This window comes from Thyridium curvatum, assembly GCF_004353045.1.
Source record: "Thyridium curvatum strain D216 chromosome Unknown NODE_89_length_163435_cov_79.615573, whole genome shotgun sequence".
Taxonomy (NCBI): Eukaryota; Fungi; Ascomycota; class Sordariomycetes; order Thyridiales; family Thyridiaceae; genus Thyridium; species Thyridium curvatum.
The window spans coordinates 1-67664 of record NW_022156844.1 but is presented as its reverse complement, the minus strand read 5'-3'; the positions used below and the strand labels follow the sequence as shown (position 1 = coordinate 67664).

The window sequence follows — 67664 nt, the reverse complement described above, 5'->3', positions numbered from 1 at the left end:
TATTTATGATGCTACGCCGCGGAAGCCGGCGACGGCCGCGCCTGCACAGGTCCCAGTGCAGCAGGAGGATAATTTGCATGAGCCGCAGCCGGTGCAGCATGAGGAGCAAGAGCAGCACCACCAGCAGCCTGTAATACAGCAGCCCGCACCGGTCCACGCGACCGAGACGGTCATCACCCCGCCCTCCCCCGTGGAGTCGCCGTCCCCGGTCGACGGTCAGTTCGAGCTGCCCAAGCCGACGCCCCTGACGCACGAAGAGCAGGTTGAGCCGCCCGAGCGCCTGCTCAGCCCGGACGTGGCCGACGCCGAGGGCGCGGGAGGACAGGCCAACGGCGGCAGCGGCGTGGCGCGGACGGGCACGATCCGGGCGACGTCGGCCGAGGTGTTTGAGGAGCACAAGCGCAAGATGCTGCAGCGGGACATGGAGGAGAAGATTGCCGTGTTCCCCGAGGAGCCCGCCGACGGAGGGGCGAACCTGCAGCAGAACGGAGGGGTGAAAAAGGGTGGTGCCGCGGCGGAGGAGGAGGTGCCGCAGATGAGCGCCACGTCGTACCCCGGCCAGGAGTGGAATCCGTATGGGGAGTTTGCGTTTGATGATGAGGATTGAGGGGTTGGAGTGAGCACTGTTGTGAGGGGGGATTTGTGGGTGAGTGTATGGGGCTCGATGTTGAGCGGAGCGGATTTGAGGGGGATTTGGACATAATTTGGTCAGACCAGAGATTCGGTCTTTTGTTTTGTTTTACTTCTGTTCTTGGATACCTACTACATACCCTTCGCCATTTTGTCTTGCTTTGCTTTGTTAATCAGAACTCCGTACATTTTTAGTTGTTTGTTCCATTTGAGTGAGGAAAGCCACATGTTGCTGCTCTGACAAAGAGGGGTGACACTGGTATGAATTGAATATAGCATCTACAGTAACTTGAGAGTCTATCTGGTTGAGGGAAAACCCCCTAATGGTTGAAAATCGAGAGATGTATATACCCACAAGGAGAGTGGGCGGGTTCTTTGGCAAGGCCAAAGAGTTCACCTTCTCCAGGCACCGTCTGGGCAAGCTGCGCGAGTTCGCCGGAGAAATCGACACCGCCAACACCTACAGCCTTCTGGGTTTTGGGTACCAGGTTACTGTAAACCGTCGATGTAGTAGAGCCTGTACCCTTGATGGTTAGTATCAAGACTGTTAATCTCACTTTGAATCAAGCATTGCCTGTTCTGCATCCCGCAGTCCATTCATAAACCTCTCGGAACGTTTTGGCTACAACACTCAAGAAGAAATTTGTTAATGACAACGGCAAAGGCTTGTTGAATTAAATAGCCTACTCGCAAAGTGCTAGCATGCATAAGGGTCTGCCTGAACCTTGAAAGCTCGACAGAGTCTCGACCAATCTGATATCAAGGCCAAGAACATGCTCGCACGCTGGCCTGCTGACCTACTCCTCCTTAAGACGCATGTTCGAGGATCGAAACAGTCTACTGGTCTGGTTGGGCATACACATTATGTCAGTAGCTAGATAACGACAATATTTGGAAGAGGGACAAAACGTACGGGCAGAACAATAGCGAGAGCCCATGACTGCCCAGTCGTTGCAACCATCCTTTACGCATCGGATCGCGGGAGAAGGCATATTGGAAGTGATGCAACTGAAAGTCGGTCACGATACCCTCCAGTGGAGATATCCGCGTTCGCCGTTTGGCCAATGAACGCGTACCAAGTTTAGGTCTGTACCATGCATGCTACGTCGATGAAAATGTATCTTCCTACCTTTGCTCGTTTTCTAACGTGGTATTCCATGTGGCCAAAGTAATCATCCTGTCTTCGACTTGCAGCCCTCTACGAAAGTACCACACTCTTTGACAACTCCGGCTACGATGCCTATGTGGCCCTGCGACTTTGAGGGTTGCCCAAGGCCGGCCGTTCGCACTTTTGGGGATTGCATCCTCTGCAATCGCCACCTTTGCTCCGTCCATCTCCAACCTGCATTTCATAGCTGTCCCAAATGGGAGGTTAGTTCGCAGTTTTTCGCTCCGCACGGCCCCCTACTCATCTCGTCATCTAGGAGGCAGATATCTATGATCCAGCAGCTAGAGCGGCAGAAGCACGCGAGCTGACGGAGCTGTTCGGGAAGATCAATGTTGCCGCTCTCGCGGCGCGAGCTAGCTCTCTACGCGGTGGGATACCTTGCTCTATCCCCCCACTTCAGTATGACGTATCCACGCGAAGTTCTGTGATGGGCGGCATGAATTATCACATCGAATTGACCTTTGACGACGGAATTCAATGGATCGCCCGTATTCGCAGGTCCAACGCCACATCCCCGCCCGCAGCATTGCGAGACTACATCATCCAGAGCGAGGTCGCAACCCTCAAATTCCTGGAGCCAGTTGGTCTGCCTTCCCCAAGGGTGTTTGATTTTGCACTAGAAAATGCAAACAATCCTGTCGGGGTTGGTTATATCCTCATGGAGAAGCTTGCCGGCAAGTCCTTGAGATGGTCTCTCGCAACACAACAACAGAAAAAGACTGTCATGAATCAGCTTGCAGATGTATTTATTGAACTGCACAAATACCCGTTCGATCTTCTCGGCTCCCTCGACCGCCCAGGTGACGCCCATATCGGCGCATTTGCGCGAGAGTCGCTCACCGCCTTTGCACAGTCCGAAATGCGTCCCATCGGTCCGTTGTCCTCCTCAGAGCAGTATCACGACTCCTCGCTTCAGCTTATACTGGACCTCATTCTACGAGGAGAAATGTATTCGCAACACGCGGTAGACGCCTATCTCATCCACCGCTTCCTCGTCGATCTGATCCCGCTAGTATCGCCATCGCCATCCCCATCGTCACCTTCAATGCAGAACGGCCGGAAGTACTACCTAAAGCACGCGGATGATAAAGGAGACCACATCTTGGTAGATGACGATTTCAACATCACCGGCATCATCGACTGGGAGTGGGCTCAGACTGCACCACCAGCTCATGCATTCAACTCTCCAATCGGTCTGCTGCCAGTCGCAAGCTTCTACGACGGCGTCAATGATCTGGGTGACGATGAAATCGTTTTTGCGCGTCTGCTCGAAGAGAAGGGCCGTCAGGACCTAGCGGCGTTTGTTTGGAACGGCCGGGTACAGCACAGGTTCTCATTCTGTTGCGGTTACGATCTCGCGGACTGGAGAGGATTCCTTGGCCTTTTCCAGGGTCTTCGAAATGCTGTGAAAGTGGATGAAGGCCTAGACTGGGATGAGTGGAAAGCCGTCGCATTGCATCGCTACAAGGAGGATGTAGGACTGCAGTTGCTATTGTCCAGACGCGAGGTCACCGCGTCTGGACCATGAAATATCATTGCGTGTCTATTGAAGGATGGTACCATGAACCCACCTCTACATGATATAGGCCGGCCTCGTCAATCAAATCAAAGCCCGAACCCAGAATTTACAAGAAAACCTTTGCTTGAGTATAGACTTCTGGTTGCCTTTTCAACCAGATAATCCTATGCTAGAAGTCGAGTTTGTACCTGTGAGACACCTGCTGTTTGTGAGTTTGCCATTGAAAACTCATACAAGTTGAGGTGCTTGCTGGTTGTTTGATCAGTCTGAAGAGTGAATGGCGAGATGAGTGGTCTTTCAGGCAGTCAACAAAACACGAACGAGTAGTGCCAGGATGGTCTAGGGCTAGAACAAACTATCAAAGAACGACATTGGGGTGTCGCAGGAAAAGTGAATTATATAACATGGCTAAAGTCCAGATTAGTTGGTCAACACGATTAACCTTCGTTTTGTGATAGGTGGTTACACTTGTCTGAACAAGACAGAAGGAGCCTGGGCTTTGGAACGTTCAAGATGACCCAACCTCACTCTGGAGTCTACAACTTGACAATAAAGAACAAGTCCTTGAATTTCACTTCAGTAGTATATTCTCCTGTTCTTTGAAGCACCACTGTCAAGAGAAACGAACAAGAGTTGTCAAATATATAAATATCTCATACACACACTGCAAATGAAACCTTCTCGTCTTTCTCATCAACACCATCACCATCCCTTACTCTCACGGACATCAATCAACACGACACAACTAACAAGTACACTTGCTCTGACTCTCTGTCAGAATGTCCGACACACAACAACCGCCTCCTCTCGCCATGTCAGGGAGCCGCCCTCCACCCGCTGACTATGACATGACGGGCTTGCAACGAGCAAAGATGATCTGGGAGGGCAACTTTTGCGGACCACTCGCTGAGTGGCCTGCTGATCAGCCCAAGATAGAGAACATCAAAGCTGTACTTGCTCCATGCCTGCGACAGTTATCCGGCTATCCTCCGGACAAACACATCACCAACCTGGACGAATGTCTCGACGTTACATTCTTCGCCCAGGGAGCATGGAACAAGGTCTTTCTGGTCCTGGATAAGACTGCAACACCGGTCCGCGAGCTCATCTTCCGTGTGTCTCTCCCTGTCTACCCCTGGTACAAGACAGAGGCCGAGGTGGCTACCCTCAAGTTCGTCACAGCACACACCGCCATCCCAGCGCCGCATGTCTATGCATACGACTCGTCTGCAGACAACCCTATAGGCTATGAGTGGATCCTCATGCAGCGTATGCCTGGTGTCCCATACGACTCTGTCCAAGACGGCATCAGCCAGGCCGACAACCTCGCGATGGCCCGTGAGCTCGCTGGATGGGCTGACCAGCTCTCGCGGCACCGTTTTGACTCAGTTGGCAGTCTGTACACCCACCGCAACAACAATAACTGTGTGAACGATGGCGACGGAGCTACGGCCACAATGGAGCATGAAAACACACTGCCCAACGGCCTGAACATAGGCCGTCCCATTCTCCAGCAGTTCATGTCCGACTGGCGCCACAGCTACCGCCACTGGCGAGGTCCCTTCCGCGATCTCCACTCTTACATCCGGTCCCTGCTCGACTGCCAGGCCAATGAGCTCCTCGATCCCCGCCAGCGCATTAGGTATGCCATCGATATCCGACGGAATCAGCTCCTAGACGTCAAGGGCAGCAAGAACAACGGCCAAGACAACGTCGCCTCTGCCCAGTTTGACGAGCAGGTCCAGCAGCTCGAAGCGAAGTACAAGGACCTGGTGTCGTCGAGCACAGCCGCGGACGACTCGGCAGTAGACTTCGAGACCTGCCGCTACCAGTACGCCGTTCCGCGGTACTGGGGGTACATGACGCCCACTAACAACGACGCCTTCGCGCGACAAGTGCTACTGACCCGGCTCGGCGCCCTCGTTGATACCCTCCCCGACGCCGAGCTGGGCAAGGAGGATGCGGTCTTGCATCACTGGGACATGTCTGGGACCAATATCCTTGTCGACCCGCTCCCGCCCCACCGCGTCACGGCGCTCGTCGACTGGGAGCAGCTGCACACCGTGCCGCTCGCCCTCGTGGGTTCCCGATATCCAGCCGTCATGCAGCGCGGCCTTGCCGGCTTGCCAGACATGGAGGCGGCGCCCGCCCCCGAGGAATGGCAGCTGCTCGGAGACGAGTGGGACAAGCAACAGATGCGAGAAGAATTTGACCAGGAGCTCCGCCGGCTAGAGTCCCCCTGGGCCCGAGTGGCCCTTGATAGCGTCGACGAGGTACCCCGGCCGCCTGCTGCCGGTGCACAAGACTTCTGCCCTTGGTGCGGACAGGTCCATGAGATCAGCCCCCATGGCATCGCGATGGACATCGTGGGGCTGGCCCAGGGCCGCGGGGAGTGCTGCTGCGGTGCCCTGGAGAAGCTGGAGAAGGCAGTTGCGGAGGAGGGCCAGGGCAAGGCCGACGGTAACTGAACGGCCTTTGTCGTTCTGGGAAAGGGAAAGCCAGGTGGGGATGGGGCCGTAATGCTTGGGCTTGCATTGTTTGTTCGGCTTTGCCATATGGGTGTCTGGTGGAAGCTAATCAAGTCGACCGATGTCCCAGAGACTGTTCGCCCTCTTGAGGGAGAAAGAGTGTGGTATGCATATGGGAATTTGGTGCTCTGATATCTGAGACCCGCCACTTCTTTGTTAGGCCATCTATATAACATAGTACCTCTGATTCTAGCGGTGTAGAATAGATAGCATGTCAGACAGGAGAACCTTCTAGTTCATGGCTGTGCACCAACTTCCCTGAATCTCTACCTTTGTGACCTTGTCGCTTCAATGTGTGGTGAGGAGTACGATATGGGCAGTGAGCAAGTGAGCAACTTGCAGATCCCGGTTTCTTTAGCCTGGATCCATAGTAGATGTCCATGCCAGCCACAAATTGGTCCCTTCTTTTTGCACACTGGCTGCACTGGGTCCCTAGCCTTCCAATACCGCGAAAGAAATGGAGTGTCATAACTGACGCCTCAAGGAACTCTCTAGACAAGGCCCAATCATTGCTGTCAAAGGGTCGTTCAGAGGAAGCATCATCCAGTGCTCCTGGATGTCAAGATACATCAGTACCGATGGCATTCTGCAAGATCCAAACCTGGAGATGATGAAGACCAATGCACGTTTATGTTACTAGGTAATAAAGCCGTGCTTGTCGGGAGATTTTTAATGTATGGTATGCGCCTGTCAGTGTAGCATTATGTTTGATAATAGTGGTGGTGGTTGCAGAAGGATGGATAGGAGACAACAGATTGTTCATGCACACCAAGGAAGAGATCTGTCCATCATTACTTTCACATTCAGCCACAGGCCTTCAGTTCGAGTTGTTGAACAGATCTCTCTGCCCTAATACCACAGTTAATCAGGACATGATCGATTCAGTTCCACTTGCTGCTTCTCCCGGTATATGGCCGACGCTCAGAATGCCGCGGTTGACCAGCCTGCATACGACCCCGACCGAGCGATCCCTGTGGCTGAACTGGCCGATATCTACCAGCCGCAGGTAGTCAATGTCAACAACCCTGCCCACCAAATCCCAAACTTCCTCCAGGGTGTGGCATAAGGCCAGCATTACCGAGTTCCAGAAGCGACAAGACCTCTGCCCTTTGATAGATTGCTTGATTTGTCAACCACTGCCGACCTGCATCAAACCTCAAACTCACATGGTGAATGCATGCATACCGCTTCCTTAATATCTGCTAGTACTGGCAGAAAAACATTCACAATACCAAGCATGTGACCACCACAATCCCGAAATGGCATGACCAATGTTTATTCAAATATAGTTATTACAATTTGGGTTTTGAGCATCCAAAAGACAGCTTTTCAGTTCTCCTCTTGCCTTCAAGCCAGCTCGAAGGTGCCTTCATCCCAGCCATAGACAGTCCTCAGCCGACTCGCGAACATCAGCAGCTTGTGGCCCTCGATCTTGGCCTGGTGAGGGCGGTGTACTGTCACAGACTTTGCCAGCGACATGGCCTCTGTCGGCTCGAAAGTGACCGCGGAGCCGTACTTGGGAGTGACGGTGAAGCCTAGTTCAACCATGGCCGCCTGGAAAGCTGTCCAGCTAACAGAACCCCGAGCCTGCTGCCCTTTGGGAAAGAGATTTTCGAAGACCTCCTTCGTTGACGCCGTCACTTGGAAGGCCTGTTCTCTGACGGATTCGTCTTCTCTATTATCGCCCGCTGGGTCTTCATCATCGCCATGGGCCGCAGCCAAGTCGTAGAGTGACAGTTCCACCGGGCGAGTCTTTTGCTTTTCCCGTCTCAGCTTGACTCGTTCCTCGAGCGGCTGCGATCTCCACTCTGAGAACTGCAGCAAACTTTGAGCCTGATCCCGGTTGCTGGCCCTCATCTCTTTGTCATAGCGGCCTTGAAGGTCCTCCAGAGCATCCTGCACCAGGTCTTCATAGAGGTACCCCATCGTCGTCCCAGCTTTGTCGAGCATGAACGAGTCGATGGTCTTGAAGGCAGCGAGCGCTACTCCAGGCTCCAGCAGGTTATTGAGAGGAGCAAAGCAGTCCAATAGGTCGATCTCTTCCTTCCACTTGCTGATATCCATGTCTAGGTCCTCAAGCCGGCCGGCAAACGGGCCTTGTGCTTTCGGCTTGGGGGGAGGGAGGTAGAGCAGGGTCGAGAGATCGGCTGCAAACTCTGCAGTTACCTTCAGCTGAGCAAACGCCTCAGCTTCGGCAACAGTCAGTATTTCCCGCTCATCCGGGTGTATTCTCTGACGCCTGACTAACCTTGGTACCAAGCGTGCAACCTCTCTGGTGTCGGTCTCTGACCGGCATAGGCGAAGCAGGAGGTGCATCTGCGGGTTTCGGATTGTCAGGACATCGGGGTGTGTCGTCATAACTACTCGATAGTCACCCAACTTGTCAAGGCTAGCTTGGGAGCGCTGAAAGTGGCCTGTCCCGGCGAATATGCGAAATAGCCGAACGAAGAAAGCCTGAGCTCTGGATACTGCCATGGAGGACACCCTAGACAACTCGTGCCGTAAGATTGTCTGGTACGCCTTGTTCTCTGGCGCTGACAGACACTGCTGGAGGAGACGGTCCATGTAGTCCCAGATGGCGATGGTGGATAAACCGTCGTGGAGAGCTTCGACGAATGATCTGGATGAATATGACTGGGAAAAAGTCGAGTGTGCGAATCCGGTGTAGTCAGGGACCCGTGCAGCAGTCGTGGAACGATAATCTCCAACTTTTACGAGCAGGACGGCCGGCTCCTTCACCATGAATAGCCACATGTCCCTGAGAGACTGTGTGCGGAACTGGGCGAAGGATTGGAGATCTGACAGATCAATCCTGGTTGGACGCGGCATAGAGTCCAGGTTCTTCATGATCGCCAATGCCTGGTCCCCGAGCCTCGCTGCGTCGAACTTGGTGCCGGCTTCAGAGCTTGCCTCAAATATCGCGACCATTAGACTGTAACTCAAATTTGCTAGGAGGAACTGCCGTGTTACGACCAGCAACCCCATGGACTGTGGAAGAATGCTGCCGTCTCTCAAAGCTCTGCCGAGATCCTTGTTCGAGATTGAAGGCAGATATCCTATAGCCTCCGCCGTTCCAGCTTTCCGAGTAAAAGGCCTGGCATACACCTCATCATCGAGGCCAATCGCAGCGTAGGTAGTCCCCTGATAATCCGATAGAGTCTTGCCAGCGGGCATGGTCATTTCCACGACGAATTGACGATCTCCCGGGCTTCCATCGAGCCCAGAGTCGTACAAGCTGATAAGAGTCCCCGAGGCCCGGTGCCGGAGTAGGTCCACCAGGGACTCTGGGTCGGAGTTGACGAGGTTGACGGGGTTGAGTTCTGGGATAAGAGCCTGGTTCCGAGCCTGGTCTGTTATTCCGCTGGCCAACCGGAAGTCTGCTGCCATGCGCATCAAAGACCTGTAGTCCACTCCCCGTCGATGATCAAACCGCTTGAACAGTTGATAACAACATCTCGCCCGCTGGTTCCGATCGAACGAACGCCACTTATTCTCGATGAATTCCCCGTGGAGGCGGTACATTCTCTCCAAATTGTCATGGGCGTCAATGAGTGACTTGGTAAGGCTATTGGAGCTCATTTTGACAAAGCGGAGAGTGGATAGCTGCTGAGCGACGAGAGCAAGTTGCTGTGTTGGATAGCTGTGGCTGGATGTGGAATAGATCCAGCTTTTGGGACTGTGCTGGCTATGGGGGTGTTGTACTGAGGAGTCATGTTGAGGAGAAACCTGGAAAAGAATCAACTGAATATGTGCCGCTATATATACGTTGCGCCCTGAGGAGGCAGGAGATAAAACAGCTCCATTGAAGAGCGAGAGTTGTCAGATCACTAATTAACTTGTCTCTGAAAGAGAGACGTTGTTCAAGATGGTATTGTCACTTTAATAGAACAACTCTAGGCTCAGATGCCCAGAGTCACCATGCTAGTTTGGATGATTGGAAGCTACTGAGCGGAGTCATATTGGGTTTCTTTGTCCATCTCTTGCCATTGCGTAAACAGTCTCGCATCAGAGAGAGCACCAGAGAAAGCGGCATTTGGTGGAGCAAACTGCATGAGAATGAACACCAACTCAACAATGCGCTTCTTTAGGTGGCGACTTGCAATCATCCTAACAGTTGAAAGAGAGAATGAGTCACCGATCCAAGAGTACCAGGTTGTCAGACATAGGCATACTCGACAAAGACTTCATTTGCTCGCGAAAGATGAAGTCTTTGTCGAGGACTCATTGTGGATGAGGCAGTAACATCTACTACAGCACTGGCACAAGAGTTGTGTTTGCGAGGTGCAGTCCCGGCAATGCAGGTGTTATTCACAAAGACGAATTTGCCTAGATCTTAACAAATCCTGTCAGATCGCAGAGGAGCACTCACATTCATATCGCTTTCCAAATAGCCCTTTGAACAAGTGCTGATGATGTACGCCAGACAGGCAGCATACAGCAGTCACCACATATCACCATGCGGGCAAAGTAATTTCCCTACAACGACTCGTTGTGGCTACACTTACTGCAGTGCTTGGCTTGTGGGCCAACATGGACTTGATGTAGACCCTTCATACGGCTTTTGTTCAAAGTAATATTGTGAGGTTCATTGTCGATTCTGAGGCAATTAGTTCCTACCTAGAATGTTCGTGTTCGCGGAGCTTGCAGGATATGACAGCACTATCTTACTAAGGGCAACTTGGAGCAGAAGCCATATTGGTAAAACAAGCATCTTCTTTATCGCGATATTCTGAGGGTCTTCTGCTCCACTGGGCCTGACTTCACAACAGGGAACAAGTTATACTCGATGCTTTCCTTGACAGCTGTGGCTGAACAGGTGTTTTACTCACTGTGACGCCTTGAATGGCTGTGATCTCCTGTCCACGAGATAAGACTCTAGTGTAGCGAGCCAAAGAAAGAAATCCACAAAATGCAATGCAATTTATGCCGTCGGAAGTTGCTTTGAGACATGGCGCAGGCGTCACACGGAACCTCTTATATCAGACTCAGGATGAGTCAAAACTCGGGGACAGCACACACCACAGATACCTCGAACAGGCTTCCAAAAGCCAGAGAGTGGACTCCAACCATAGTGGACGCCGGCTCGCAGTCTTTCATGACTTGTCGGTGGACCCTGAAAACAGTCTCAATGATATCCTGCGTTAATTCACCCGCCAAGTACATGTTGATCTGGTACACGTGTTGCCAGATGGTCGATGAGTCGAGCTGGGGTGCGGCTGCCACCAAGGCCTTGCCGAGATTCTATTACGAGGTTCATCATAGTGATTCATTAGCATACAGGGTCTAATAGCCTTAGTCCTTCGCTCTCCAGAAATACACTTCTTTGTTTCGTACCTCAAAAGCCATGCTGATTTGTCCCTCAAGTCCCTGTGTGAGCTTTCCATCGGGCCCCATTCCCACATGCCCGGAAGTGATGATGAGGCGGCTGGCAGGCGGGACTGTCACGGCTGCGGAAAGGGGGAAATTGTTGAATATCGACTCCATGCTCAAAACAAACCGAAAAGATTGAGATGTATTCTTCATATTGACAGACCTCAAGTCCCTTACCAGCACATGGTACATTTATAACTACTCTAAACTTTTGAAATTCCCCTAGAATTTGAAGAATGCCATGCTCTGGGCTCTCTGAGTCGTCTGGGCTTCTCGGCCTTTTCGCTCCTACCGGGCTTCTCGGGCTTCTCGGTCCTTTACCAGAAGCACGGCTAATCCCCATTGAATGGATTGGTACATTTCCCAATCAAACATTGTACCTCAACGTAAAACTGTTCACATACATACACATTATTACTTTACGAGGAGCCATGTCTTCTAACAACATAGGAAACAGACGAGCGTGTCTCGGATGCAAGGATCGGAAAGTGAGATGTAACCGCGCTTGGCCCTGCAACAACTGCAGCCAGTTGGGCTGGCAGTGCATTTATCCTCAGTCACGCATTCGTCGCAGAAGAAGTAAAGCGAAGTCTCGCAGTTCAGAGGCGGAAGTTCATGGCCGAAAATGGTCACCTCCTCTCTCCTCGCCGATTTCATCGTCACAACACCGACAGAGTTTCAGTGATGCGTCGTCCTCGTCCATACCCAGCACCGTCTTGCTGAACATGAAAGGATACCTGGTTGTCGGTGAAGGGAACAAAAGCAGAATGCTTGCACAGGATTCATGGGCCAACGTCAAAGAGGTGCATAAAAGCCTAATCCCGTCAGCTTTGCGACCGGCAGGGTGTTCCGTGTCTATGTCAAGCTGACCATCGGGTAAAAAGGTGAAAGATCTCTCCAGGAGCCTGTTGCATTCGAACGACAGCTTGCTTTGCTGGCCGACAAGTAACTCGGGGGACTACGGCGATTTTCTTTCGCTAGGAGGGGCTTCTTTTGAGGGTTGGGTGCCAAGCCCTGCTCAGCTACAGTTATGCTGGTACATCTACGTCGACAATGTTGATCCCATCATCCGCATCCTCCACAAGCCCAGCATGCTGAGCCTCCTAACTGAGGCTCAGAAGCAACCGCTGAGTTCACTTGGTGCGTCACTCAAGGCTCGGCTACTAGCTATCTGCTTTGCAGCGATCCAAAGCCTGGAACCTCATCGATGTCTTGCCTTATTTGGCGAGTCGGTCCAGCGGATGACAGCCGAGTCGCGCCGAGCAGTCCTCGCCGCACTTTCGCAGGCTGGCCTGATGGAAACGCACGACATTTGTGTCCTTCAGGCCTTTACTTTATTTCTAGTAAGTCGCCACGCATGCCTGACAACTCCAAACAGGCCGTAGTCCTCTAGGTTGACTGATGCGTCTTTGCCTGCCACTTGCCAGGCGTGCTGCCGACGTGATGGATCAAGTTACACCTGGGTAATGGTAGGGCTAGCTCTCCGTATCGCGACGTCTCTCGGCTTGCATCGTGATGGGTTAGATCATAACCTCCCACCTTTCGAGATTGAGATGCGCCGTCGGCTGTGGTGGGAGCTATGTGCTCTCAATATCCGTACGTCAGAAGATCGTGGAGCGGTGGCGAGTGCCTATACAGACTCAAACACACGTTTACCTCTCAACATTATGGACTCGGACCTAGATGCTTCGGCGGAAATCCTTCCAGCTAGGCGCGATGGGCCGACAGAGATGCTCTTCAGCATCATGAGATTCGACATATGTTCTCGACGAGCAGCACCATCATGCACGTCTTCTGTCATGGTACCGCTTTGCGGCTCCATAGGCGGTCAGGGGAGAGGGAACGAAGAGTTGAATGAATACATGGCCAGCAACTATTCAAGGGCCTTTGCCCAAGATAGCTCCTTGCCCTTCTTCCGCCTTGCTGGGGAGACGAGTCGGATGCTGCGGCAGAAGCTCGACCTCCAGACATACTTCAGTTCGGTCCACCGAGAGCAGTGGCTGCGAGGCGAGCGCATCGGGGTCGACGTTAGCAATGATAATTCCCAGTGTGATGACCTCTTCCACTCTGCAGTCAAGCTTCTGGAAGACCATGCTCGGTTGATGGCGGAGAGTGCATTTTCCAATTGGAAGTGGTATCTGCACCAGCTGACGCAGTGGCATGCCGTCTCGTTCGTCTTGTCTCAGCTACGGGCTAGAATCGACGGCCTCGCAGAGCGAGGACTCCTCCAACTACCTATAGCTATCAGTTGTCTCCCAGAGAAGCTTAGGCGTGCCTGGCGAGCCGTCGAGTTGGTCATCACCGAGCATGAGAGTCACAGTCAAGCTCGAGGTTTGTGTGGCCAAAACCCAGACGAGTACTGGGGCCCGCTTCATCACCTGCGGCAACAAGTAGAGCTAAAACTCAACCTCGATGACCACTACCAAGCTCATATCCAGTCGAATCACAGCGGTAGTCACGAGTGCGCTGAACTGGGATGGATATGGAATCAGGATGGTTTTCTATATCTTGATGAGACCTTCTCCCTCGCTGCAGAACAGGATGACTTCTCAATCCCATGATCGATGTAATCATAGGGGCGACGGCGAAGATTCGTAAATAGGGTGAAGTTACATTTGTTCTGCACTCGCTTTTGGATGAGCATACAAGTACCTTGTTTAAAGCCTGAAGCCTACCTCTCCTCACCTTGTCTGTCCCCCACTCTCTGACAAAGGGTAAGAACAAACTATACTGGATTTATAAGATAAAGTATAAGACGATATAGCTCTAGAGGGTCTATAAAACCAGATTCAAGGAATTATGTCTGGAATAGGCCAAGGAAAGGCCATTAGAGAACGACTTCTATAAAGCAGTCTCATAATACGATGATGCATAGTTTAGCAGGGCATACAGATAGGCAGAGCATATAGAGAAGGGCAAGTGTGTACGATTTAAGGACTTGAGAAAGACTTTCCTGTCAACCCCGGCGGGATTTGGCCAAAAGCAGGAATGGTAGTGCCTGCCACCGGGATTCGCTGGTTTGATTACATGCCAGTGATGCCCTCCTTATTTCCGTGACTGATCTTGCTAGTTCCTATACGCGTGGCCCTTCAAGGCTGAAGTTTCTTACAGGGTTTAGTATGTTGTCTCTCAAGCATACTGCTGGACTTGATCCTCAGTCCACTTCCAGAATCTTTGCGCAACCCCACTACCGCCCTCTTCCTCTGTCTTGGATTCTGCAACCAAGTCTTTTCGGATTGGCATAAAACGACCCCAAGGGACGACTACTGAATGTTAGCAGGGTCTCTTCAAGATCATGTGAGCAGTGCTCAGGAGGTGAACGCACTCCAGCTTCCAGATTTCTCCATGGTGACCTGCGGCGACAGGCCCGCAAACAACTCTGAATATGCTCCCAAGATCGACGGATACAGGATTGTATGCCTCAGGAACAAGATGAAACAGGGCACTTTGGTCACATTATAGATCCGAGTCGAGGTTTCCAGGGTGTAGTGCAACACTCGCGACGCCGTCGGCCTTGAACCGCCTTGCAAACTCCACGGAATGCAAGTAGTTACCCGCCTTGCTATTGCCGTAGAGATTAAGTACCGGTATAGGTCTGCGGTAATCTAGATTATCCATGGCGACGCCGCCTGGCTTGTGGCTTAAGCCATCAGCGGCAGTGGACGAAACCCAGACGACGCGGACGGCGCCAGGTTTCTCCAGCTTTGCGGTAGCCACAAGGATCGGAGTCAATAGCTTGGTGAACAGGAATATTCCCACGTTATTGACCCCGAGATGCATTTCGTAACCCTGGGGTGTTCTGGATATCTCAGCGTTTCGGGACTGCAACACGCCCGCGTTGTTGAAGAGTACATCTAGACGGCTCTCCTTGGCGAGAAACTCTTCGGCGGATGCTTTGAGCTTGGTCAAATCGGCCAAATCCAGGAACAGGAACTCCAATTTCCCTTTTGACTTCGGCTGACGCTCCTTGATTGTCTCAATTGCCTTGAGGGACTTGTCGTTGGATCGGGCAGCGATATGCACCTTGGCATTCTTGGAATAGAGCAGTGCAGCCAACTCTAAGCCCACTCCGGTATTCGATCCAGTAACAATGTAGACCTATCGAAGTTGTTAGTCCATGCATGAAGAGCCAAGCATGGTGGAACAAGGCCTGCTTTTCGATGCAAATCTGGGACATCTTTGTCGGTGAATCCGGGCTTGGGTGGAAAGATCTGTGAGATTGCATTTCCCATGCGGTCGGTAACTGAAGAAGTATTTTGCAGAGTAAATTGTGTTTGGAATGAAGCCGAGGAGAATTGAAACATGGAAGAAATTCACTTGAGCGGACACGCTTTCACTTTTATCTTCATGGAACCCGGCTGTCGATGGTGAAGTAAGTATCCTGTATGTCTCCAAACGCCGCCGGCATTGGCCAAGTGGGCTTGTGAATGCATATGGGCCGGCAGCACTCCTCATTCGCAGCAACGTTCACACAGCACCGACAGTTTCCGGTCCTTTGTGATCAGAAACATTGACCAAGGATCTGTTATGTGGACAGGGTTCCTACAGTCATTCTGCGTGGCTCCAAGCATGCCTCTGCGCAGATGGCGGGGGGTTGGCACAATCTAGTTATAGTATTTATTCGCTTGCTTTCTTTTGCCCGTGCTAACTTAAAATACAATCAGGCCTCTGATATGTATGCGCTGTACCATGGTTGTGTGCTGAGTCAATCTGTGCTGGTCATATCCCAAAGCGAAAGGCTGCGTTGAGAGGCACAAAACTTTCTCGAACATTGCATGTCTGGTGTGCCTCTGTTCCTCCAGTGACGGTGACCAGGTACACTAAGTAGCAAAGGCTTACTGCGTAAGGAAATCCAAGGTTCGCCAGTGATAGGGCAGACTGATAGGAAAGTCATCTATCTAGGCAATGGTTCCAGACAAAGGCGTCATCACTGCAAAAATTTCTCTCTTTGACACCTCGTGCGCCCCGCCGCGCATCCCTCCTCCCTAATATCTTTGTCACCAAACCATCACCAACTCGTCACTTACGGACACCAACAAGTGCGCACACCTAGAAGCGCGCACACCTGTCCACCAGCAGCGCTGCCTCGTTGACTGAACTCTACTCTATCATACGTGTGCCATCATCACCTCTCATCTCACCATGGCGAGCCCCGTCCCCAATACCACTGGCGACCCGTTGCCGCCGCCGACTGACGACAACACTTGCGTCCAGGCGGACTTCAAGACAGTCTCGCCGGCCGCCCCCAGAACTGCCGATCTACCAGTCTCGACCAAAGACATGAACCCTACTCCCCCGCTTGCCCCCGAGGTTGAGAAAGCTCTCGCTTTCTTGCTCGAGGCCAGCATCGCTCCTTGTCACCCAACCGAGTCCAAGGTCGAGAACGCACACATTCTGCTGTCTCCTAGCCACTCTCTACAGCTAGAAAAGGTGCTCTCGAGCCCCCAAAAGCTGGGCCCTTCTTACGAACATGTCCGGTAAGTTTTATCATAGCTCAATCCTCTTCCCACTACAAAGTGACCTTTCCCTCACTTGTTCATTTTGTTTCTTTTCGAGTCACTGATAACGATCACAGCTACTCGTATGATTCCAACACTGGTATTCTCTCGATCAACGAAGTGCCAAGCCATTTGCATGAACTTGTTCGCGACAAGATTCGCGACCTGATCAACGAAAAGCTCAAGCTTATTCGCAAGCGCGACGACGTCAGAGGCGCATACATGCGCCAGATCCGAACGTGCAACAGCAACCCTATTACGATCATGAAGGCAGGAAACGAGGACAGCGACTCGGCTTCTGAGGGTGACAGACTAATCGACCTGAAGCAACACCCCGATGCCCAGTTTCGGCACCTCAAGGGCAGATGCCCCGGAGTGGTCATCGAAGTATCTATCAGCCAAAAGTGGGAGGACGTTAGGGTCAAGGCCTACAAGCTTCTCGTCAAGTCTCAGGGCCATGTTGGCACCGTCATCAATGTTGACTATCCGGACCATCTCAACTCTCGCGAAGCAACTCTGTCGGTCTGGCGCCGGACATGGGAGAATGGCATGATGAGCCCTCGTGAAGACCTCATCCGCGAGGTACAGTCCTGTCCCTTCATTCGCTCGCTCGCAACTGCTGACTATGAACCTGCTATGCAGCAAATCTGCCGCCCGGACGGTACACCCGTCACCACCGACAAGGCCCTCTGCATCTCGCTACACGATTTCGCTTCGCCAGAGCTCCACGGCAAGACTGAGGACCTCGTTCTGTCGTTCCCGTACCGCGACCTTGGCACCGCTGTCGCCAGGGCCCGTCGCGTGGCCGATGAGTGGACAAAGGTGGACAACGTGGATCCGAAGCCGGTTCCGGTAGACATGACGGCCATCCCCGCTGAGGTGGCAGCCGCTTTTGCTTTGGACCCTGAGATGGATTAGTTGCCTGTCTACGGTATCTAAGGGAGAGAGTCAGAGACGGACAGTCAGACTAGAGCAGCCCCCTAATGGTCGGCCATAGATATGCTTGATTAGGAATAGATATGGCAGTTCTGCCATATCGCTACCACATTCAAATACGATAAGCTCACTTCTCAAATCAATAACATCCGCAATTCCAGGGGCTATCACGAACGCTCCCCAAACCAGCGCTGCAAGGCGCAGAGAAGTGATGAAGCCGAGTCTCCCGCCCAGGCAATGCGAAGGTCCGGCCGCACGAGTACAGCAGCCACGTCTTCCCAGCACGAATCAGTGGCTTGCGTGAGATGGAGGACGGCATGGACGCTGTCAGCCCACCTGTCCGCCGCAGCCCGCAACTCGGCATGGTGCTCAGCGCCGCAGTCTTGACGCAGCAAAAGCACAAAGCGGCTAGGCTCGATGGCTTCGTACAGCTCGCCTCCCCTCGCTCCCACACGGAGATGCGTCAGCCTGGCTCCCACGAGCTCGTGGTCGTCGTACTCGTTGCTGTCGTCGCGATAGGGCGCTCGCGGTTCGCCGAAGCCCGTCATCCGCCTGGCCCAAAGCCTGTTCATCTCGGGGAAGCTCAGAGATTCGGCAACGACGTTGCGCACCGCCATCTCGGGAGGCTCGGTGGCCATGAGGAGGGACATCTGCGCCAGCACGTTTGTCCACGACGTCCCTGTCTGCGGACCGCCGCTCGCGGTCGTAGCTGTCGAGCAGATGGTCCACGACCTCGGGCCTGCTGTTGCCGGCCTTCTCCTCCTCCTCCTCGCGGCAGGCAGCCACCAGCTTCCAGGCCAGGTTGGTCGCGTCCTGGATGCCAAGGTTCAGCCCCTGGCCGCCGGCCGGGAAGAACTGGTGCGCCGCGTCGCCGGCGAGGAGGACCCGCCCGGAGCGGAAAGACGCCGCCACGCGGCACGCGCTGCCGAAGCGAGACATCCACGCCGGCGAGTGGGCGCCGAGGTCGGACCCGAAGACGTCGCGGAGGTGGTCCTTGACCTCGTCGAGCGCGAGCTCCTCGGATGCCGGCTTGTGGCGGTTCGTCTTGGACAGGCCCACGACGCGGTGGAGCTCGCCGTCGATCTTGACGGCGATGCAACTGCCCATAGCACCTTGCCTGATGGTCATGGGCGCTCCACCATCTGACGGATCCTCGGTCAGGATGACGTCCGCTAGGATCCCCGTCACTAGGTGCGGGAGGCCCTCGAAAGGCACCCCGACGGCGTTGCGCACGGCGCTGTGGGTCCCATCGCAACCTACGAGCCAATGCGCCGTGATGCTGACAGCCTTGTTGCTGCTTGTCGGGTCATGATCTGCGTCAGACGTCCTTGAGACTACCTCGGCCGTGGCAACGACATCCCTGCGTGACGACTGAACCAGCCGAGCGAACCTGAGGCCCCAGGCAAACCGGACCCCGGCTTTCTCGCATGCAGCTAGGAGGATGGCTTCGGTGCGAGACTGGGGGATGGCCAGGTTGTAAGGGTGGGCGACCCCGAGGACGTCGCCGTTCAGCTCCAGAGTCGTCGGGAGGCCCCCAAAGTGCGCCCTGGGCACCCGGATGGACCGCTCCAAGAGTGCCGGGGCGAGGCCGCGGGAGTGGAACGTGTCCAGGGTGCCGGCTGACACCGTCAGAGCCTTGGAGACGCGGTCCCGGTCGTCGCGGGAGGTCTTGGTGTCGATGACGAGGACGTCGATGGCGGCGCGGCGCAGCTCGAGCGCGAGCCACATGCCCACGGGGCCGGCGCCGACAATGAGCACAGTTGCTGTGAGCATTGTGGTACTGTGGCTAGGTGTTCTAAACAAAACAAGATGGGATACTATGGGGGAAATGTTGATCATAGAACACGTAGGTCAGGTTCAGCTCGTCCAAGATAGAACAGCAGCATTGCGAAGAGACGGCCACAAGAGTTGCTCTTTATACCCTCACGCAAATTACACCGAGTGACTTGCTCAGTAGGTCTGCGAGAAGCGAGAGGCCCGAGAAGCCCGAGAGGGCCGCCATTCTCAAGGTTTGCGGACATCTCGCAGGCAAGTGAATGGGGCTGCGAACTCTCGCTATTCTTGTAAGGGTTTGCTAATTGAACTGGTACTTCATGATAATAGTTGTTCGAGTTTCAAAGCTATTCTAGTCCGGGTAATGTGTGATGCTTGCGAGCGAGAATCCCAATCTGGCATTGGGAAGCCGTGGAAAGCAGCCTAGCAGTCTTGACGAAGCGCCGAAACGGAGACTGATCACGAGTTCCAATGCCTTCCCAGCCGAATGCGAATTGGTGAAAAGAATATCATGAATTCAGCCAAATATCCTTCTATGCTGTTCTGGTCGTCGTCAATTTACCACCATGACAACGTTCATCGCCTCTAAGCTAGCCCAAAACACCAAGGACTGGCTCACCGGAAGAATCTACTTTCTCCATGCTCAATCCTCCCTCTGGCCCCTCGCAACAAACAGTCTCCTCTTGTGCATGACGTCCTCGCCCTTCCAGAACACCACCTCGCCCATGTCGCTGATGCCGAACCCCTTGCCGGCGCCGGCCCTCGCAAACACCTCGCGGATCCGCGCCTCGGAGAAGCCGTGGTGCATGACCGTCTCGGTGGCCGGGTGGCCCTTCTCGAACGCGCCGTGCGGCGCAAAGTCGATGATGAAGAGGACCCCCGTGCCGGGCCGGAGGCGCCGCACGAGCCGCCGCGCCGCCAGCTCCGGGTCGTCAAAGTGGTGGAAGCCGAGCCCCACGGCCGCGACGTCAAAGTCGCGGAACTCGGGGCCCGACACGGACGCCGGCCCGTCGTCGTCGCCCTCCAGGAGGTTGGCGGCGCAGGCGCGCATCTCCTCGGGCGGGATGCCCTGGTTCGCGGCGGCGCGGTTGTAGGCGTCGACCATGCCCTGCGAGAGGTCGAGGCCGATGCACTGCGTCGTGTAGGGCGCGAGAGCCTTTTTTTTTTTTTGGTTCTTCTGTATTAGTCAAGTATCTAGATGATGGGTGTTGGATAGAAACTCAAGACTCACCCTGCTCACGACGCCCGTCCCGCAGGCGTAGTCGAGCAGCCGGACCTGCCTCTTGGGCTTGCCGTCGGGGCCCTCGTTCTCCTCGTCCTCGCCGACCCAGTCGGCGCCCAGGAAGTCGAGCCGCGAGCGGATCTCTCTGATGATCTGGTCGAGCGTCTTCTGGTGCTTCCTGTCGTAGTCGCTGGCTTGCTCGCTGCACACGCGCTTTAGCATCCGGACGACAATGAACAAGGCCAGAAGGGGGAGAGACGGGTGAGAAACCTACTCGAAATACTGCTGGTTGGCATGTGTGCCGCCATGGCCATGCCCGTGATGGTGATCATGTTGGTGGTGCTGATCGTCGTGCGCCATGTCTGCAGCCGGCCCTTGGTTGCTGTGATCTCTTGTGGCGTCGAAGTCGTTGAATTGAGGAGATGATAGTAGCTGCCCGACAATCTCCACAGTTGCGTTGGCGTTCTTGTCAGGTGTTGTCGTCGTTGTCGCACAGGCGTGATGTATCAATTGAGCTGCAGTGAACACTACAAACCCAATTCTCATAATCCCTGTTCTGGATTTGAAATATAGCTTGTCAATGACGATTTACTGAGTATAAAGCACAGTTCACCTTCTTGGGCTGCTCTTAAATACGGATTCCATGACCCAGGAGACTTTTCGGAGACTTTACAAACACTTTTTCTTCCTTCTCGTACGAGAAGCTTCGCCCGCGATGAGTCGAACATCAATACCAACAAAATGCAGAGGATATTCACGTACAAACTTCTCGCCACCTGGGTGTCCAAAGACCAGAAGAGATGGGGCTACTGAGGAATCATAGATCGATCTGTGGAGTTTGGATCTGTAGCTCTGCGGCGTGATATTAAAGTCCCCAGACTCCTTCACAACCACGAAACCTGGAGACCAGTTCCCGCCCAAACTCACCCATTCACCAAGATATTCAAAACAACCTAATGCGAATACACACTCTCTCAGCAGCCTCACTCATTATTCCCCATATCACTCTTTCGTATCGCACATGCATTGCACAGCGAAGGATAGCCATCTTACATAATCCTCCCACCGCTCCAGTCGCTAACCAGGCCTACTTTACTCCGCGGCCGCCCCAAAAACCCCAGTTAGTTGACCACTTCAGGCCACCCCTACCATTAATCGGCAAAGGGCAAAATCCCCTAAAGCCCCCCACTAAAACCAACCACTGCACCCGCCAAAAAACCCCCCTGGACGATGCCACTAAAGCGCCCACTAATCCGCGGAGCTCTACTTGTACAGGGGCCGCAAGCGAACCTTCCAGGCAGGGGCTCAGCGGCAGCAACCTTGAACAGCTCACCATAGCTTAGAAGCCCCAGTTTGCCAACAAAAACAGCGGCGCGCTACGAACGGCAGCTTTCCCCAAGCGGGAAGCACCCGGATGGGTGACCGACCTGGTCAGGGTTCACGCTCACATCGTCAAACAAGGGCAAAAAGCAAGCCCTTAGGCCCGTCTTGGAAATGTCTTCGTTGCGATGGAACCCCTTCCTCGTTCCACCCTCAAAAGAACAGGGGGGAGAGAGGGGAGGGGGGGGGGAAGGGGAGGGGGATCTGATGCCTTGCCCTGCTCAGAAAATGCCAGGGCAGAGACGAGACATGAACAGGGCAGCAGCCCAGGAAGGAGAAACAGAAAAGCAACAAGGGGGGAGAACTCAATGATACGATATTCGACGTGCCATATCCCCGGCTATGGCCAAGGGGGGGCATAGGACCTAGGCAATAAGATGTAATAGAAAGAAAACCCCTACCCGCCCTTCGAGTCGTGCAATCCATCCAACGGCATCACCGAGAGAGAGCGCTATCGTCAAAGCAAAACGAAGCAAAGCGAAGCAGGGCGCAGGGCGGACGCGAGCCTGACTGACCACATGGATCGATGCCGCAGATTGCGAGCCCGACGACACGCCGTTTGTCCAAGAGCCAAGGCAATGCCAAATCCCATGAGCACTTACCGAACCACCCCAATAACAGCACACCCCCCGCCGCCCTCCACCGCCACCGCAAAACCCAGTTGTCCTGTGTAAAGCAAAAATCTCCGATTTGCGAGACATGCCTCTGTGTACCTACCTACCCTCTGGGCTTGCTTGATCTGCTGGGTGTGCATGTTGCACGCCTGCGTACGACAAACGGCACGGTACGGAACGGACAGTCGGATAGCTACGGCACGAAGCAAGAGCTTCGAAGCCATCCATGCACGCCCTATCACCAGCAACACCCGGCATCTGCAAGGCAAAGAAACCTCCGGCGGGAGAAAACAGCACCTTGCCAGGATTCTGTACACAAACAAGGCAGCAAGTTCCCGGGGCTGGACCCCGAAACGCCAAAATCCCGTCCGTGGAAAATACAACTACAAGGAACTCAATCATCCTTCGTTCACTCCCTCCCCCGGCCACGGCCACACACACCCCCAAAACGGCCTGACCAGGCCAGGTTTGCTCAAACGAGGTTGGGTGCAGATGCATGTGCGAAAAAAAAAGCACCTTTGTACAAGTAGAGATAGGGCGTGCACGGGAAAATATGTAGACAAGGGGAAAACAGCATCATCATGCAAGGACAGCCTCAGAATACTTCCCAGCTACACAGGCATGGAAGTCTCGCTCGTTTCCCTTGCAAACGCATCTGGAACCCTTGTCCAAAGCCCGGGACTCGACTGCCATGTCGTGTACCGGGTACCCCCATTGCCCATCTCCTCATCTCAATCGACTGATTGATTGATTGATTGACGTGGTGCAAGGCCCCAACAAGAGCCGTTCACACAAATTGAGAACGTGATCTGCCGGCACTGCAGGCAGTGGAATCGCGAGTTCATTAAAACATCAACGGAAACAAAATCCACAAAGCATTGCCAGGGAAGGGGACGGGAAATCATTGTTTGTCCCAATGCAGGTGGCCCCAGTCCCTCACTCACACACACACGGCATACCCAGTCTGGCGTAGCACGTAGGCAATCCTCAACGCGGACGGACGGCCGCTGGTTCGCGACCCAAAGCTGTTCTCCGGCAAATGCAAGGACAGCGTCGCAGTTTGGCAAAGCGCTCTGGCAGGGCACCGGTTGCAGGAAACCCAGTCGAGCCTGTCCAGAGTGTCACCGCCCGTGGAGAAAGCGAGAAAAGCGAACCAAGCCCGTCCGGCCCCCTTTTCTCGCAAGAAAAGAACAAGAGCTTGTGCCAGGGAAAACCAAACCAACACCACCACCACCGCCGCCGCCACCCCTCCCCTTTCCCTAAAGGAATAAAAGAGGTCGAGACATGCATGGATCCATGCATGCATGCATGCCCACCGACAGAGACGTACCCCAGCAGCGGCAAGTCAGGGCGGAAGGGACGGGCGGACGGGCGGGATCGATGGGTTTTTGTGGATGATCCAGCTGCAGGCCACCACGCATCGGTCCGCGATCACAAGGGGACTCCCACCATGCGGCCCAGGCGGCTAGTGCTGGATCATCGAATCACCCACCCCCCTCCATCCTCCTACCCTCCCCCCGTCCACCCCTACTAGCCTGTCAAAAAACCAAAACCGCACCAGCAGGCAGGTTCCCCGTGGTGCTAAAAACACCACGGGCCATCCGTCAGGCGGTACGCTTAGCTGCGTACAGCAGCAAGGAAGGGACGGAGCCGAGGGAGGGCAATCAATGCACGAGGCCCGAAGCGGCCGTCGGCGACGCACGCAAAGTGCCCTCTTCTGACGCACGCCCCCCAAAGATAAAGGCAGGCGCCCAGCCAAACAAACGGGAATCGTCATCGGGCCGGGGGGTGATACGCGCTCCTCGACTCAGATGGTGCAACCTGCCCTGCTCTGCGGCCCAAAACACGGCACGGGTGATGCAGCTGTCGACGAGAAGGGAAATGCGTCGGAAACAAAACCGGGAGCGAGCGGCTGTTTCCACTGTCTCATAAAATGTCAATTATGACGATTACTGTCGCACGCTGTAAGAGGGCGAGAGATGAGTGGCATCCAGCAGGATGCACGACGCTCTGGTTGGGGTTGGCATTCCCACCGACTGTACAGAGGACCCGCACTTCCTCATTGCGTCCCTCGTGAACAATGGGCGGAATCGCCAGTATTATTAATAATGCCCGATATTATGCATGGGACGGGTATTCCATAGATTGAACATCCCAGGTGCAGCCGTCTTTTCGCGTGGCAATGTTGTGCGTTTTGGCCACCGCGCCAGAGCAGATGACGCCCTGCAATGTGCTGAGATGGTGATAAATGCAGCTCTTTGCAGTCGGGTGTGCCGTCGGCGCATATCTGTTGGCTCCAGGGCTTCGGATAACACGATCGCCAATATTATTCCGTATTGCCTGTCCTTAGGTCGAGGCGAAAAAGCATCAATCACTGCGTTTTGGAGGACCCTGGTATCCCGCTTGGCCATGTCAGATACGGTTGCCGTACAGAACAGACCGTCATTTGGACATGCCGCAAAGGAGGGCTGTTGCGTTGATGTTTGCTTTCTGCACATCCAGCGGACCGCTCCTGCCACCTCGCATCCTCACACAGCATCAGGACGCACGATGTCCTGTACGCTCGTGCTAGATCATGCACGCTGACAGGCACAGCCTCAAATGGGTGAATGCAGCCGTCTGAAAGAGGCATGCAGGGTAAGCTGGCGTTTGCCCTCGAGACTAAGAACTCCGATGAGGCTGGCCGACTCGCTGAACCTTGCACCGCCAATGCTGACTTGTGTGGGACGCGGCGTTCCCTCTTCACCGCCCATTTGCGCCGTTGTCTGGTCTAGAAGGCAGGTTTGCTTGCTCGGGTGACCGAGCGCGGCAGAGCGCAGCCGATGCGGAATGGTGGATGATGGTACGGGACGCTCCCGCTCGGCCAGCCGCTGGGGTGACACTTCCTGCAGCAGGTGGGCGTAGATTCGACAGATTTTGCACGCTCGCGTAGATGCAGTAACATCGCGCCCGCAGGTCGCCGGTGCACGTCTCTCACATAGCCAATGGTCGGGCTGCAGCTTGTGGCTACCTGCAATCGGCTTACTTGTGAGTGCGCAAGCCTCCAGCGGAGGCTTGCCGATGTTGCTGTTGCTACCCTTTTTACTGGCATTGCACTCGTGAATATGCCACAGCCATGCCGCTCGATTGCAGCACCAAGTGGCCACTTTGCTCCTGTTAAGGTCTGTAATCGGAGCAAAGTCCGTAATCACGACAATCAAAGGAGCCATCAGGCGAGAGAACAGCTTTGTATCTCTGGAAGATGCCGGGACTATTCAAGCTACCCTGTCCAGTGGCCATCCCACATTGGTCAGGTAGTCGTGTCGTGTCTCTGTCGCATTACAGGGCCGCATGCTTGGGCGCCTCTGCAGCCTGCCTTACGACCCAGCATGCCGCTGTACGCGAATATCAAAGAGGACATTCCTTTGGCACGAACTCGTTCCTGATTTCAGGTACCGATTCCAGTGCTTCGTGTCACTAGATGTAGCTTTAGGGGCCTCGGCGAGATCGATACAAGCAGGTACGGTATCCTGTGCAGATATGACCCAGCACTTGCTAGACGTGAGTTGAGATGTGAATGCCCATGTGAAAGTGGCATGGGAGCAGATAAACACCTGCATAGGTACCATGGTCGTGTTAAGACACTGATCCGTGAGGATGGAGTAGGCACCCAGTCCTATCCTGGGCAGTATTGCAAGACTAATAACACCAAAATTAAAGGGCTCTCGCTCAACGGATCGCAAAGAGATGACGTCCCTGAAAAGCCATGGGCACATTCGTGATCATCCACTGCCACAAACCTTACAAGCAGTGGTGTTCAATGGGGAGCGAATCCCGCTCAAGGTGGTGTAATGATCAGGGAGATGGCTCGAAAGGCCGACACCAGACTCGAATGCGTCAATACCCAGAGCGGCACTGCCACAGGTCCGCTGGACTGAGCAGGAGCTCAACAGATAGTGCAACAGGGAGTTCAATGTCATGCATAAGCCCGCGGCGGTGGCGGAGGAGAGCTGACGGGAAGGTCCTTTGGCGGTCCACTTCTTAGCAAACGTGGCCTTTCTCCGCGTCGAAGCGTGGCCTAACGATGTGGTCATCGGACTGGGGCCAGGCCATTATCCCTGCATGATCTCCACTGGAGGTCATCTCAATCGTGACGGGAGGAGATTTGAGATTGAACGAACAGGTAATAATAAGACCACGCTAGGGGGGTGAACGACGAATGGGAGCAAAAAGAGAAGCACAACCCCAGGCGGACACAACTTCTGACGGTGAGTGTAATCCTGGAAACCAGCCAGAAAGTTAATTAACTTTTTGTGTTTATAAAAGTGGGATGGGACGAGTGGCGGTGAGCGTTGGGGCGGACCGACATCAAGCAGGGAAATCATGGGCAAGCATCAAAGCAGACAGCCAGCTGAAAGAGGGGTCTGGTGGTGACAGGGAGCTGAGCCCTGGCAAAGTCGCCTTGATAGGATGAGGAGACTCGACCCCGCCAAGGTGATGTGTCAGAAGTCGTGCCGAGACCCCCATATTTAGTGATCCATCGCAGACGAGACGATGTGCTCCAGGCAAATGTACTTGTAGTTCGCCCGCAGATTCTCCATCTTGACCATAGCGCAGGGAGCAAGCAAGGCATGGCCCAGACTGCGGCCTCGAGTCACATCGAGGGCAGACCTCGTCTCGTCTCGTCTCGTCTGGGCTGCCAAAGACCAAAGGAGGCGCCCGCGACAGGGGTCGGAGTTTAAAACGGGACCCCATTGAGCGGGATGCGAGTGGAGCGCAGGACAGAATCATCACGTGATGGAGAGCGGCCGCAGTTCATTGGCTATGCGGCGCAACCAACTGCTCTGGGCTGATGCATCACACGGCCGTAAGGAGTCTTGATAGGTCCCAGGCTTGTTCGAGATGGATGCGCTAGAGTCCGATACTTCAAGGTTCAGGGTTCGGGCGATGAGGTTGTTGTCCAGAGCAACACACAAGGGTTTTGGGAAGGGGTCGCATTGCGCAATCAAGTCCCACGGCCCCGCGTCCGGTCATCGGCGCGGCCAGCGCCGTCAAGCTGTCATGCGGCGCTGTCTTTGGCCACCCCCAACTGCGAATCTGATCGCTCCTCTTGTCTGTGCGAATGAAGGTAGCGAAGCAACATTGGGTGGTCGTGTCGTGGGCTCCTGCGCTGAGTGGCGCGCCTGGCACTATACAACGCATTCAGCAAAGAGTGACGAAATGACCGGAAGTCCTTGAGCCGGCTGACGTGGTGACAGTCTCCAGTCTCCATGAGATATGATGTGTCTGATTCTGTGGCCTGGGCACTCACATGGATAGCCCTGTAGAAGTTTGTTAGCGAGCGTTATATCTGCAATGTCATCCATGGATCCTTCGGAACACGAAAGGGTGGGGTAACCGCACTATCGTTTGCCTGATCGCCGGCCTGTTCCGCCTGTCAGGCCTGGCCGCATCTTTTCACCCAGGCGGAAGGTCAACCCGGAGCCGTGTGTGGTTTCTGGTTGGCCTAGGCCACGGCGCCATGATGTTGAGCAAGTAAGCAATATAGTGACAGTGACGATTGGAGCCATACGTCAGCGACCATGCTCGGTACTTGCTCTGGACTCTCCCGTCCTTGTGGTGTTGCATTGGTGCGCACTATTGGGATCCAGCACAGCATGCCTGGTACCGAGGCAGCTGTTCTCACCGCAAGTCTCAGAGGCTTCCCGCGTTGGGAGCCGATCCGTCGATGCGACCTTCACTGTTCTCGGCCATCCATACCAGGTAGGTATTGATAGTCGATTTGGCAGTTCAGGGATCCCTGGGCGACACAAGCAACATCGTCGACTACAAGTACACGATAGAATGCTCCCACAATCTGTGCGGAACTGCGGCAAATGTCATCAAATTGACTGGCTCGTCCGAGAGCTCCAAAGTCCCCTCTGGTGTGGGAAGGAGCATTGAGGTTTTGCTTTTGTTGGTTGGTCATGTTCTCGTCCTTAGTGCGTGGTGGCCTGGTTGATCGAGCCTGCCTTGCTCCTATTTCGGCAAGTGCGGGTTGCGTTGATGTCTTGCATGAGAAATAAAAAAATTACAGAAACCGCGATGAGCAGGGAACATCCCAGTTTTGACAAGCAACCCTTTCGAAAAGGACACCGTGGATCAGGTCACATGGAAAGTCAATGCTCGCCCTTGGGGAAAATTGGGAACCATCCAATCTGGCAATGTTCCAATTGTCTCACACTTGGAATGGAATGGCTCTCCTCGCTATCGTGATGATGGTGGGTTGTTTATTATGCTGTTGGCTGCAACAAATGCGCCTCTCTGGCTGCGGAACCTCCTTGGAGAGGGTGCAGGTGGATAGAAGTGCCTAACCTGGATACATTACAGGTGCATATCTGCGTGCACGCGCGCACTGCACGGAGCCGCGTAACGAGGACTTGTGCTGGCTTCTTGTGTTGGGCTCCGTTGGGTACTCCTAATCAAGGTCACATTGGTCATTGTCTGTGCCAGCCACAGTCGAAGCATAACCAAACCCTGAAGCCTGTGCTTCCTGAGAACGCCGGCTTCTGGTTCTAGCATATCAGACGTGATCGGCAATATCGTGGGTGTCAAGCTCTGCAACAAAGTATCTACCTAGGTAGGTACCTACTATTGATCGCACCCATCAGGAGAGGGAGGGGGGATGCAAGCTACGACGATGCGCCTCTGGATGGAAGCGGCATACCGAGAGACTTTGCTTTTTGGATCCGCGCTGATGCATTCCTCCACATTACCTAGCTCCTCGGCCCCCTCCATGGCGGCGCGGTCCCAAGCAGGAGGGTCGGTCCATGTACCTAACTTGGGCCTTTTATTAGAGTAGCGACGGATCGTTCCTTTTCGTTTCCGTCCGGGACGAGCCAGCGCTCAAAAGCAAGATCCCTGACACTGAGGTGCGCGCTGATGTTCGAACTTCCCCTAGCGCCGCGAGCGGTCGCCGAGTAGCGTCGTCCATCACAATACGGACAAGTCTCCACGGTCTAGGGACCTGGTGTGGTGCAGGTGGTCATTCCTCCCATATCCGTGTGCAAATGCCGTATTGTGAGCCTGACTAGGTACTCCTGTTGACCATGATGACGCCTCCTGACATAGCGACTTGCTCTGGACAGCAGAGAGCCCACTGCAACACAGCTGGGAGGAAATCGCCGTCCAGGTTCAGACATGCTTGCCGGCCCCTTGTGTCTCTGTAGGTGATTCATACGCTCCCGCGCGTTCCCGTTCCCGATCCCGCGTCCCACTTGTGTCTTTTCCAAACAGAAACAAGGCCTCAGGGTGCTCAGGCATGTCCGGTGCGACCTTGTCTGAAGGCACACGGCAAAAGAACTCGGTGGCAATCCGAGCCGGATAGCGAGACCGACCGTGGCCCCAGCCCTCCAACTCGGTAGCCCTCAACGGAGCCGCATTTCAATAGCGCCGCCGCAAGCGCGCACCTGTGAATGCTTCAGCTGTGAACCATAGGGGGCACTCTTGACAAACCAGAATGCCAAAGTAGGCATATGAAAGATGGACGGAACATGCCACCCCACGGTGCTAGCGAGAAGATCGCCGCTAAGTCATGCCGCCACTGGTGACGGCGGGTCGGAGAGTTTCGTGGCTTCTCCAGAGAGCAATCCTAGCGACCAGAGAAAAAGCAAATACAGCGTGTAGCTTGCAGCTGAAAGTTAGGGGGAACAATGGCAAAAGCAAACATACATTGTTCTGCTGGCCCAATTTCACACGAGCTGCTCCACTTCGGCCAGTGTTTTCGCCCCGAGCAAGACGCGTGCTAGATCGGGGGAAGCGTGAATGCAGGGTGAGATCCCCTGGTGTCGATCTTATTTAGGACGCGCAAGCCGGGAAGGTTTCGTATTCGTGAAGTTCTTTTACTTGAGTTCCACAGTTGACGAGCCTATTGACTGTCTCTTTTCTTTGGCGCTTTGCCGGAGAGCTCACGACTGAACATTCCGCGTCGAAGGGGCGTAGCTGATTGGGCCTAGATGGAAGATCAGCCACATGGGACCAAACTCAACAAGTCCACCGATGCCCACCATCTGTCGATGTCTCGATCGGTGGTCCTGCGGTACCTAAAAAGCCTGGTCCGGGAGCTACGGCAATCCGATTGGGGAGCAAATCCTTGCGGAGAGCTTGGGCGAGGTTCGCGAACCGTGCCGCGACTTTGTCTGGAGTAAAGTACGTCCATCGATTCTCCAGGTTACACAAAGATTCGTTTTGGTGGGACCCCGCCTGATCTTACCTTGGCCAGATCCGTCTGGGGAGATTTGTCAAGGCACTTTGCGTGACAGGTTCGGCAGGGGGGGTAACACGAAACGGTTCACTCTGATCAGATGTCACATCTCGTATGTCGTTGTGCTGCGAGTCCACCGCCCGAGTGTTCTATCAGCCACACACAAAAGGTGTGGGCGCTGAACTTTTTTGCGAAAGGGTGCGAATATTGAGTGCAACGGCGCACACGGAGTCTCTGCCGCAATACAAGCGGCGTGCGGAATCTTGTCCTCGGGGGTGGGAGCGTACCAGATACAGATACCCCATGGTTCGAAGCGAGATTGAGAGCATACCCAGTGGCCTACCAGCCCTAGAGCGAAGCACTGTCCATGTACAAGAATGATGTATGGGAAACCGGTTATGTATGGACGGGCGGTCGGCGGGAAGAGCCTAAATGGAGCGGGCGGGACGAAGCAAGACATCGTAGCGCGCTCTTGGCGTGGGCCTGTTCGGTCGGCCAAGTGCGAACCCCGTTGCTAGTACCAAACAAGAGGCATGGCCGGGCGTCACAGGTTGGCACTCGGTCAAACTCTGTGGCGGAGTGCGTTCGATGCGACATTTCTGCTGGGTCGGACGCTCGAGTGCCAATGCGGTTGTGATGCAGGCGAGCTGGTGAGAGCCAGTTCCTTGTTCCTGTCAGTCAGGCCTACCGGGTCGCCATCGCTCATAGGCTGGGAGCACCACGTACCAGTCTGTTGGGTCGTGTCCACATGGGCTGATCTAGGGAACGATCCCACAGAGGATGGCGTCTTCCCCACCACCCTTTGGACAGAAGGCAGGTAAGGCTGATGATTGGCTGATGACTAACATGATGCGCAAGAAATGCTGCTCGATCTCTGAAGAACAGAGTCCAAAAGGAGGCGAGGGAGGGAAACTTGCTCTGGTGGAATCCTTGCTTGCAAGGATCCAAGGATCGGGCTTACCGCGCATACGAGAGCATTTGCAATGGCTTGCCGCGAAGAATAAAGCCCTGGAAAGATAAAAGAACACATGAAGGATACTCAAACACACAAGAATTGCCAGGGTAGGAAATCCATGGATCCTGAGACTCGTCCACAAAAGCGTTCTTGCAGATCAGAGGACGGAAACATCAGTGGGTAAGGCCGAGAGTGGGTGGTGCCCATGGCAAAGGCATGGCATGGGTAAGGAAAATTTGGATCGCGTGCATGACCGCCAGCGGCCCGCGGGGATGAGTGTTTGATTGATGACGCCGAGGGTGTCGATGGTACTGAGAATCAGCGAATCGTGGCCCGAGGAAGGCCTGCTGGAAAACAGGGTGATCCATGGATGTCGTGGATGTCGGGTCTGGTGTGATGGATGTACCTACACCCCGTACCTTTTTCCCTTGCTCCCTTCTGTGCGACCACCCTAGAACGTTTCCAGGCGTTGACGTACAGGTACCGTACCCCCACCATCCACAGGCCTTTGTTTGCAAAGGATGGAGTCGGAGTCGAGCACTGCCCATCGCCTTCATGCGAACGGCCAGCTCTTCCATGCTTGAGTATGGCCAGCGCAGAGGGAGAACTGGATGATGTCCCACACCACTACTTGGAACGGCGGCACTGTGGACACAGGACCACTGGCTGGGAGACGCCGACGGGGACTCCCACCCTGTTCCAGCCGGAACAGACGAGCCCAGTCCGGTTGCTGCATGCCCTCCGCCCGTCGCTTCTCCCCTGCCTGCATTGCCGCTGGGCCATCCGTAGATTGGGAATCATTCGCCCAATGAGAGGCGAGCATCCCGTCGTCCCGAGATGCTAAGGTGACGGGCTTTGTTGGTGGAGGGGGGTGGTGCTACTCGCGGGAGGGGGAAAGAGGGGAATACATTGATGTTAGAAATGCTTCTGGGATCGTCATCATTCGCAATCCCGACCAGGCACTGGGATCCGCGGAGCTACAAGGCATCTGCAATCCCCTGTCAAGATTTGGCGGAGAGGAGAGCAAGATTCATGTTTGCTTGGCGGGTGACCGCAAACTTGGTTACATGCGGTGGCCGGTAACGGACATTGTTTGCTGACGAGTCTGCAGCAAGCTGAACTGCGAAAACGGCCAGGGTCGGCCAGGAAAGCAGGAGGTGGATTCAGGACGCACGCCGAAAAAAGGCCTGGTCATTCAGTCAGTCCGCTTCGCGACGGCTGCAAATGCGCACAATTGCCGTACGGAGTTACAGAGCAGAGAGAGAGGTTCAAATTTTGCTGCGGACACATGACGCAGGTAAGACGCACCCTCGCCTGCGCCACCCAAAAGGCAAAAGAGGCGGTTGACAGAATGTTTTTTTTTTCTTATTTTCTCTTTGGTTCTGCTTATGCCGCTAGTCTTGGCCGTGCCCTTTCTGTCGCTCCCGTGTCTGCAACGAAGTGGCGGCGTTTCCTCTCTGTCATCCTCAACCGAGCAGGCAGACAGACATCTCGGCCTGGGAAGGCGTCTTGTTTGTTGGTGTCACCACACATCCTGTCATATCACCAAGGTGTGTCATGTTATTGCCCAGGCCAGTGAATCAACAAGGAAATACCTGCATCCGTGAGTGGTAACAGATTTGATCTCACCGTGGGTATGCACGCACCGGCCCGTTTTGGCACCTTGGATGGCGGACATCTCTTGTCCCTCGGCTGTCACACTTGACACATTCGACAATGTCCCTGTTTGAGCATACGCCTCCAAGGTCTTACTTTGGCGACCCCAACTGGCCAAGTGGGTAGGGATGCGTCCGCGGCCGGGGCAAGCCGTCATCACGGCAGCCACAGCAGTGCTCCACGGGTCCCACTGGGGACCGCGGCGGGCGGGTGCCGTAGTCCATTTCGTCACCCAAGCTCCCCTGAACATACCTAGGTACCTAGCTGATTTCCACAGTGCCAGCGCGTGCCAACTAGAGCACCTGGAAACCCACCTGGGCAGCAAGAAACCGACGAGAGAAGCAAGACCAGGAGCCGATTGACAGCCAACCAACCCCTGGATTTCATTTTTATTCTTTCTCGAGTTGTTTCCTTTTCGTTGTTAGTATGGGTACATTGTGTACTTGTACCCATCCATGATTACTTGCAGGGACAACACTCTGGGAGGGTTTGTACCATTAATTCCCTATAATAGACCCTGTAGCTCCGGACGCCTTCCCATTTAGCCTGGCCCCGATACCCGTGCGCGCCTTCCCTCGCTGGTGACCGCTGTTTCCCAGCTTTGTCCAATTCGTCCCCTTGCAGCTGACCTCAGCTTTGGTCAACTGAAGCCGGGCGGGCGCTCACGTCCATTTGCCTTGTCCTCGCCATCCTCGTCTGGATATTCGTCCTGAAAACGGCAATCCGAGTACAGGGCATCAAACACAAGTGAAGAGGTGTGGACGGAGGACAACTCCGACTCTCGAACCGCACCGTCCATTCACCATCCTCTTTTTCTTTCTTTTCACATACGCACACCCCTCCCCCTCCATCCCAGCGTCCGACCCTGGTCTGGTCACCGTTGTCGCCCTTCCATAGAAGCACGACGAGTGCTCTCGCGCCTCGCACCTTTTACCACAGCTGCACACCCTCTTTGTCAAAAGACCCCCATCCATCCGGCGGTAGCCAGCCAAGTAATGGTCAGAGTAGTTGACGGGTTGTTAGCAGAAATACTTGACTATTCATCGAGCCCATCAGTTCAGGCAGTGCGAACAGCCCTTGCAAGTTCCGGACCAAGGATATTGATGCAGTGAGGTATCTCCGGATGGACTTCCGGCAACTATTCTGACACCCGCTTGCCAAAGCCCAAGGCCACAGGGTATCGCGAGTGGGAGGGACGGTGTCTTTCGCTGGTCATCTTTACGGGGCACATCCAGCGACATCACCCGTCCGGGACCAGCCATAAGAACACCAGCTGACGGCGAGGTCCACATCCCAACACCAGTTTATCTTAGTTGCTCCTCCCACCCCCATCCGTCGCGCATGACCACCTCGGAACGACACCTACCCTCACCATTGGCTGCTTGCCTCGATGTCCGGACCCCGTCGCGCTGCGTTGCTACCCGTTCTCATTTACATATTACGCAGCGCACAGCCCATCGATGAGCCGATTTGGAGCCCGAGCCAAGATCTTGCAGAAAGAGTCTTCTCCACAGACACTCGAGATCACAGGTGCTGCGTATGACGGCGTCCTTGCTCATAAAAGGTCTCGTCTGCGCCCCTCCTTCATTTGTTTTTGAATGGTACCTACATTAGGAGAGGACGATCTCCCGGTTGGTTGCGCGCGTTATTTGTCGGCAGGGCACTTCATCTCCTTTCATTTTTCATTTTGCTTCTTTTCCCCTGTGTTCGTGTGACATTTTCAGCCATTTGCGAGACCGAAAAAGCCGGGAAAGAAATAAAGCGAGAAAGTCACTTTTGACGGAGCCAACACATCACATATCTATACGTTTGTCCACCCCCGGCAGGAACCGATTACGTATCCGCGATATTGCACCAGAAGACAAGGGACTCGCCGAGGCGAGGAACACGCGCAGCACAGACAAGGTCCTGTAGTGTCAAGTCACCGAATTCCCGGCCGCCTCGAACCTCGAGAAGCAGGGACCCGACTCCGCCCAGGTCTCCAGGAACAATATCACGGGACGTATGCACCGGGACCATCCTTCTTGGCCACCGTTCCTGTTCCTGCCACGGTAGTGGGTACCTCGGAAGCCCATAATTAGTTCTTGGAACCCCATGCACCACCGCCTGCTTTCGTGTTTGGTCCTTTGTTCTTGATCTTTCTCACTCCTCCCAACATCCGCAGCGAGTGGCTCCAGATACTCTCGGTTCGTGGTGTTGCTGCAAACCAACAGTCAACAGCAGGGCCGGGCCCTTGTGATCCCTACTACGCTCACGAACCAAGTCCGGCCGCTTCGGACCCTTCCGCACAGCTCAAAGTTCTCGCAAGAGACAAATACAACCAGCGCATCGATTTGCTTGGGAATCACACTTCGTCGCCGCAAAACAAATATTCGGGCAGCTGAACTACTTGGCACAACCGCACAACTTGCCTTCTTGGAGCAGGTGGAGTCCTGTACAGTGTCCGAAGTAATACAGCATCGCGAGCTCAGAGACTGCGAAATACTCTCAAATACTCTCGACTGTTGGTCGCAAACACAAATCGCCAGTCCTTACAGCCGCCTATAAGACCACGTAGAAATCCTCGTCGCTTTCAAGGCCACCACTCAACGATTTGACGAACGCAGCAGTACCAGCCAAGTCGCAGCAGAGTGCATAGAACCACCAAGCGCAGTCCTTGCCTGTGTAGGTTGGCAGCCCGTCGATTGAGCAGAGAATCCAAACCATGTTGAGCAGTTCGCTTCGACTGCTCGGACAACCTTCCGCTTTTGAACCCATGTGCTGACGCGAGAGTACAGAATCAACCAGACCGACGAGTCCGTCAGACGGCACACAAACAGCTGTGTGCAACCGGGTCTGTTGCAGATCTTCCCGTCGCCTATTTTGACACAATTCCCACATTTACCCTCTCCCGCGTTCCCAAAGGCGGGAGTTTGAGAAATAGAGGGTGCAGATCCCGCGCCGTGGCATGACCTGCGACCAGAGCGGGAAACTACAGCCAGCAGCATCATCAGCAGCAATTGCGAAAGTGCACAACAAAGAGCCGTACGCGCTGACCCCCTCTCGGCCTTGTTGGAGTTCCAGTTCCAAGCCACAAAAGGGGATCGATCTGTCGCGAACAAAAACCACTACATCACTTGCAGTGTGCTGGCTTGGCGCTAAGGCACGGCGGTGGTGACCCAGCAGCTAAGGACGAAGCTAGCGCCTGGCAAGAGCTGGTTCTGTCGGCGGCCAGAGGCGACAGCGGGCGAATAAAGGCGGGACACATTTGGCGTCGACTTTCCTGCGGCCATTTCTGCAGCCGGGCAGGTGCCGCTGTGGTGGGTTCTGACGGCGTTCCATCTTAGGCGCGAGCCACCCGAGCGCTGCAAAGGGGGCCCCTCCCACGAAGCCACTGCACGCGCAAATATCCTTGCAGAGACAAGGAGGGCCTTGTCGATTCCAAAGAGACTCTTGCTCCACCCGCCGCTCCCTTCCGTGTGGTACCAGTCTAAACGGGAAAAACACCGTCGGTACGTACCCTGGTGACCCCATCCGTTACCACCGATCCCCTTGAGCCCTGGCACACCTCCACCAAGACCCTAGACGTCAAGGAAGGCCATCTCTCTCTCTCTCCACCCACACCCCCCTTCCCTTTCCCTTCTCTTCTACCCTTCGTCAGCTAGCTACCGACTGTACCCTGGCTCGCCTGGCAAGGGCGCTTTTCTGTGCATGAATCCAGTGGTTTACCTGATTTTCCCATCGTACTGGCTCAACCTACCTGGCCTCAGACGCCCACATAAATCAGGCGCTGACACAATCCTAGAACAGACTTCCTTTCCTCTGCAGTACTTTTATCTCTTCTGTCCACTACATCATCTCTCTGCCTTGTCGAAACAAGCCCACAGCTCAAGAAACCCTCTTCACATCAAAGGTACGTACATGTCTGTGCTTCTTTCTGGCTATTCGCCTCTTCTTGTCTTCGCCCGATGTATTCAACATGAAGCTTTCCCTTTCATCCTCTGCCTCGCCTGCCTCTCCCCCAAACCGAGACGTCGTAGGCCTGAGTCGACCAGTTGCTCGTGTCGTGCGGTCCATGCCGCCAAACTCAGCCTGGCTTATGCACTGTCAACGTTGATCATGCTTCACGTGTCGACGTAAGTGAGAGAAGAAGAACCGTGAGCCGGTCTCTTGAGTTGCACTCGGATTGTTGTTGTCAACTGTCCCCTTCAGCAATACCTGCTGACTCACCCACCATGACGCCCAAGTGGGAGCTATGATGTGTGATGAGCACCTATCTACCTACTCAACGACCAAGGTATACACGAGGTCTAAGGTCTATTTGGCAAGGAACCGAAAGTGGGTTCAGAAATCGAAGACAGTCGGTCTACTTCGAAGGGGGGTGGACAGAGGGAAGAGTCAGTGACTTGCTCGTCCCTGACTCTTACGTCCTGGACAGAGTTTACACGCCCCCCTTTGACGTACCAACTCGATACCTCGTCAGATCACTCGTCACAAACCTCTTGTCTGCCTTGTTCTCTACGTCTTCTTGCATTCCAGCCAAAAGGTAGCAAGCAGCATCTAACTTAAGCCACAGATCCGCGATCAAGGGAACTCCCGAGGACACGAAAAGAGGATCAGACTGATCTTTGCGGGCACGCACGGCTTCGCTTGTGGGCGCATTCCAGTCAAACTCGTCCCTTCGGCCAGGACCCGCTGGTCGTCCCAATTTCTCCCATCTGTTCCTTGCATTCCTCCCACAATCCGCTCTCCCTCAAGAGATTTACCCATTTTCTTCAGAACCCCCTCCTAAGCTTGACACTCCGACCAGCCTCTGGAATTCAGCGCTGAGATTACTCGAGCGTTCCTGATCTCTAGCGGCATTCTTTGTACCTGGACCTGCAGGTCCCGCTACGTTACCGACGGCGCTCACCCGCAAATTTTTGTGTCGACCAAACCTTGCGCACTCGAACCAAGGCAGTTCCCGCCCGCTGCTAGCTGATCCCCACCTCCTTGCAGCAGCGTAGGTACTTCCGGCTCTCTGGGTTTGCGCTCGCGGAGAGACAGGCTATTAAAGGCGCGCCGGATCCAGCGGCCCTCCCACCCTTCACCATTTGTTGCATTATTATGCGGGGTGCTGCCTGGGAATAATTCTTGCCGCCAATAATTCTCCAAAAAAGCACACACAACCAACGTTGACGATCTCCATCTCTGAACTGCAACAGCCAACAAGCGCAGCGTAGCAGGGCAAGAGACATCAGACACTGGCGCCTTTTGCTGTTCGCCGCCAGAGCATGGCAGAAGACCCCCGTGGCAAAGGACTTCCGAACATCGATAGCGAGGAAGAAACCCAGTATCCCCCACCTTCAGAGGCAGAGGAACGACCCAAGAGTTACCAACTACCACCCATCCCAATGGCGACAGGCATGACGCTCCCATCCATTAACGACGGCTCCTATGGGCCCCCCTCCAGCCGCTATCCTCCCCCGGAATCAACATCTCGGACGCAGTATTCTGGGTCACCTAGCAATCCCAACGGTTACCAGCCTCCTTCGGGGGGCACCTATCTACCACCCTTCCATGCACTCGCCGATCAGCGTCCCGCGTACGGCAGCGAGTCGCGAGACTATCACCTAAGCCAACATGGAGGCCAACAGCGACCTCCGTATGGACAAGAGCAGTACCACCCTTACAACGGTTACCCCCCTCACCAGGGGCCGCCCGGACCTGGGTATGCGGCTTACGCGGCGGACTATCGAGGAGCGCCCGCAGGACCTCCTCCTCCACAAGCCGCCCCGAGGCAAAGAACCTCAATAGCCTGCAGATACTGCAGGAAGCGAAAGGTCAGTCGACTCGTACCGCTGAGCAGTGAGATTTGATGAAAATAGGTTGTAGTGTGCTGACTTGACGGCAACAGATCCGATGCAGTGGCTATGCGAACACCCCAGAAGGAAAGTGCACAAACTGCAAGAAGACAGGGAACGACTGCGTTTTCCAGCCTGTGTCGTCATCAGCTTCGACGGCTTTCATTCCAGTCTCGGCGCTTCCCGGAGGTGTTCCCCCTGGAACCCCTTTGTACGGTGCCTTTGGGCAGCCGCTCCCCGGCTCTCATCAAGCGGGCGGTCCTCCACAGCCTGGGTACGGACGCCCCGCGCCGGCCGGATCCCAACAGGACTACGCTCTCCCGTCACCGACTGGCGGTGCCTATTATGGGCATCCGGACGATAGGGGCCAAACCGCGAGGCGAAGACCCCGGCCAGCTGAGGACGAACCCGGGATGCGTCTTCCCCCGCCTCATCCGTACGAAGAGGACCCTAGAGATCCTCGACGCCGTTCTCCGGCGTCGGCTCCCAGCAACACTCCGCCTGCGAGTTATCACTCGTTCCAGTACGAGCCGGAGAGGACGCCGACTTCGAGGCGCAACAGCCCTGGAGGCGCTGCCCCCGCGAGCGCTTCCAGCTCCAGCCATCCGATGAGCCTCGGAAACCTGATGGACCATCCACCACCTGGCGGCGGCAATGACATCGATTCGAGCATGCTGGGACGTCTGAATCGTCGAGGGTAGTGGTCGTGGCCAATGTCGATGAGACTGGAATAGAGGAAGGAAGGGAATCCCAAGGACACACCCTGCTTACTTTCCCCCCCGTTTTGGAGTCTTCGCGCGCCAGGTGTCGGCTTGATCGAATAACCCTATCTGGCCATCCCGGTTACTTGTTCTCGAATTGTCTGCGCGTCTTTCCGCCTCACACTACAGTAATTGTTAAACGGCTTTCCGGCACTGTGGCCGCTCAAGATGCGCTCTACTTTCTTCATTCTTTACTCGGCGCTTGCACTCGGCGCAAGCAGGCGATATCCGGCGCATTCAGGGATCGAGATCTGGCATCTCGATGGGTTTTTCAAACAATGGAATGCTCAAAAGCGGTATTGGGCTGCGACGGGTTGAATCATTGGGAGGTCTTTTGCCTGGTAGAGATGCTATACCTCATGGGTCTCTCTTGTTCTTGTTCAAGATGCTTTTCCTCTCAGAGTTTTGTTTCTGCTGCTGCACGCATCGTGGGGTTTCCTCCACATGCATATCACTATCGCTACAGGGTTCATTGCATCGCACTTCCCGCAACTTTTCTCGATACATACATTTCAGACGCCACACCGCTTTTTACTCTGCGCGTGCCATTCAGTCTATATGTTTTAGACACCGATCTCGCGATTACCTCTTCCTTCTTATTATTTGGCGTACAGCTATCCCTCTTTTATATTGTTCTTGTTCTCGGGAAAGAATGGAAAGCCTCACGGCAACACTTGCTTTTGTACTTTGATATCATTATCTTCGTTCTAATATGGAGACGCAGCCCTGGTATTGTTTTTGTCTTTTTGTCTTGCAGATTTGCTTCTTTGACTGGGCCAAGCGAGTCGTTTTCCCTAGCGCGAGTTCACTTCATGGGAAGGGGCCTGTATTGAGTTCGTCACTCGGGAGGGGGAAGCGGCAGCTACTACATCTTGGGATGCTGGTGCTTCCTCGTCCAAAATCATAGAGCATTTCATACAACTCATTGTTCAACTGTTCATCTTTCCCGTCATCAATACCCTTTGGGAGAGGACTTGGCCTGATGTGATGCTAATTTCTACACGAGCGAAGAGGGAAGCCCGAAGGATGTCGGTTCTAGGACAGCCGTGTTACGATGGCGGACCATGGCGAGCAGCACACTCGAGCTTGGAACCAGTTCGTGGACTCACACGCTACTACGAAAGAGAACAGAACAGTCTCCCAGCGTCGTAAGCGTTCGCTACCGCACCAGGCGTTGGTCTGGGAGGAGGGACATGCATTAGGTGCGCCGGTTGGAGCCGTACGGGTGGGAGGGTTGGCTAGGATGCCCCTCGTTCGACACGAGCAAACCTTCTGCCCCTCCACACTCGAACTTGTTTGTCTGGGTTTGTCCTTATTCCCCGTTTTCTTGGCACTTTTTTTCTTCTCTCTCTTTCCATTCTCGCTAACCAGGTGCAGTCATACTTATTCACCTGCTGGACTTTTTTTTCCTTCTCGGCGCACGACTACTACCCCCCCGGGGCCGGATCTGGCGCGGCGGTCCTGAGCTGCAGAGCGGGCCGCGACTCGCACGCCAGCGAGGCTTGTTGACGCAAATGTCTCAGCCAAGGTTAACTCTGTCAGGCGGGCGGCCGAGGGCGGATGCCGTCACCTGACTCCATACAACGTGCGGTACCTGCAGCACGAGTCGAACGAAAAGACGGATGCGTTGCGGCCCTCTCTGCCTTAGGGGCAAGGACCCGGCTCCCACACCCCACCCGCTTGCGGTCCTGCCCTCCCACTCCCACCCCCCCTCCTCTTCGCTTCCTCTGTTTCCCCTCTTTCTCACATTCCAGCCAGAAGGGGGGTGAGCTCGATGCATAGGTGGTAAGTACCCATGCTGACCCCTCCCACGTCCGGGACTGGAATGTGGCGATCCAATCGGAGAATGGGGACTCAGGGGGCCACCGTCTACTTAGAACCAACATCACCAGCGAGGGCATTAGCCCTCCTAGCCCTTTTGTGCGGTGCTCTTCCCCTCGTTCGTCTGATCTGAGAATCTGTCTACGGGTGATAGATACGTGGAGAAGGGTGTGTTGCTCGCAACTATCTCGCGCTCCTATTTTACACCTGCTGACCCCCCCAAAGCCTCCGGCTTTGGCTCCGAGAAGACTCCACACCCTCCTTCTTTAGGATTCTTCACATAGTGTGTGTGTGTGGCGTATGTGCTGATAGCTATTTGCAAACGGCGCTCGCCTATGTGAACTCTGACAGTATGGTACACCTGTGCGGGCAAGAGGGGAAGAAGTAGTCCCAAAAGTGAGAAAGGGGTGTGTGGAAACAAAGGATTGCTTTCCCTCCTCTTTCTTTTCCCACTAAGTAGGCTAGGTCCCAAGTGTTGGTCTTCCTAACTTGCTTGGTAGCATGGGCCGCCGCCGCCTGCTGCCGTCTCTCCTCTTCTTCCCACTCTTCTTAGGTCATTTTCCCTTTCGCCCACTCCCCGCTCCGAACAGCGGGCGATGGCCCGTCGACAGACACACTGGCTTGCTCAACCATAACCTGCCCTAAAGTGTTCGGCGTGCCCGCCCTGCTGGGTCGCATGGGAGGAGAAGGGGCGATGACGCTATTGGTTTTTTCTACCCTGTCCGTATCCGTGGTCTGCTACTGGTTGGGAGAGGCTGTGTAGAACCACCTACATGCGCATGCTGTATGCAACAGCGTTGGGGGATGCAGCAGCGTCGCATCCCAGCTGACTCTCTCTGTAGCTGAAAGCGCGGACGGGTGTGCGGGTGTTAGACCAGCCCTCCTGCACTCCGGAGCTGAAAGAACTATCGGCCCTGCATGCATGAGCACACACACCTTTTCGCTTTTCTTGCTTTTTTTAATTGCTTATTCACCGGTCTGTTTGGCTTGTCATGTGATCTGGAGGCTCTGCGGAGGTGAAACGACGTCTCTCTCTCTTCTCTCCTTCTCTCCTCCCTTCCCAACCGCTGAGGCTACAAAAATGAACATGGGAAAACTTTTTAGTGAGTGATGGTAGTGCCATCGCTTGTGCGTGGTGAGCAGGGTTCTCTGGTCTTGGGAAAAAGACCGGGAGGCGCGCGAACTGGCATCATCGCTGCAGCTGCCATGCCTGACGGGCCGCTCCTTTTTACTCCTCCCCTCTCCTCCCATACTCGAACGAGTTTCTGCTCTTCCCTAGCCCTAGACGGCCCCGAGCGGTGGACGGCGCCCTTTCTTTTTCTGGGCAGAAGAGACCAAGGACCAGTCACGCTGGCACACCCGTGCTCTCTACCCTCTGCCCTTTGTCCACTTTTGCCCCTCCGCACCTACACCATCCCACCCAATCGAAGATCGGACGGTGAAGGCCGGCGACGGTTGAGGGGGTGGGCTCGGGCATTGTCAGTCGCAAAGAAGAAGGGGAAGGAGGCGGATGGACAGCGGGCAAAGGTGTAAAGGTCACGCCATTCCCGGCCCCATTGGACGAAACGGGGGTTAGGTCGCCGACCCAGAGTCTCAGATTTGAGCCTATGAGGGAAGGGTGGGAGGAGGATCCAGTCCGGCTCCAGTTACCCTTCTTTCTCCTCCTCGCTAGTTGGCCGTGTTGCTCGATGAGATCGGGAGGGGAAGGATGGGCAGAGAAAGGAAAAGACCCGTCGCGCGGGCGGTGCGAGCCTACCTTCGGAGAGAGAGAACAGGGTCGGTACTTCCAAGGATGGCATCATGAGGGAAGGGAAGAGAGATACCTAGGGTGCAACTCTGGTTCCCACCCCGAAAGTGTATTTGGAAGAGTCGACCCGTCCCGAGGACCTTTTAGAGTTTCTGCCTGTGCTGCTTGGTCATGTCCAGCCGGCACAGCCTGGGGCTCTCTCTTGGGGGCCAGACACTGGGAGTACACCCCCTTACCTCGGTCAGCGCCAGGTCAGGGCAGTCTACCCGCTGGAGGTGGTCCTTAGGGGGGCCTTTCAGCTGAAAAGGCCGCTGGAAACAAGCTCGCCGTAGCTGACGGACCCTCCCCCTCCTATACATCCAACGCGATACGAGGCGAGTGCTTGGGAGTCTCTTTGTCATGAGACGGTCACCTGGCTCAGTCCTCTACGCTCCGGCCCGGAGACGCTGGAAGGGAAATTGGGCTATAGTGTTTCGCCAAGAGACCATGGCACTGGACACATCCGTGATCCCAGCGGATCGAGCCTGGCCGGATGGCAACGCTTTTTGGCTTTCGGTTCGGAAGATGCTTGCTCACTCGAGTCAAGCCCTCATGACTCATATCGAGATCAGGGCCGGAGACAAGAAACGGCCGGAGTGAGAGTCCGATGCGAGAGGTCAAGGGAAGGGCCGTGGACACTACTACGGCGACGAGGCTTCAGCAACTCAAAAAGTTCATGATGGAAAGCGTCCTTTTCACACACAGACGCTAGTCTGGCCGGTACACGGTCAGTCCGGTCGTTAGGCCGCATGCCCAGCCACTTGTCTTTTTTTTCCCTTCTCTGTCACATTCCAGTCGCTCGGTACCTTGCATGACAGCCCCAGGCCGTTCTTCGGAGAAGGAAGGGTAGGGGGGTTTAGGTAACGAGCGGGCGCCCGCGGGCGGGCTTTCCTTGACGCTTGACAAGGGCACCACGCGAGATTCCTGGCGGGGAAAGGGAAGGGAAGGGCGGCGCAAGCAAAAGCGCTGGCTCCCCCCGTCTCCCGGCAATCCCGTTGCATTAGGGCTGGAGGTGGCCCGACCTGACCTGTCAAAAGGATTTTGCATGGCATCTGTGCGTTTTTTTGGCCCGCGCGCGCACATCACTTTGATATCATGCCGTGTGTTCCATGGGAACAGGAAAGGCAAAGACCTGATTATCTGATGATGAGATCTTGCCAGACTTATGACGATAGTTCGTCCACTCCGGCGCGCCCCCAGCCTCCCTATGGATACCTACATGGAGAGAGATGCGACTCGGATACTTCCTCAGGTCGTGTCGACTCAGCTGCTGTCTCTCGCACCTGATTCACATACCCTGCGAGAAGAGGACGGATGGCTTGCCGAGGAGGGGACAGTAGTCATGACAAGCCGTGGAAGGTACACGTCCCAGGCGGAGAGGAATGACTCGCCGCGTGTGTATTTCTACGACTGGAATGCTACGGTGACGTCTTTTCCCTTACAGGCGCCCCAGTGGGCAAGCGAGAGACATAACCACAAATTACGAGGGTGGGTCTTGCGCTCCGACGGTGATTGGTCCCGCGCAGGGGGCATGTTCGGTGGCTTGAGGGAATGTCTCACTTTTAGCTGCTTTTCCAAAGGGTACTTTGCTCGGGCAGGAACGTGTCATGAGGGGGCGTGCGGTTAGAGAGAGGGAGAGAGCGCCTGAGACTGGAGAATGGTGATGGGAAGTACAGATACCTGCGGAGTGGAGGAGGGATGTATGCCTCTTACGGCGGCAGGGCCGGATCGCGCTGCCTACTGCGGTTGTGACGGGAATCTGTGCGGTTTTGGTATGGGCTGGTCGTTGGAGGCGCCCTTATGGCTGAAGTGCTGAAGGGAGCCGAGTCTTGTGTGCTCTGAGGCTTCACTGAGGCGCTGCGTCGACACGAGGCGGCGTGGCTGGCTACGAAGGAACGCGAAGGAATGGATTGGCAGATGGGAAATTACAGCATGGACGGAATCGTACCTATGAGAATTGCCATTCTTCATTATCCAAGAATAGAGAGTAAGTACTTATAAATATCGCATGGGATCTATCTTGCATTCTTCCCAAATAAAAGGGCACGAGGGTGCATCTGGGATAACGCACGCACAACACGCGGCCCGACGCCAAATACCACCCCCGTGTTGCATTTCGCGGCCCTTCCCTAAAATGTCTCACGCCAATCTTGCAAACAAAAAAAATAAATCGAACTGTTGTTGTTTTGCGTTGGAATGGAATGTCCTTTGTGCCCCGTGTCTTTGTGAAATGCCAAACACGCGTTCCGGCCGTGTGGTATGCATGCGAGAGGATCAGCCCGTGATCTGCCGGCCCGCAAGACGCCGCGCCGCGGCCGTCGTCGGGTGGATCCACTGCACTGGCGGGCGGCGCGATGCAACACAGACAGCTGTCACCGAGATGCGGCCCGGTGCGGCGGGGCCTGGATTTGGTTTTGGCAGGGTACAGTACGGCTCTTCTACCATCACATACAAGGCAACGCCATATCGTAGGGAACTCTTGATCCACCAGCTCACAGGAGGGCTCAATTATTGTTAAGTTATGTCATCTAAAAGAAATTGAAGCTATTTTCTTATCTTCATACCTGCTTGCCTTCAGGCTTTCCTGGTTGGACCTCATGTTTCACGTGAATCCTCCATGCTGGTACTCGACATTGACGCCATATTGCCGGGCTTGCCTTCGGCATCCTTGCGTCCCTGTTTTCGAGAAAGTTTCAACCTGTCGAGACTGCTGAGAGCGAAGCCCGCTCCTAGACCAAGCAAGGGCACAATTCCCGTGACAGCTCCTGCAGCAATGACGCCGCCCCCTGCCAGGACACCGAGGAAAGGGAGAATATTTCGCCTCATTACCTCCCTCTTCCGCAAGCGCTGAACGGTCTCCTCTGTATTCTCGATTTTCTCTCTGCTCTCGGTCTCTAGTTCGTAATATTGCTCCTTTACGTGACGTTGTTCCTCCCTCAACCTTTGGAGATCTTGGTCTCTGTTGAACATCGGCTGTGCTTGAGGTCTTTGCCGGTCATCAAGTATTGCCTGCTTTGCAGCCCAATCTGTTTCGATTTCTCTCATCGTTTCCAGGGTAGCATTATGATCAGCTCTGAGTTGCCTGCATGCAGATTGCTTTTGGTGTAGATCCTCGACCAAGACATGGTGCTGAGACTCTGTCTGCTCGAGAATGGTACGATATGCTCTCTCCCTTTCGATCATTAGAGCCTCCAAACTGACCGAGACGTCTGCCCTGGATCTGCTACCATGTGCCGCCGTCTTCTTTGGACGAGGGGTTGCGCTTTTGTCATCCGTGCACTCTTGGCCGTGCAGATCGTGGAATGCCAACAACGCCTCGCCCGCCCCAGTCTGGTAAAGCCGTTTCTGCTCAGTCACAAGCTCCGTCTGGATTCGGAGCGGTGTCAGGTCCAGTGTCTCACTCTGATCGACGATATTATCCAGGATTGAGACGGCGGAATTGGTATCTGCCCAGAACCTCCTCACGTGTGCTCCGTGCTCGCATAGACGCTGCCAATACTCGGGGATCGCTTTCAGTTCCGCTTCGGTGGCTTCCGCCTGCTCCATAAAACCGCTGTTACCACGGATCTGGTTCCACATTGTGGACACTAGGAAGATGCGCGGAGCAGCTGCGAGGCCGCAGATCTTCTCGAGCATCCTGAGGCTTCTCAGCGCCGAACCGGGTACCCTATTGTCCGATATCCGATGCAGGTAGAGCACACCGGCGACTTTGTATCCGTGGACATACACCTTGCTGAGCATGAAGGCAATCTCTTTTAGGATGTCGTCATCAGATCGCCAGGTGTCGTTGAAGCCGGGGGTGTCGATAAGTTGGATCACCTTTCCTCTGAACTCGACGTTTGAGATCGCAACTTTGGTCGTGCCTGTACACCGGATGAGCTAGCCGTACGGATGGATATCTTAACTGGCGCCGCGCCTACCGGAGCTAAGTGCATGGACAATTCCCTCGTCCTGGCCCGTGAGTGCCGAGATAAAGGTCGTCTTTCCCGCACCAGTGTTCCCCATCACAAACACCACCGAATCGGACACCGGGCGTGATGCCGACCGGACCGGGTATGGATCCATCACGTTCGCGAAGGGTCCCAACTAGAAACCCTCACCACGCGGCAGCATAACCAAGACTTGATAACCACGACTTGGGAATGTGAATGATGTCGAGACGGTAAGTATCTCGAGGCATCAGGCTCGCCGCGCTCGCGGCGAGTGTCCCATGCTCCCGTGTTGCCCCGCGGCTGCCTCCTTGTCAGGCTGGATGTGCTGTAATACAAGGCCCAGCGCCGTCAGCAGCCCACGTTTCTAAAAGTGACAATCCCCCCTTCATTCTAGCATTTCGATTGGTCTGCCTAGTCCGCAGCCACCTCCTCATGCAGAGGGAGCGAAAAGCGACGTGGCAGCTGAAGCATTCCCGTTCGCTAGCCAGGATGAGAGTATTGATAGGACCCAATCCCCGTGTTGTCAAGGCACATTACAGTTGCACGGCAGCGGGCTGTGCTGGCGGAGGCGACGTCCAATGTTCTGCCTCACTGCCCAACGGCATGACATCCGTCCGCGCCTCATGCAACGCGACGTGTTTCAATCACAAATTGCACTTTTCCAGGGCTGGCTGCCTACAAGGTAGATAAACGCCAAGATTGAGCCAGCTATATAAATGGTCAAGAAGCCAGCCTGATCATCTCCAGGGCGTAAAAAGTAATACTGCTCTTTTCTTGCATTGCTCGTTCGTTTCTGTCACTCCTCCCCTCTTTGACTCCCCTGTATCCCCTCGCCGTAGCAAACCGCTTCCATGGTAGATATCAAATCCTTCGATGGTGCTTCGAGCGACTACGGAAGCGATGCTGGGCCCTGGCAATTCGTAGCTGCTTCACACTTGGGGCAGTCTCGGAGGCGCGAGAGGGCTGATCGTCCCCGGCAGGACAAACCCGAAGAGATTTACATCGCCGTCATGGGGATGACAGGAACTGGAAAGAGCACATTCATCTCCCACTGTACCAAGGAAACGCCGGAAATTGGCCATGGCCTTAAATCTTGTATGTCACGCACCGGCTGTCTTGGAGTCTGGGTACTAACGGTTCTCGATCCGCAGGCACCCAGGGAGTGCACATCTACCAGTGCCATCTGTTCGCCGATGTGAAAGTCTTTCTCATCGACACCCCGGGTTTCGACGACTCTCAGCGAACCGACACCCAAGTCCTTAAGGAGATTGCCAACTGGATGACGAAATCGTTCCAAAGCAAGAAGCAGCTGCAGGGGATCCTATATCTCCATCGCATCTCGGACACACGCATGGGCGGAACCCAGATGAGAAACCTCCTGCTGTTTAAGAAAATATGTGGCCCAGACGCCCTGAAAAATGTCCTTCTTGTGACCACGATGTGGGACAAGACCGGAATGGAAGATGGTGAGCGGCGAGAGGCGGAACTTAAGAGCAGAGAAGAACATTGGGGCTTCATGATCGAAAAGGGGTCTCGCACCGTGAGACATTACAACAACGAGACCTCTGCAATGGATATCCTGGCCGAACCGGGCTTTGGGGCAGACTCACCGGAGGCACAGCCTCTAGCCATCCAGAAGGAGATGGTCTACAATAAGAAGAACCTGGATGAAACAGACGCTGGAATAGAGCTGCAGAAGGAGTTCACGGAGCAGTCGCGGAAGCTCATCGAGGAGATTAGAGAACGAGAGGTTGAGCAGCAGGAGCAGATGAAGTTGGTGCTAGAGAGCCGTGACAAGGAGGTTCTGGAGTTTATCCATGCGGAACAGGAAAGGAGCCGGGCACGGCTGGAGCAACTGAAGTCTTCATCGGAAGCTCTTAAAGTCGACATGCAAAAGATGCACGAGGATAAACTGAAGGAGGTGCAGAGTGAGCTGCAGAAACAGAAGGAGCTCACCCATAGAGTTGAATCCCAGCTGCTGACTATGGCAGAGAGGATGGGAACGAACCACGAGAACCACAGCAAGGCTCTTCAGGAGTGGCAGCTAGTGAAGGAGGACTATGATCGCCGGATTCAAGCGCCATGCAGCCAAGTCGATTTATTTGAACGGGCAGCCCCGCCGGACCCAGACAACCTCGATGACAACGACTCAGACCCAACCGACGATGGCGACGACGACCCAGACTCAACCGACGATGGCGAGAACCGCGATGAGGATACTTTTGAAGACGCCGAGGCGCACTACTCAAGAGATAAATACAGAAGATTTAGGCGTCACTTCCTGGATGAGTCCGTCTGGCGCGTAAAGCTGGGAACGGGGAGTGCCAGAAACAAACGAATGGCTGAATTTTGGAATATCCTACTCAACCGCAGGTACCTCCTCAGTTTGGCCGAGATGAAAGGCTCCAGATACAAGGGTCAGTGGTGGGAATATGGACTCAGATACCATAATATAGACGGCAAGCACTGGAAGGAGATGAAAGACAGCACTGGCTGGATCGACTACCGGTGCCGTGAGACGAATGAACGATTCAGCGTAAGGGAAATCCTCCTACGGGACGGCAGACACTCGAGGTGGGAGAGGCGCGTCGACGTGCATGGCATCAGAGCCTACTGGTACGACAAGGTCACGGGCGGGACGAGCCAACTGGTGCCTACTGTCTTCGAGCCCGGTCAGTGGGGGGGGGGGGGGGGGGGGGGGGGGGGGGGGGGAGGGGGGGAGCCTGAAGAACTCTGTGTTCTCGAATCGCGTCGATAAGTTTTGGGTTTTCCTGGATTTCTTGCCTAAAAGCTGAAATTGGTTTCCGTTCTAATTTCAAGGAATGTGCCTGAGGGGTGGCTTCATTCTGGGAGGTGATTAGGAATTGCGGTAAATTCGTTTCTGACAGCAACTCCCGTATAGTTCTCCATCAATACAAGTTCTTCGGTGTGCAGATAAACACAATGTTCCGGATTTCGTTCCTATAACCCCAAGAAAATGCAATGGCATTGAGAAAGTGGTGGGCCGATATCATGCTCTGTGTTTGCTACAGGAGAGTTCACGGTGTTATTGCTGACTCTTACGGTAATGTTAGTGAAGTCCCGTAGGTTGCTGGGCTGTGTTGCAGCGCAGTAGAGCTGTCACAACTAAGATAGGGGGCAAATCAAAGGTGTGTAAAAGGTTGAAGTTCAATTCCACAGAGCTACTGCAGCGATTCATGCTTTAAGAACGCGTCGGTCAGATTAGCTAAGCCTTCCCCAGTAGAGCCAGATCTCCTTCATAAAACACCCCTATATAGGTTCTTCTATTTTCTTAGCCAGGGTGGGTGGCTAACAATAAGACTTCTAGATTATATTATCACTCTACCCAGCATATTACAGCTTAAGATAAAGCAGTAACAGCTCAGAAACTTAGATAGTAAGGGAAACCCCTAAAGTCTAGATTGAGTAGGTTGGGGTGCTTGAGGTAGGTGTTTGTAGGGGGTGGTTCCGGAGCTCGGGTGAAGTTGGCAGGGATTGCTGCGTACAGAAACGTCTCGGGTATCTCTTCGAGGTCGAGTTTTGTGGCATCGATGGGCGCATATCGATCTTCCTGCCGAGCGAAGAAATAACGTGAACCCCCGACGCAGTATCACCCTACTGTGGTCGAAGATGAGATCATCGTCCGTGCATTTCCACGCCTGCTCCGATGCTACCACCTCTATCGCATTCTCAGCTGGTGCAGCCGAGGTCATGGCAGACGATGTCACCGTAGACAAGGCATGTAGTTGAGATTGAGCTGTTTTGAGGATGGAGAGTGGGAAATAAATTTGCACCGAGTACGGAGGCGGTGTGAATGACTCGTTGAACCAATGTTGAGAACTGTCTTGAAGCGTACTCGCAAAATTCTGAAGCTGTTAGAGAGCTGTCCCAACTACCATGGCTAGATCCAAAGGACAAAGGAGTTCTTACATGTGTGTCCTTCGGTATTGAAGGCTTGAGAGAGGAGTAAAGGCAGGTTGGTTTTGTGGAAGGGATGAAAGGTGGGTGAGTGTGATATAAGTATTGTTCAATGGAAAGAAATGAGACCCATAAATTGCTAGACTCGGCAACGTACGTAGTGAAGTGAATTTACATTTCACGATACTCCGATGGTGAATGTTCACCCATACCAGTTCCACAGACGTCCTCTTCTGAGCTCTTCAGCCACGAGACACCTCGAACCAGTGCAAAGCTGCTCCTACTTAAGTCTTGTCCTTCTTATTGCACACACTGCAAATCAACCCTGCAGGGGTGATGCCATCGGTGCAGTTGTTCGGACAATCGGAATCAGCCATCGTATTGGGCTCTCAAAAGGTTGTGGCGGATCTATGATCAAGTCAGATATTATTCCCATTGAAGTCGTGAAGGCCATACCAGAACATTGGCTTTTTTTTTGACAGCTCTACTTTGCCAGGGCTCCATACCCACAGTTCAACAGTTCACGAGGATCTCTGCAGTCTCCTGGAGCCGAAGCAAACAAGAATACGTCTGCAGCACTTGAAAGGATGGATCACCCATCCACCTTTCAGCTTGAACTCTGTTAGTATCCAGCCTCCCTCTGGCAGAAGACTCACGGACTTCATTCCATCAGTATTTTCAACCTCTGCGTTATTGCCATTATGCACAAGTTTACCAAGCATACAGAGAAGTACAAGACCTGCAAGGTCGGCCACACCGCCCTCATTCGCACCATTACTAAGGAATGCGACAATCCGATGAAGGCATGTTCTGTTCCGAGGCAGTCTTCGGCTCTGTGTCGAAGTCGGGACCATACGCCCTCTGCCCTTCCGAGTAAAAGGGGTGGGCGACATGCTACCCCAGTTCTCGCCAAAATGCTGATTTTCCTACTCTACCTAGGGAGGCTGAGACAAGTGCCACTGTACGATGCGGCTCGATGGGCCGCTTTGGTCCGCTCTTTGCTCCAGACTTCACTGGCTTGCCAACACTCAACTGCAGGGGGAGTTCGCAAAGCAAGTCCGCCGAGTACTAAAGCCACTTATCCCTCGAATTTTCTTGATGAACCATGAGACGACTAATACACAATCCCGCTGTTCGCAGCTTTTCCGCCCACGCCCGCATAAGACATCCAATATATCCTCCCAAAGTCGGGACTTAGCTCGCACCATATGCAGACCACCGCCATACCCGAACTTGGCTCCATCATTGGCATAGGTGCTTCATGCTTCGCGTCTATCTACGATCAGAAGACGGTCCTCAAGGGATACGAGATATGGGTAGCGGGAAAGAGGATCTCATATTTTGATCGGCCTTGCGAAGACGCCCTGCGACATGAGGAGGGCATCTACAACCACCTCGGAGAGCACCCGCAAATCCTGCGGTGTTTGGGACTCGTCAGTGTTCATGATGGTATGAACTCTCTCAGGCTTGAACGGGCACCTTTCGGCAATGTCCGGCAGTATATCGAGAGAAATGAACGCCTCTCGGAACCCCATAGGCTCCAGATGGCCTTGGATGTCGCTGTCGGTCTCAGTCATATTCATTCACGAGGAGTCCAGCACGCCGATCTTAGTTGCCGGAATCTCTTCCTCTTTGACAATTACCGGGTCAAGATTGGAGATTTTGGGGGGTCAATCATGCAAAACTCGACATTTCCTCAAACGGTCTGTGAGGAACCCAGATATGAGCTGCCTTGTCGAGGTCGGGATTTTGAGCATCGACCGGTCGTCAAGAGGGAGCTTTTTGCCTTGGGGTCGGCTATTTACGAGATCACATACTGGACGAGACCATTCCCCGACTTGCAAGACACAGAGGTGGAAACACGATATGCAAATGACGAGTTTCCCTCGTTGAGCGACGGTATTGGTGCTGTATAAGATTCAGTGGGCTGAAACTGGCAGCTGTTATGTCTCGTAAGATGTCAGACAAGTTCCTGCCTCCTTCTGAATGCTGTATGGCCGCAGATTAGGCTTTTAAATGATCTTGGAGGCGTTGTGGATGGTTGGTTGCCTCCATCCTGTGAAGCGTCTGGTCCTCTATGCCTGACAGGGCTGGAGATCTTCATTGGATTCCGGGGCAGGATGAGCAAGGGACTCGCATAATCGGCTCATTTGGGACTATGACAACCGTATGCGTTAGACAGATTGGCGCTCAGCGGGCTCACACTCTTTGCCAAATGCAGCAGGACATGTCTAAGAGTCTCAGTCTGCGGTGGAATCTACGAGCAGACATCACGTTCAGTGGTATCTCCTACCGTCGATGTTTAATAGCCAGCAGACATAACGGGCGTGGCCGACAAGCCTTAGAGGCTACAAGTGAGAACAGGTACCCGAAATGACACCCGTACATAGGTTCTTCCATTTTCTTAGCCAGGGTGGCCAAAAACGAGGCTCCCGGGCCGAGTCGCCACTCCACTCGGGTCACCATAGCTCAGGGTAAAGCAGCAACAGCTCGGGAACCTGGACGAGGGAAATCCCCAAAGTCTAGATGGAGGTGTCATACTTAGCTGTTCCCCAACTGAGGTGGTGGCGCTCTTGGGAGAGCACAAGTCTGATTGATCCTGGAGAATCGCCAGTCTCGGGCCACTTCAACAAGCAATCTGCTTCGCCAGGGCTCCATACCCACAGGTCATCATCGTTATCGTGAGACTTTTATACTCTATCGGCCTCAACAGGGGACAGGGATCCATCACCGGTTCTCACACTAGTTAACTAGGCACGCAACCACAGCAACCGAAAATAACTCCTCCTTGGCCGCGGGCCAAGGCCACCCCTGCAGCAGTGCTCAACTCTAAACCCTGGACCGCTAAAGGAAACGTGTATAGTTGACGTCAGCTCGAGGTTTAGTTGCACGATGTCTTCAATATTGAAGGAGAATCCTGCTCAAGCCTCTTCCCACAGAGAGGACTTGTGTGCCCGAGACTATCCACATTGCCCAAGTCGCTTTAGTCTACCAGATACCTCGCTAGTTGACGAAAGCACAATGACAGTAGCGCGTATGCACGGACGAGAAGGGTAAAAGTCCCGGTGATGCGATGCTTTGTCCAGGAGAAGCGCTCTCTCACTCCATACTTCAACCCATGGATTGGCGGAAGGACAGACCAAGTAGGTCTTAATATCACGATCCAACAAAACGTTTGGCTAGCATGCTCTTCACTTTCCATCCTCCCTCTTGGCATAGACTATTATATCAGGAAAGTAGTCGCAGATATATTAGGCCTGCAGGTAAAAGTACCAGCTGAGAGCGAAACTGAAACGAAGAGGGTGTGACGATTCCGTCCCCGTCTACGCGACTCACCAGCGTCATACAGGCCAACGACGACTGCCAGTTTGATGGGCGATGAGCCCAGACGTAACAGGCACATTGTTGGCCGTTCTTGGGCGACCTGACTGGGGCCGCGGGAGGCCACGGTGCCGTGGTTGCTGTCGATATCTGACGGCTGTTCGAGACAACACTGTCCCCTGCCTCTGCGCTCGAGATCGAGGTTTCTGCCTCTTTCTATCATACGGGTTGAAGCCCCCAAGTTTATACAGGAGTTCCTGCTCTCCTGCTCGCTCAAACAATTTCTGTGCACCATTAGCAAACCCCGTCTCCTGCAATCTAATCGTTCTGCATACTACGAGGGCAACCGGAGACACCGGAGACGCAGCCACAAGACGACTCGAGCACTTTGGCGATCGCTGGGAGCCTTGGCCGGGCAAAGAAGGCCTTGATGACATCAGATGTGGTGCCTCCAAGCCGGTTAAAATCAATCTTCCTGCCTTTTGATTGCATGGATAGACGGATTCCGCTTAAGAAACTGGTCTATCCAATTCTTCCCAAGATGTTGGTGGCCGGTCCCAGTGGGCAGCCAGCAACCGTTGGCCCCATCTCTCGAAGCTGGCTATGTATGGGTCGGGGGCCAGCCCTAGATCCGCCTGTGTGAACTGCCCATCGAGCCAATTGGTCCTCCTCCTGATGGCTTGAGAGCTTTTGAGAGCGTTCTTTAGCAAGTCTGGATGGGAATACTGCCGCCGTTATCGTCGCTGAAGGGTGGTACGCGGGACCCCCATGGACCGCCGCAGCGGCGTGTAGGGACATGCCTTGTCGCACGTCGTGGATCATCGCATCTTGAAGCTTGGATTCCGTGTATATTTTGAACCCATCTGCGAATAGCTTCAATTTGGTGGCGATCCCATAGAAATTGGTTGAGAATTGACGCGTTTATCGTACAATGTTGTGGAGATGGGCAAATGTAAATTGAAATTGAGGTGGTCCGCGGGGAGGCGGTCCAAGTTGTGGGGGGCCCTGTCTTAGCAGTCTAATGCTGTATCTCTATGTACCTAGGTAGCGTAGTCATAATCTCATAAACTCTCACCACTGGTACTGTTCACCCCCAATACATGCCATCACCTTCATCATCATCAGTCCTGGCGTCCACAGAAAAAAACCTCATTCTTTCCAACCCAAGTCATCAGATATCAGATATCAGAGGGGGGTACCATCAAAACACCCTACCTTCAATCAAGTTTTCAAAGCCTCTCCTCAGCCAACTCCTCCCTCACAATCATCCCCCCAAGCCCATCACCATCCTCCGCATCCGCATCCGCATCCCCTCCTCGGTCCGGGACCTCCTCTCCCTCCCGCCTCTCGAGGACGAAACACCGCTCGGCAAACACCCCGCGCGCATTCGCCGCCCTCCACGCCGCGTCCAGCCTGCGCACCATGATCCTCCTCCACCCGCCGACGTTGATCGTGATCCGCTCCCACGACGCCGTCGTCGCCGCCGTCGCCGCCGCCTTCCCTTCTTCCAGCTGTTTCCGCCTCCGCGTCTGCACCAACACCCGGAACATCCTCACCGCCTGCGCGTAGTCGGCGTCCTCGCCGCCGCCGCCCTCCGCCTCCTCCGGGTCGACGACGGTCTGCACATGCAGCGTCAGCCACCTCAGGCGCGCGAACCCGCCGCCCAGCGCGCGCAGGAACCCGCCCGCGTCGTCGCACACCGCGACGTCGAGGTCGAGCTCGAGGCGGCGCAGGGACCTCAGCTCCCGCGACAGCAGCGCCACTTGGCCCGCGCCGAGCGTCGGGCACCGCCCGCCGTCCTCGCCGCCGGCGTCCTCGCCGAAGCCGACGTGGTCCCGCAGCGCGAGCTCGCGCAGCGCGGGCGCGTGCCGCAGCACGGCGTCGAGCGGGAACAGGCGCGTGTGGCAGCGCAGGTCGAGGACCTCGAGCTGCGCGGCGGGGACGTGGTGCGCCACGAGCGCGTGCAGGCGGCGCGTGGCCTCGCGGCGGCGGCCGGTGCCCCCGGGCAGGTGCGCGCTGTAGTCCTCGGCGCGCAGGACGCGCAGGCCCGCCAGGGCCGTGGGGCTGACGGACGCGAAGAAGGGGAAGAGCGGGACCGAGAGCAGCTGCAGGTCGGCGAGGCGCGACAGGTCCCAGTGGCGCGCGACGTCGCGGCGCGTGTGCTGCCAGTTGTAGTGCCGCAGGGTCAGCGCCGTGAGCGGGGGCAGGCGGCGGCCGTCGTCGGCGGGCGACGAGAAGGCGAACTGCGTGCCCTGACCCCAGCCGCGGTAGCTGAAGGCCGTGAGCCGGCGGGAGGAGAGCAGGAGCTCCTTCAGGGCGGCCAGCGACGTGGTGCCGAGCGGCACGTCGCGCGACATGGTCAGCGAGACGAGGAGGTCCGCCGGCACGGACCGGAGATAGTGGTTCTCGGCGCCGGTGCCGTGACCGCCGCCGCCGCCGTCTCGCAGGGGCATGTCTTCTATGTAGAGTTTCGGTCTGCCTGTCGTGCCTCGGGTGTGCCGGGCAGAGAGGACGTCGGCCGGCAGCCACAGGCTACCGGCTTGGAAGTCCCGTGTGTCGAAGCGCCATCTGCAAACAGCAAGAAAAAGTTAGAACTACATACGCATGGCGGAGGTTAAATGACAAAGCAAAGTCGGGCACTAACGTTAGGGAATCCAGGAGACGGATGCTCTCGAGTATCCTCCGCACGCCCTCTGCCGCGAGCCGGTTGCCCGCTACTACATGGCGGGTGTAGGCCTCGATGTGGGCGAGGGCCCCCGGAAACCGAGCTGGAGCATCGGCTGCGACGAGTCTCTTGTTGAGCGTCACGGTGCGGTAGGCCACAGGTAAGGCTATCCGGTTAAAGCTGTAGCACACCAGACGGGCCGTGAAGACGGAGGCCAGATCGATTCCTCGTAGCTAGGTTCGTTCATCAGCAAACACAAACGTACAACAACAAACACACTCCATCTACTTGTAAGAGAAACGGCAGTTCCGTCTGAAAACCCACATATCCCCCAAAAAAAAACAAAGAGGCAAAGAGTGGGCAAAGAGTGTACATACATGCTCAAAAATCAAAGCGATGAGCTCTTCGCTCAGGTCGCCTATGGAGCAGGTCGACGCCGTAGCAGCAGCAGCAGCAGCAGCAGCAGCAGCAGCAGCAGCAGCAGCAGGGACAGCGACGACAGAAGCACGCCGGGGCAGATGCTTCTCCGTCATCCTCCGCTTGGGATGGGGGAGGAAGAGATGAGGACGGGAATGGTGCAGGTGGTGAGGGAGAGGGAGAGGGAGAGGGAAAGGAGCCGCTGCTGCTCCTGCTGCCGCGACGGGAGGTATTTCTCTGAGCATCTTTGAAAGAAATACATCGGCGAGGGGGGGGTTGTGTGGTTAGGCAGGTGTGTGGGCGCACATGGACGATGATGATATCAAGCTGTGGAAGGAGAGTAAGAGACATTTTTTTGTGGCTTGCCCCGGCCGGCGCGTCGTTGGGTACGTACCCGAGTAACTCGGACACTATGGGAAGGGTGTGAAGTCACGGAGCCGCTACTCTCTGCATATGCATGGGAAAGCCGAGTAGAGGACGAACGTAGTCAGAAGGAAACGGAATGTCTTCCCAAGAGGACATCCGGGAGGGATGTCAGCCACCAGCAACGACGTTCAAAGTTGACAAAGGACAATCTCGTGCGCGGGCGTCAAGAGGATGGACCAATGTGAGGATATGAGGTGTGATTCCGTGCTGTCAGTCGGAACCCATTGGCTCCCCGTCCCCATAAGCAAGATGACAGGTGACAGCGTGGTACCAGCGGCGGGAGCAGAGGGTTACTTACGGCAAGCCCGTCGTGGTGGGTTCGGGAAAAAAGGAAGGACAAATACAAATAGATCAGATGGCTCCACACATGTCGTCCGGACATTTGGACAGTGCAGGAGAAGCAATCCACAGCTGCCTGCGTGTGTGCGCGCGAGAATGGGGCCAGAGGAGGTAAAGGAGTACGGAGTACGGAGTACGAGGCAGGTAGGGTGGACAGTTCGTCGTCCGTGGGGCGGCGATATCTACCCGAATTACCCACAGATCCTGGATCCAGATCCCCGGCAAAGGGAGACAAGATGAGACGAAGTAGCGGTTGAGGCGTCTCTCAAGACGGCGGTCCTGCTCCGTATTGCAACCCCGAGAGATTTCGGAACAGGCTAGCACTCGGGGAGAAAGACCGAGGGCAAAAGATACGTTCCAGTGGATCACATTCAGCCGCCAGACGACGACCTGCAAGCCACTGACTGCTCGAGTGGTGTCGTAGACACTGAACGTTTGCACAACATCGGGCAGAGAGAATAGGTTGCAAAAGACATGTCTTATCTTGATCAGAAACATCACCAAGGAGAAAGGGGGGGGATGGGGCGGAGACAGTCGACGCATAGACGGGCAATTTTGCGTGAGTGTGTGTGTGTGTGTGTGTGTGTGTGTGTGTGCCCTGCAAAACGGGCGGGCATCGGTCCTCGACTTACACGGCACGCAGCGGCGGCGGTTCCGGGGTCTTGGGGCGTTGGAGGAGCGTGGCATGTGGGGTCCCGTGTCGAATCGCAAGGTTCGCCCGAATTAGGAAAAGATGGCGAGAGCGAGGCCCAGGCACTGGCACTGGCACTGCCCAGGGAGCCAAGCAATTCGACCCCACGGCTCTGCTTCGAACCAAAGCAAGAGTGGGTGCGGGACAGGACAGAACTGCCTCGAGCCCCGTGCCCATGCAAGAACCGCACTGACACTGAGCTGAGGACACAACGTGGATACAGGACAGACAGACAGCAGGGTGTTGTTGTTGATGGTGTTGACGGAGCAGCGTGTCGAGTCCATGACCGCGCCATACGGAGTGTACAAGTACTTGTACAAGGAGGCAGTCCCAAAACATGGCAGGGGCGAATCTTGGCTTGCCGATCCGCATGCCGCCCATGCATCGATCCGGGCTAAGAACGATGCTACTTGTAGTTGCTTGTAACTATTGTAATGTTTCAGCAGGGCAGTTGTCCTTTTACCTAGCAGACCAGACCACACAAGACGCGGGATCTCGAGCGGAGAGAGCACCTGTCTCTCGAGACGCAAAAGCCCATTGCAGTGCAGCGGGGACGACGACGGTTGGTCTTCGCGAGACACAAGTACAAGTAGTGAGCCACGCAGAAGATCCGTGGCTTGCTTCGGTCTTGCCCCCGGATCCGGCAGAGTTTACGAATCAGCAGAAGGAAGGTTCGATATGGTTCGCTCGCTCCACGACGGGCGGTCGGAAGCACTTCCGCCTGCAAATATCTCAACTCCGTTGTCCAGTAAGCGCGTGGCAGCACCAGCCAGCCTTGGGCCGTTGTTGTTTTACAAGTAACTAGTCCCCGTATCTTGCGCAGGGCGGCGTCCCTGAAGATCCAACGGTCGGGAGTGGTGAAGTGGTAAACGAGGGTTACGGACGACCCAGCACAGGGTTCACCCGTCCAATCGGCTCGTCTCAGGAATGTCGCAAAAAAGAAGATGTCGAGGCAGGGCAGGCAGGGCAGGGCAGGGCAATGTGGGCAAGCCTGTTTCGAGTGCCCATGCCCATGCCCGCACAAGCCGCACTGGCGAGCAGCGAACATGCAGACAACGAACGGCATGCACAAGTTGTCTAACTAGGGGTTGAGCGGGCCCTTCCAAGGTTCTTCTTAACTCGAGCGGGCTAGGGTTGCGATTGGACGGGCGGGCTTTTGTCGATCGGGGGAGAGGAGGGAGGGAGGGAGGGCGGCCCAGACCGCTGGTCCCTGGGAAGAAAGCCACGCTGCAAGCCCTACGGAAATTGAGAAGAGCGGGCAGAGCACGGACAGCCAAGGATGTCACGGGATACAAGTGACTACAAGTACAAGAATTAATCTGAAGTTGCCCCCGCAGAGCCCCTGAAACCCTCCCCCCTACAAGTACCTACTTGTACAGAGGGGGGCACATGGAACAAGTGTCGGTCGGGGTTCGTTAATGATCGGCATCAGGGCGTGTGTCACTAGCCTGTATTGTAGCATGATCATGGCTGTCTCCATTCCTCGACTTTTGGTCGCGGACTCAGCAGCATGCCCGTCGTCCTGTTTAACTAATACGGATAGCTACTTTGTAGGCGCAGCCGGATCATTTCGTCCGAACTCTCACATAATATGATGTGCACTTAACCAGACCATCAGACGAATTGTTGAGATGTTCTGGAAAAAAGGGAGGGCTTGGGGAGAGTTGGATTCTGGCTTAGTTACTGCAGACATGAAGACAGTACTCCCAGTCCATCATCGTCACCACTTGTCCAGAATGCATCCGCCTCAGCACCAAAGAAGTCTCTTTGCGAATACATTTTGTATTGTATCAGGTACAGTCCAGTGCGGCAGAGGACAGAAAGTCATCTTTGACTGCCAAGAAGCACCGAAATGTCTCCACCACCGACGAGCCTCAGCCTCAGCCTCAATCAGTCGTTGCGGGAGCCAGACTCGGCCGAGTCGGACAGAACCTGGAATCAATTTCACCGGAGGGACAGGCCCCCCTGAGTCTGGGCTACTCGTCTCTCCATATGTATCTGGAACAAAAGAGAAGAAAAAAAGAACCTCGACTGCGCGGGCGCACATCTTCTGGTCATTGAAAATGGTATTTGGGGATATCATCTATTCTGAAATGAATAAAGCAGGGAAAAAGCGAAAGGGGACAAGAATGAACATGGAAGACGCTGCTCAAGGGCAACCACAGCGCAAGGAGGCATGAGGAAAGAAGAAGAAGCACCCAGCCACCACAAGACACACGAGGAAAAGTCCTTATCTACGGCCCCCCCCCGGCCCCCCCAACGGCACATATACTATGCAACAGCCAGCCAGCCCTCCCTTTTCAGTGGCGGAAATGCCCCCGTTCGAGAGCCCGCTTCAATACCTGTACATCGGCTGCTTGTCCCCGGCCTTGGGCGCGTCATCATCGTCGTCGTCGTCATACAGACCAGCCTCGTGCGTCCGGCTCGCCGCGCTCCCGCCGGCCCCGGCCCCAGCCGCCACCTCGGGACCGTTCGACGACGACGCATCCTTCTTCGCCGCAGACCCGCCGCCGCCGCCAGTTGCGCCCGTCGCCGCGCCGTGCATGTGCACCTTGTCCGCCGCGCTCTCCTGCCGGTCGAGGTAGCTGGGCGTCGCGCTGAAGCCCGGGTGGTACGGCTCGAACGCGAGCCGCTGCTCCTCCGCCGCGGCCGACGACGAGCCCCCGCCCCCGCCGCCGCCGCCCCGCGAGCCCTCGCCCAGCGGCACGCGGTACGACGACCCGGGCCGCGAGCTGTCCTGCTGCTGCTGCTGCTGCTGCTGGTGGTGGTGCTCCGGGTCCCGGAAGGGGTCCTCCTCCGGGCGCGGCGGGGTGTGGCTCTGCGAGCGCGACGAGGACGCCCCCGCGCCCCCGATCTGCGGCAGCAGCTCCGTCGACTTGCCCTTGCCGCCGGCGCCGGCGCCCCCGGCCAGGGAGTCGCGCGACGGGAGCGGGGGCGGAGCGCCGGCGGCGGCACCGCCCTGCTCGTTCGGGGCGGGGCTCGCGGCGCCGCTGTTGAGGCCGAGCTGCTTGCGCGCGCCGAGCACGGCCCGCTGGTGCAGGCTGATGGCCTGCTGCAGCTGGTCGTTGGCGTCGATGAGGCTCTCCATCGTGTCGTTGTCGGGCGCCGGGCTCTGCGCCTGCATGTAGCCGACGATGCTGCGCGACGCCGACGTGCAGCGCTCCGAGAACTCGCGCAGCAGCTCGTTGCCGATGACCTCCTGCGGCGGCGTGCACTGCACCACCTGCGTGAGCAGCTTGGCCGAGGTGCGCGCCTCCTCGAGCCGGTTGGCCAGCTCGACGGCGTTGGGCAGCCGGTTCGCCTGCGTGTGGTGGAAGGTCTGGGCGTAGGAGTTGAAGGGCGGCGCGTTGAGGGTGCGCGGTTGCGGATGGTTCTTGTGGAAATCGGTCAGCATGATTATGGCTATCGAGTGAGTGGCTTGCGAGCCTGCTCGAGCTATAGAGAGAGAAGATAGAGAGGGAGAGGGAGAGATAGAGCTAGAGAGAGGGAGGGAGAGAGAGGGAGAGAGAGGGAGAGATAGAGAGGGAGAGAAAGAGAGAGATAGAGAGGGAGAGAAAGAGCCTTACCGCGTAGATCTTGGACGCCTTGTCCTTCTCCTTCTTCCACATCTCGACGAGCGGTTGCAGGCCTTCGTCGTACTGCTTGGTCTGCTCAAACGCGTCCAGGGTCTCCATCAGCATGTGGCGCACGCTCGGGTCCCTGCCCGCGCGGAGCAGGTCCTTGACGACGTCAAAGAACTTCTTGTCGACGTTGCGCGTGAAGCTCGGCCCGGGGTTGTCGGCGAGGATGCGCATCAGCATGATCGAGTTGTACTGGCACGACGGCTTGGACCAGAAGTCGCGGTGCAGGTGTTTCCGGATGAGGCGGGCGCATTCTGCCGCCGCTGCGGGGGACGACTCGGCGGCGTCGACGATGGGAGGAAGAAATGTCACTTCGTCGCCCTGTCAGAAGCGTTAGAATAGGTAGTCTGCAGATAGACAAGAGGGAACCGGGTCTCCAGTCAGTGTGGCCGGGAACATCCAAAACGTACAGCTTGTTCAGCGCCGCTCAGACCGCAAAATGCTTTCTGTCGCAAAAAGTATTCAGGTCAGCATCTCTGTCTCCGACGAGGCCCGGCCAACTCGCGGGGGCTCACGGCTTACTATGCATCTGTTGACGACCTGCTCTGGAGTCTCTCCCGCCCGTGATCCGTCCGGCCCTACCGGACCGTCGCCGTTGGTGCCTGGGGAGCGCGGCGCCAAGCTCTTGTCAGCAGGCTGCGATCGACTATAACCATAGGCAACAATGGGCTTACCGGCAGTGGAAGGCTTGCGCTTGATGCTGCCCAGCATCTTGTCCATCTTGAATTTCTTCATCATGCCCGGATTGTTCTTTCTGCCTGCTCGCAGGACAGATGCGGTGTGGCTGAGGGAAGTCGAGGGAGGTCTTGGCCGTCAGCGTCGTCGTCGCGCTTCTGTGCTCTTTCTCTCCCTTCCAGTGCGGTATAGCGGCACGAAACGGCGGGCGGTGAACGGGGGCGTCGCAGGCTGGGGGTGGTATTGCAAACACGGGGAAACACACAAATCGTCGTCGCTATGCTACAATGCGTCGGCTTGTACGGGTTGGTTGGTCGTTGGAGAGAGGAAGAAAGCCAGGATCGGTGTGTATGTCACACAAGTAGGACAAGGGAAGAAAGAGAGGGAAAAAGGATCATGGACATGAAAAGGCGACAGACAGAGCAGGTAGGTTGATCGTCAGTCGCCAATGAGGGTGTGTGATCGACCGTCCATGGCAGCAAAATGGGGTGCGCGTCTACCAGGTCCAAGCCACATGCGGGTGCGACGAGAGGGCGAACTACCTAACTAGTCTCGAGGAAAAGGGGATCGCCTGCCAGCCAGTCAGTGAGCTTCTTCCCTTCCAGTGTCTCTTGTTCCCTTGCTTCCCCGCATCCGGACGGATATAGGCAGTGACTATAGGCAGCTCCAGCGGACCAAGACAGGAGAGCCCTGGAGGGATTCTACAAGTACCTTAGGCAAGGCCCAGGCTGCCAGCCCACTGACAGCCACGCGCCCGTACTTGTACAGTGGAGTGTGGGCTCTGGGAGCGAATAGGCTTGCTCAACTGGCCCCCCAAAGGATCCAGCCGGCGGGACATCCCAGGCCCTGTTGCGCCTGTTGCGGGCATTTAGTCACTCCTGTCAGCACAAGCAATGTCACGCCAATGGATCTCTGGTTGGGTGAGACCGGGCAGATGGGACGAGTCCGTCTGTTTCGCGTTTCAACGGAAATCAGCTGCAGCGCGTTGATGAATCTTGGTGGTGGTAGTGGTGGTGGTGGTTACAAACCAACGAAACGACAACACCTCCCGCGATGCTAGACGACGACGACGACAGACAGACAGAGAGCATTCGGCATCTGACTGACTGCCTTTTGGCGTCTTGGCCTTTCGGACCAAGCCTTCGACATGACGCAACACGCTCGGTCATCCGCCGCCAATGATTTCAAGGCTGGCCCCGGGACGCGCACGCACGCGTACCGTACCGTACCAACACCCAACACTTACTTATATCACAATCTACCTAGGTACTGATTATGAACACTGACCGCACTACTGATTCAGGTTGAAGCGAGTCTCTTGAAAACGACAAGTCCTCAATCTGCCGGGTATAAAGAAGGGTGCTTTGTGATACTGGATCCCACGATACTTAGCTGAGTGTGTGTTTGTGTGTGTGTGTGTAAGTCCCCCAAAGTCTTGGCTCCCTCAAGGTTCTCAAGCCAGCAGACAGTCTTGAAAGAAAACTCTTTCGCTCTCCGGCGCACAATTCACTCTGTGAGAATCACTAGACGGTTGAGATGTTCTGGGTGTTGTCGTCGTGATCGTCTGTTTTGCGTGACATACCGCTGCAGCAAATAGATCCTCCCGTGCAGCATGAAGTATCTCGCCCCGGTCCTGGGCCTGCTGGTCCTCCTCGGCCACACTCCTCCGGCCGTGGCAACGGATACCAAAGGCGACAGATCAGTAGACGTCCATACCAACAAACAAGGACCAGGCCTAGCCAGCGATGTATACTTCCAACAACCCCTTCTCTTGCCTCACAGACACCCAGAGGAGGGCCACTAACACAAGCGAAATCCCAGGACGCCCTCCTCCCGCAAGCCTCCCCCGTCTACAAGGTCATTGTCTCCGTTGTCACCGAGGCACCTCCCGCCCTCGGCCAGCGGCACCTCGACGAGAAAGCCCGGCTGCTCGAGCGCATGAGCCGCAAGCACGGCAAGTTCGACGAGCACCACCCGCGCAACCGCCTCCTCGACGCCCTGTACTCCTTCTCCCGCTACGCCGAGCTCAACCGCGCCGACCTCGACCGCTGGCGCGACCACTACCGCTACGTCTCGCGCAGGCAGCACCTCGTACGTGTCTCTCTCTCCCCTCCCTTCCCCGTCTTCTCAAGCCCCCGGGCCTCTGCCCCTATCTTCTCAAGCCCCGGCCCTAGGCCTCTACCCCAGACCTCTGCCCCCGCCCCCCCCCCCGCCCCCCCCCCCCCCCCCCCCTCCCCCCGCCCCCCCCCCCCCCCCCCCCCCCCCTCCCGTCCTCGCCCTCAAAAACTAAACCATCCTGCCTTGTTGCAACCCCCCCCCAACAGCTCCTCGAAAGCACAATCAGCTACTCGGCCAAGTTCGACGCCGTCGACGCCCTCATCGCCACCAACGCCGCCCTCTGCGACGAGATCGTCCGCGCCGCGCAGTCCTTCTACGGCGTCCCGGACGCCGAGCTCGCCGCCCACGCCGCCGCCGCCGCCAGCGGGGCGCGGGGCTTCCCCGGGGACAAGGTCAGCGTCGCCCAGGCCCTCAAGCACTTCGTCCGCGACTGGTCGGCCGCGGGCGGGCGCGCCGAGCGCGCGCCGGCGTACGCCTGCGTCCTCGACGCCGTGGCGCGGCTCTTCCCCGACCGCGTCGACGGGGAGAAGAAGAAGAAGAAGCCCCGGATCTTGCTGCCCGGCGCCGGGCTCGGCCGCCTGGGCCACGAGGTCGCGGCGCTGGGCGGCGGGCTCGAGGTCACCGTCAACGAGTGGAGCATGTACATGAACGCCGCGTACCGGTTCCTGACCTCCTCGCGCCCCCGAGCCCCCCTGCACCTGCACCCCTTCATCGACGGCTGGTCCCACCACCGCACGACGGCAGACCAGCTCCGCGCCGTGCCCTTCCCCGACGCCGACCCCCTGGCGCACGACGTGCTGCTGGTGGAGGGCGACTTCACCACCGTCTTCGCTGCCAAAAGGGCGCACTACGACGCCGTCCTGACCTTCTTCTTCATCGACACGGCGCGCAACCTCATGGCCTACCTCGAGACCGTCCGCGCCGTGCTCGCGCCGGGCGGGCACTGGGTCAACTTCGGCCCCCTGCTGTACGGCACGGGGCCCTTTGTGCAGCTCTCGCTCGAGGAAGTCGTCGCCGTGGCCGAGGCGATGGGCTTCGAGTTCGTGGAGCAGGAGTGGGACACCGACAAGGAGTCGGTGTGCGGGGTGCCGACCTTCGAGGGCGGCAGCAAGGTCTGGAGCAAGGAGGCCGTGTACGGGTTCGACGACAGGGCCTTGACGCGCAACGCGTACAGCGCGCAGTTCTGGGTGGCGAGGAAGAAGGAGGATGTCGTCTCTGGGAAGGGGTTCTTTTAGTGCGCGATGCCTAGGTACCTATCGTGTGATACAGATTGTAAGCTACCCAAGTATGTGGACAGAAGGGACAGAGATATGTCAGCATTGCACATACTATATAGCCACAGCTTCCTGAGCAACTCGGGGCTTCCAAGATAGTGTGCTGTTATATTCTCTTAAATTTCGCCGTCTAGCAGTAGAACGCACCCCCTATCTTTATACATCAACTCCCTCCGCACCATCCACCTTCTCCTCCTTCTCCTCCTCCTCCTCCTCATCCTCCTCCTCCTCAGGCACAACCATCTCGACGACAAGATTCCCCGACCTGCCAATCTTATCCAGCACCGTCGCCCCCGCCGTCGGCTCAAACACCTCGCGCGGCATCACCGCCGCGATCCGGAACCGGTAGTCGTGCACGTAGCCCTCGGGCGGCGCCTCGACGACATCGTCGTCGTCGTCCCCGCGCTGCGCCACCACGTCGTAGCACTCGACAAAGGCGTACAGCTCCTCGAGCGTCGTGCCCGCCGCGAAGGCCCGCCGTATGCGCTCCCCGCCGCCCATGCCCTCGGGCAGCTTGAGCGCCACGCGCACCACGTCCCTGGAGCCGGCCGGCGGCTCGGGCGCCATGGACCGGGCCCGCCAGCGCCGCCACCGCAGCCGCGCCGCCT

General features: G+C 55.6%; 19 protein-coding genes across 19 annotated transcripts in view; 10 read left to right on the top strand and 9 right to left on the bottom strand.

The window, feature by feature from the left end:
* The window catches only part of E0L32_010698 (uncharacterized protein), a gene marked incomplete at both ends in the record, with an annotated part of 7485 nt that extends 6878 nt beyond the window's left edge, over window positions 1-607 (top strand). The window contains one exon of the mRNA XM_031133345.1: window positions 1-607. This exon is cut by the window's left edge and continues 6056 nt beyond it. Coding sequence (XP_030989310.1) covers window positions 1-607 — 607 coding nt within the window.
* Window positions 608-1866: 1259 nt separating this feature from the next.
* E0L32_010697 (uncharacterized protein) lies at window positions 1867-3326 on the top strand (the record flags this gene model as incomplete). Its single annotated transcript, XM_031133344.1, has 2 exons — window positions 1867-2001; window positions 2055-3326. The coding sequence occupies 2 exons, from the start codon at window positions 1867-1869 to the stop codon at window positions 3324-3326; spliced, it is 1407 nt and encodes a 468-aa protein (XP_030989309.1).
* A 770-nt stretch (window positions 3327-4096) lies between these two features.
* On the top strand, window positions 4097-5785 carry E0L32_010696 (uncharacterized protein; the record flags this gene model as incomplete). Its single annotated transcript, XM_031133343.1, has 1 exon — window positions 4097-5785. One exon carries the CDS (start codon window positions 4097-4099, stop codon window positions 5783-5785), a length of 1689 nt encoding a protein of 562 aa, XP_030989308.1.
* A 1407-nt stretch (window positions 5786-7192) lies between these two features.
* E0L32_010695 (uncharacterized protein) lies at window positions 7193-9424 on the bottom strand (the record flags this gene model as incomplete). The annotated part of the gene is made up of 1 exon (XM_031133342.1): window positions 7193-9424. The coding sequence occupies one exon, from the start codon at window positions 9422-9424 to the stop codon at window positions 7193-7195; it is 2232 nt and encodes a 743-aa protein (XP_030989307.1).
* Window positions 9425-10840: 1416 nt separating this feature from the next.
* Window positions 10841-11368, bottom strand: E0L32_010694 (uncharacterized protein; the record flags this gene model as incomplete). Its single annotated transcript, XM_031133341.1, has 2 exons — window positions 10841-11086; window positions 11180-11368. 2 exons carry the CDS (start codon window positions 11366-11368, stop codon window positions 10841-10843), a joined length of 435 nt encoding a protein of 144 aa, XP_030989306.1.
* Window positions 11369-12306: 938 nt separating this feature from the next.
* E0L32_010693 (uncharacterized protein) lies at window positions 12307-13776 on the top strand (the record flags this gene model as incomplete). Its single annotated transcript, XM_031133339.1, has 2 exons — window positions 12307-12558; window positions 12601-13776. 2 exons carry the CDS (start codon window positions 12307-12309, stop codon window positions 13774-13776), a joined length of 1428 nt encoding a protein of 475 aa, XP_030989305.1.
* Window positions 13777-14671: 895 nt separating this feature from the next.
* On the bottom strand, window positions 14672-15906 carry E0L32_010692 (uncharacterized protein; the record flags this gene model as incomplete). Its single annotated transcript, XM_031133338.1, has 2 exons — window positions 14672-15313; window positions 15904-15906. 2 exons carry the CDS (start codon window positions 15904-15906, stop codon window positions 14672-14674), a joined length of 645 nt encoding a protein of 214 aa, XP_030989304.1.
* A 451-nt stretch (window positions 15907-16357) lies between these two features.
* On the top strand, window positions 16358-17631 carry E0L32_010691 (uncharacterized protein; the record flags this gene model as incomplete). Its single annotated transcript, XM_031133337.1, has 2 exons — window positions 16358-16692; window positions 16791-17631. The coding sequence occupies 2 exons, from the start codon at window positions 16358-16360 to the stop codon at window positions 17629-17631; spliced, it is 1176 nt and encodes a 391-aa protein (XP_030989303.1).
* Window positions 17632-18057: 426 nt separating this feature from the next.
* E0L32_010690 (uncharacterized protein) lies at window positions 18058-19422 on the bottom strand (the record flags this gene model as incomplete). The annotated part of the gene is made up of 1 exon (XM_031133336.1): window positions 18058-19422. One exon carries the CDS (start codon window positions 19420-19422, stop codon window positions 18058-18060), a length of 1365 nt encoding a protein of 454 aa, XP_030989302.1.
* A 643-nt stretch (window positions 19423-20065) lies between these two features.
* Window positions 20066-21190, bottom strand: E0L32_010689 (uncharacterized protein; the record flags this gene model as incomplete). Its single annotated transcript, XM_031133335.1, has 3 exons — window positions 20066-20599; window positions 20654-20846; window positions 20919-21190. 3 exons carry the CDS (start codon window positions 21188-21190, stop codon window positions 20066-20068), a joined length of 999 nt encoding a protein of 332 aa, XP_030989301.1.
* Window positions 21191-38722: 17532 nt separating this feature from the next.
* Window positions 38723-39993, top strand: E0L32_010688 (uncharacterized protein; the record flags this gene model as incomplete). Its single annotated transcript, XM_031133334.1, has 2 exons — window positions 38723-39271; window positions 39346-39993. The coding sequence occupies 2 exons, from the start codon at window positions 38723-38725 to the stop codon at window positions 39991-39993; spliced, it is 1197 nt and encodes a 398-aa protein (XP_030989300.1).
* A 6262-nt stretch (window positions 39994-46255) lies between these two features.
* E0L32_010687 (uncharacterized protein) lies at window positions 46256-47725 on the bottom strand (the record flags this gene model as incomplete). The annotated part of the gene is made up of 2 exons (XM_031133333.1): window positions 46256-47523; window positions 47581-47725. 2 exons carry the CDS (start codon window positions 47723-47725, stop codon window positions 46256-46258), a joined length of 1413 nt encoding a protein of 470 aa, XP_030989299.1.
* A 718-nt stretch (window positions 47726-48443) lies between these two features.
* Window positions 48444-50453, top strand: E0L32_010686 (uncharacterized protein; the record flags this gene model as incomplete). The annotated part of the gene is made up of 3 exons (XM_031133332.1): window positions 48444-48687; window positions 48744-50264; window positions 50413-50453. The coding sequence occupies 3 exons, from the start codon at window positions 48444-48446 to the stop codon at window positions 50451-50453; spliced, it is 1806 nt and encodes a 601-aa protein (XP_030989298.1).
* A 2265-nt stretch (window positions 50454-52718) lies between these two features.
* On the top strand, window positions 52719-53426 carry E0L32_010685 (uncharacterized protein; the record flags this gene model as incomplete). Its single annotated transcript, XM_031133331.1, has 1 exon — window positions 52719-53426. The coding sequence occupies one exon, from the start codon at window positions 52719-52721 to the stop codon at window positions 53424-53426; it is 708 nt and encodes a 235-aa protein (XP_030989297.1).
* Window positions 53427-55931: 2505 nt separating this feature from the next.
* E0L32_010684 (uncharacterized protein) lies at window positions 55932-57449 on the top strand (the record flags this gene model as incomplete). Its single annotated transcript, XM_031133330.1, has 1 exon — window positions 55932-57449. One exon carries the CDS (start codon window positions 55932-55934, stop codon window positions 57447-57449), a length of 1518 nt encoding a protein of 505 aa, XP_030989296.1.
* A 186-nt stretch (window positions 57450-57635) lies between these two features.
* Window positions 57636-58158, bottom strand: E0L32_010683 (uncharacterized protein; the record flags this gene model as incomplete). Its single annotated transcript, XM_031133328.1, has 2 exons — window positions 57636-57662; window positions 57874-58158. The coding sequence occupies 2 exons, from the start codon at window positions 58156-58158 to the stop codon at window positions 57636-57638; spliced, it is 312 nt and encodes a 103-aa protein (XP_030989295.1).
* A 3546-nt stretch (window positions 58159-61704) lies between these two features.
* E0L32_010682 (uncharacterized protein) lies at window positions 61705-63724 on the bottom strand (the record flags this gene model as incomplete). The annotated part of the gene is made up of 4 exons (XM_031133327.1): window positions 61705-62742; window positions 62936-63310; window positions 63400-63435; window positions 63512-63724. The coding sequence occupies 4 exons, from the start codon at window positions 63722-63724 to the stop codon at window positions 61705-61707; spliced, it is 1662 nt and encodes a 553-aa protein (XP_030989294.1).
* A 1087-nt stretch (window positions 63725-64811) lies between these two features.
* On the top strand, window positions 64812-67017 carry E0L32_010681 (uncharacterized protein; the record flags this gene model as incomplete). Its single annotated transcript, XM_031133326.1, has 3 exons — window positions 64812-64930; window positions 65398-65755; window positions 65989-67017. The coding sequence occupies 3 exons, from the start codon at window positions 64812-64814 to the stop codon at window positions 67015-67017; spliced, it is 1506 nt and encodes a 501-aa protein (XP_030989293.1).
* Window positions 67018-67212: 195 nt separating this feature from the next.
* E0L32_010680 (uncharacterized protein) lies at window positions 67213-67664 on the bottom strand (the record flags this gene model as incomplete). Its single annotated transcript, XM_031133325.1, has 1 exon — window positions 67213-67664. A coding segment is annotated over one exon (452 nt), but the record flags the coding sequence as incomplete, so codon positions are not given.